Raw genomic sequence first — 55,826 nt, 5'->3', positions numbered from 1 at the left:
TTTGGGGTCATGCCCCCATCCCCATCCCCATCATATTTGGAGTCATGCCCCCATCACCGCTGCCCTGGGCATCATACCACACATCTCACCCATCCAATTGTACATACCGAAGTAAGGGGGCATCATACCACCCATCCCACCCATACACCCATCCTACCCATTCCACCCATCCCCGACATTGCCGGAACCATTGTCGCATTTGCGCTAGAGTTTGCATCTAGTTCGGCGGGAACGTCGGAGTCAGCGACTCGCTCGTGCCGGGGGAGGTTCTGTCGTTCTCCATTAAGTAGAAATGAAATTTGTAGTAAAAGAAGAGAGAAACTTGTTAACACAAGTGGTGTGAATGAAATGACGGACAACGAGCCGTATATATAGAGTTTTTTAAAAAAAAAATTTAATACCGGACGTCCGACCCACACCACAATGGCAGACGTCCGCCCGCCCGTCGCCTGCACGTCCGAGGACATCCGACGTCCTTACGGGACGTCCGTATCCTACCTTCCACGCCACAATGGCGGACGTCCCGGTCGCCCGTCGCGGATGTCCGACCGGACGTCCGCCATTGGAGATGCTCTAAGGGACAGAATCTGCAACATTCCCTCTCTTATCCGTCTCTTAACCATTTAAATTACTATTTATTCAATTTCATTTTTTTTTCAACAAATTCAATTAATAAAAACACACTTCATTAAATAAAATAAAATTACAACATAAAATAAAAAAAAACAACTTAAAATTCTAAAAAAAACACATAATTAAAATTCTAAAAAATAAAAATTACATAATTTAAAATACAATTTTATAGAAAATTAAAAAAACTACTCTGCCGGTGAATCATCCCCCGAATGCGGTGGAAGTGCACTGAATCCACATGGAGGCAGAATACCAAGTTGTCTTACCATAAACTCAATTCCGGCAAGATAGGCTTGGTATTAGGGAAGCGTCATGCGGGAAGTGTCCGCCATTGTGGCGGTCATGTACATGGACATTAGGGAGTTCGAGGGTGCCCCCGAGCCCGAGCCCGCCTGGCTTGATTCGCTCGGCCCCTCCTCCCTCTAGCCGCCTTCACCGCATTTCTCCCTTGCTGCCGACGGCGCCCACGGAAGGATCCCCCGGCATCGTTTGTCGTGCCCTCAACCTCATGCGAGGCAAACTCTTGTGCGGCGCTGCCCGAACCGCCCTCATTAGACGAGTATTGGCCACCCGCCGTGTGCTTCATGCGCTTCGAGGTCGAGCCTGAGCTGGACCGGACACCGCCGGCCCACCTTTCCTCGTCTTTGACGACCTCCCAAACATCGAAATGTTTGAATTGTTTGCCGGTGTCGTCGAAGTAGACTCGCAAAGACGACCTCAGAATGTCGGCTCCCATGGCTCCGCTTTGGTAATGAGCCGCTTCACTCTTGTAGATGGGGCAGAATTTTTTGACCTCTCTGTCGACTCGGTCAAAGTGAGCGCGGAGCATCTTAAATGTGCGGCGGCGGGACCCATTCGGCTTAATCTCATGGTAGGCCTCGGTGACCTTTTCCCAAAAGCACTTCCGAGATTGTTGATTCCCGACGATGGGATCGTACGAGACGCTGATCCAAGCGTTGTACACAACCAGCGTTTCCTTGGGTCTGTACGGATGTCGGCCTAGATCCTCATCCTTCACCTCCTCGCCCGCCTCCCCCTCCGCCCTAGAGCTTCCACAGCCTCCTCCGCCGCCTCGGCCTCCTTCCGGAGTGGGTTCAGCCGAATAATCCTCCTGAATCTGGGATAATCCCTGCGAATACCTCGGGGCGGAGGGACGGGCGTATGCATCCACATCAGAATGGGGTGGTTGGTACCCCCGGCGTCGACGGACCCTGGGTGCTCGGCGTCGACGAACCGGAACCACCACCCAGGACATTGTACATGCCCCCCAGTCGCCGAACGCATTTATGTCAAATCAGCCGGAGTCGCCACCGCCAGAGTTTCCATCGCCGGACATTTTGTGATAAGAGGTTAAATGAAAATTGGAGAGGAAACGGAGATGATTTGGGAAAAATATATGTGTATTTGTGTGTGAAATGAGGATGAATTAGGAGTATTTATAGAGTACAATAATAAAATAAAAAAGAAAAAAGAAAAAACAGTAATAATAACGGTAATATTACCGTTTTTCGATTTTTTATTTTTTTATTTTTTTTTAAATTCGAATTTAAAAAAATGATTTATTGCGTCAGCGTGACGATGCCACTCGCGGGCCGGCGAGTGGGCGTCACGCATGGCGCCGGAGCGTGGCGAGACGGCTCGCCATCTGTCTCGGCGGGACGGGACGCTCGGCGGGCTGGGGACGAAACGGGACGCTGCAACGCGTCTCGCCGCCGTCTCGACTCGGCGTGACGGGTTACGAGCCACCCGCGTGACGCATTGCGGGTGGCCTTATCTATCTATCTTTCAGCAAATAATGAATTTATTTAATTGACGGTAAAAATATGAAATTTTTAGTACTATTGAAAACAGTCTCAGCACGATTTATCTTGCCCATAGTCCATTGACTTTAAAAATATCTCCAAACAACCCTAGATTAAGGGTTTATTTTAAAAATGGTCATTTTCCCCTGTTTTGAGACGAAAATACCTTTTTGAGGATTTGGACATAAGAGCACCCACAACCGTGCTCTTGCCAACGAGCACGGTTGTGGGCCCGATGTCACTTTTTCTGCCTGCTCTTAGGCAAGAGTAAGAGCACAACACCCACAACTGTGCTCTTCTGCAAGGACGAGCACAAGGGTCCCACCATTCCATTATTCAATTTAAATAAAAATATTTGCACAAAATTAAAATACATTACACATACCCTGAATAATATTACAAAATACATTAAAAATTAAAAACTACATAATTAAAATCCTAAAAATTAAAATTTTCATAATTAAACTCCTAAAAATTAAAAATTACATAATTAAATTCGTAAAATTAATAAAACCCACTACTCGTTGCCGAATTTCGCCCACATGTGTTTGATTAGGTCTTCTTGTAGCTCAACGTGGGTTCGGGTATCGCGCATTGTGTGCCTTGTTTCGATCCTCTCACCCACCGTCGTATGAACACCTCGGCGTGGGGGAGACATCGCGCTTAAGCTTCCGGCTTCATCCTCGTCGTAGAACGGTAGAAGCTAGCCGCCATCGGTCCTTCGTCGGCTATAATCATGTTGTGTAAGATAATACACGTGTACATGATGTCGGCGATATTATTCACGTACCACAGCCGAGCCGGGGCCTTCACACTGTTGAATCGGGCTTGAAGGACCCTAAAGGCTCTTTCAACGTCTTTCCGCGCGGACTCTTGACGTTGCGCAAAAAGAACCCGTCTCGGGTCTTGCGGGTTGCTGAGCGTCTTCACGAAAGTCGGCAAAATAGTCGGCAACGAGCCTTTCGTGTGCTCCCTCCCGGTCACGATGAATGTAGCGGCGAGTTGATCTAGTTGGTTGAGGAGGAGGGGCGGGGGTATTCGCTGCGACATATGCTTCATAAGGGGCACAATGTTGTTCGTAGTATTCTTGTTCTTCGCGATCCTCTTCCGCAATGAGATGGGTGAAATCCATTTGAGGTTTTGAGTGAGAGATGAAGGTGTAGATAAGTTGTATGAAAAATATGAATGAGAGATGATTTGATGTGAAAAATGGATGATGAATGTGTGTATTTATAGATGATTTTGGGGGGAATAAAAAAAATCAAAAAATACAGAAAACGGGTATTTTTTTGGGATTGAGAAAATATTTTTTTTTTGGTATTATTTTTTATTTTTTAAAAAAATAAAAAAAATTCCAACGAAAATGTCGTTGGCCAATCACACACTGCAACGTCACCTGCTCGCTGGCAAGAACGTGCTCGATGCATCGAGCAGCGCCGTGCCAGCGGCGCGAGCGCAGCTGCGGACGACATCTTCTGTGCCGTTGGCACGGACGGACGGACGCCGTCCATCTACCGTTACAGATGCTCTTATGGTCATTTAACTATTTATGCTTCCGAGCGTGTCATCTCATTATTTGATTTTTTGCCGGTTGTGTCATTGATGGTTCTCTCTCTTACCTCTCACCTTCTGTTTCTCTCATCTATCTATCTATCTGGGAGTTGGATCCCCTGCGGTGCACAGCAGTGCTGTGCACCTCACAACATAATTTTTTAATAATAAAAAAAAAAAAAAATTTATTGTGGTGTGAGGTGAGGGGATCCAACTCCATCTATCTATCGTCCCTTCTTCTTCCTAACGTAGACAAAGAATAAAATGGAATGTTGTACTTCGATTGCGGGAGAAAGGGCAAGGTCGGAGGCTGCAATTATTTTCGCTGGTGTCATCCGAATTGTGTAGATTTTGTGTGGCTGCTGAGTGGTGCGGCTGAGTAGCTGTGAGAAGGAAGAAGAGGCAGCGGTGCAGCTGGACCAAGGGCGAGTGTAGCGGCGACACCAGTAGTGGCTGAAACAATGACGACGTTGCATCTACCGGACAGCAGCGGTGGCAACGAACCAACAACAGCAAGGGGACGGCGGCGACTCGCACGCTAGCGAGCGGTCGGACGAGGGTGAGAGAGAGATGATGGAGGTGCTGGTTGAGGCGTGAGCAATTCGCGATAGCGGCGGAGCCGGCCAGGAAGAAGATATCGGCGGCCTCAAGGGTTCTGCGGTGAGACAACTCCAACGCGGGATGACGGCAGCAGTAGCTGGATTTCGTAGCTGGATTTCACGACGACAGCAGCGGCACTGAGCACTGTTCGATGGCGAGCAGCCTGGGATGAGAGAGAGAGAGGAATGCAGGTTGTGTCAATTTTGGAGGAGGAAGGAAAATGTCAATTAGGGGATTGTATTGAGGAATCGATGGAGAGTTTGAAATTCTCAATTTGGTGTTGATTTCGACGGAGAAGAAACATAGGCACTCCTCCGTTCACAGATTTGGGATTTTTTTATTTGAAAGAGAAACAGAGAAAGACTAGATGACAGAATGAGAAAGCTCATAGATTAATAGTAATTGTGTAATATTTCTAAAAAAGAAAGCTCGTATCTGCATATTTATGTAAATATTATATGTCCGCTTTTTAATATGGGATTTCATAAAATTATAAGGTCATAGACTCATAGTAGATTAGTAAGTTGGAAGCAGAATCAACGGGTCGCAACTCTGTTGGCAGCGCAGAGCTCTAGTGATCTTAAGGTTTGGGGAGACTTTCGGCCTCAATTCGCAAGTCAGGTCGAGCAGGATTAGTCGCATTCTGCTATAAGGCGGATTCGGGAAGTGAGATATGTGAGAGAATTGAGTTTAGCTCATATTTAAAAGATAAGGTGAGAGGAGAGAGAGAAAACAATCAATGACACTAGCTACACAAAACTATTAATAAGCTGACACTCAAAAGTAAAATAGACACTCAAAAGTAAAATTTTTGAAATAACCGAATTGGTAAAAATTTTTAAATGACCGAATTGCTCAAACCTCCAAAAAGGTACTTTCGGCTGAAAAAAAGCTAAAATAACTATTTTCAAGATAAACTCTTAGTCCAGAGTTGTTTAGGGATATTTTTAAAGTCTACTATGGACGAGATAAATTCTAAGGGATTGTTTTCGAAGCTCAGTCTAAATTTTTTTTTGAATTTTTTTCTCAATTAAAGATTAAATTTTTACACTTTACCTCAAATTAGCTTCAGAAAATCTCGCGTGTGTAATTTATTTCAGAATGTTTCAACTTCAATACGAAGAAAAGGAATAGGTGGGAAGTCCGTTCCCGTTCACAACCGCGTCGTCGCCGTCCTCCGGCGATCCGGTGGCGCCTCTTGAAACAAAATCAGCTGCTACTTCTGCCCGACAATTTAGTCACTTATTCAGCGCAGTGTAGCTTTCGTGATTACTACTTTTAACTTCCCATGGCTATTGAAGGAGAAGAATCACCCCGGAAGAAAAGGGCAGAACTTGAGAGAAGAGTACTGGAGAGAGTGGAACACGTAATCTCCTCCATTGATGACGCCAAGCACGTCGACCAAGTCATCATAGCTCTCCACTCTCTGGCCGTCTGCCTATTCCCCCTCAATCCCGATTCTGTTTCAGGTAGTTTCATTGACCTAATGAGTTTTTTATGATCAGTTATTTTGTAGTAATAGTGATTAATCATTTTTTGTTTGCGAAATGTAGGTAGTGTTGATGAGAAATATCGAGACGAGGTACGCAAATGTCCTATTTTTAAGCCAGAGGTTTCGATTGTGGAATCGAAATTTAGAAATACAGAAAACCAGGATATCTGTTTTTCTTTCTTTTCCAAGTTTTGTTGATTTTTGTTGGGCAGCCCGCCGTGATTGTGTAATGTTTTTTCTTCTACTTTTTGGGTAGTTGGGGGCTGTGGAGATTCCTAGCCAAGATGAGAAAGCTGAATGGTGGCGTGTATTCTATAAAGGATCTGGGTTCCGTGTATTTTCTAGAGTTTTGTTGTATGGTATGATTTGATCTCCCCCTAAATATATTATTCAAAAGTTCTAATATGCATGCACTTGTGGGCTTGTTAATCGAATTATGTTTGAGTGTGGTACTTTTTGTTTTAAAGTATATGCGTTCTATTTGCTGGCTGATACATACTGCAAAAGTAGTTGTCTTAGTGGTGCTCCTAATTAGCAACATTTTATGCGCGTTTATGTAACTCTGTTTTGTTGCTTAAAGCAAAAGCCGAAACATGATGGATACATTTTGAGCTGAGTTTATTTGACACTGAGCAAGCTTTTTAGTCTGTCTTAAAGTTGGCTAGTCTCCATTCCGTTCTCGCTCTATTTACAGATGTTATCTCTTCTAAGTTCTACCTTTTGGACTTCTTTATGTAGACCATTTGCTACATTTATAGGAATCTCTTATCGAAGAGCTTCTGTTTATAAGAAATGGCAAAATAGTTGAAATTGTTATATTGGTTAGTCATTTGATAGTGTAGCAAAGTGCCTGTTTTCTTACTCTGCAGATGATGTGTTTTTGTTTCTAAAAGCATTTTCCATGGTTCACAGATGTTGCTTCCAACTGGCTAGCCTGCTTTCCCGCCTCCGCAAGGAAGCATGTATATGATGCATTCTTTGTAGATGGGTGTGCCACTGAGATAGTTCATGTGGTGGTTCCTTGTCTTCAGCCTGGTGAAAGTGGCAGTTATGGTTCAACTGCTGTGATCTCGAACGCAGAAAGGTAATAAGTTATTCTTCTGTCATAGTAATATCCATCTTTGACGAGGTTGATTGACATTTCTGTTGAAGGACTGTCACTTTCATGACCTGCTATGCTTCATGCACATATCTGTATAAATAACACTTCACACTCAATATTAAGTCAGTTCTGCATTACTGGATCAAATCATATTCAAGTATTCCTGTCCTGCTTCCCCTCTCTAATTGGCACTTACAAGGTCGTAAATATTCGTCAATATTCTACCAGTGTTCTGAAAATTATGTTTTTTATTCTTCAATGATTAATCTTTGTTGACTAAGGTTGTTGCTATTGCATGTCAGAAGATGGGAGGAAAGTAACATTTAATGCTGTGAACTGTTCTGGAACTTATATGTATTTGTTATTCATATCGTGTTCTGACTTTTACCATTGATTTTTATGTTTAGCTGGATTCAGCTTAGAAAGAATGGGTGAATGTTGACTACTAACTCGAGTTGACATTTTCAGTTTGGTCATATACCATGCACTTGTCTCTGTATATTGTGTGGCTGCTCAGTGTAGCTTATCAAAGCATCATTTTTTGAATCACAATTTTGTTTGAAGAATTTGTTATGCTATATAGGTCATCAGTGGAGTATTCACTGTAGCATACTTGGTGGTGCTTGTACATCTGCATAGGACTTAATGTTATGTTCTATATGTAATTACATGAGTCTAACATGTATTAATGTTGACATGTTTCTTGGTACCCCTAGACAAGTATGTTTGGTACTATTAGCATAATGACTAGGCTCGAACTCAACCAATCAATAATTGTGTTCCATGAGTTTTCTACTTAACTCTATTTCCTCTGCTATTTTTGATAGATTACTTGTGATTTGCCTGCTGGACAATGATTTGGTATGTCAGATGACTAGAGAGTTTGCTGGTAATTGTCACTTTGAAGACCTCAGCCATGAACAAGTAAAGAAGGCCATTTCTGCAACCTCACAGCTGATTACATCTATTCCAGACAAAGCAAGACGAGAAGCTCCAGCTTCACTCACCCCACGGTATCCTTATTTTAAATTCAAAACGCAGTCTTTTCTTTATTTGCATAAAAGTTTGGATAAAACGTTTAAAACACTATGCATTCTTCTATCACCAGAACAACTGCTCACTTAAGATTTATGATTTAGCTGACAAGCTAAAATAAATGAACGGATTGAATATACAGCTGCGTGACACCTGCAAGCTACCAGTATATCATGAATTTGTAGCTTTCTCATCAAGCCAACATGATATACAGAGTGTTGAAACATCATTTAAGGTAAATATTTTCCATTGTTTTTGTACTGTTTTAATCCGTTACTTTATATTTTCAGTTTGTTCTTCAAAAACCTAACCAGTCAACTTCTCCATGGTGTGGAGGAATGGGATTTGAAGTTTGTAGATGAGTCAGATGTTGCATATAACAACCATATGAATGGCGTTATACTTTTTATTGGAGAAGCATTTGCCCGCATTAGTCGTCGGGGATCTACTGGTACCTTGGAACTCATAAAGCCTGAAGTTTCTGCTTTTGTAGCCTCAATACTCTGATATGAGCAAAACTCTAATTTTGACAGTTTTTACATCCTGGCAGATATCATGTTAAGGGAGATGATTCCAAAGATCCTAGAACAAGTCCGAAGTGTCTTGTCATCAACATCTGATCTTGCCTCAAGTGAAATATTTGAGTCAAGACCTGGTTTTCGCTTCTGGCTGAAGATTATTGAGGCAGTAAATGATTCTCATTCAGTGGAGAGAATAGCTGAAGAACTCTTGCGTCAACTGGCTACTCAAAAAGTTAACGAGGTTGAAGGGTACTGGATTTTGTGGATGCTTTTTAGCCGAATCTACAAACACCCATCTGTCAGGTGCCAAATTACCATTCTACTTCACTTAAAAGTTCAAATTAACTGATTATGGTCTTGACCTTTCTTTTTTGTAATGTTTGCTGAAATGCCTCTAACCCTTCGAGTTTCAGATTCACTTTTATGGAGAAGTTTTTGCTGTGGAAAGTATTTCCCACCTGTTGCTTGATATGGATTATTCACTTTGCTGTGCTTGAATGTCCCCCTCAAAGTGCTTCATCAAAATCTTATAATGCTCGAAGTCTGTCGGATGCAGTGCACAATCTTATAGTAGCATGGTCTAGAAGAGAGTTTGTCCAATCATCGTCAACTGAGCAACAAATTTGTATCCTTACTAGTAAATTATTAAGGGTAGTAGCTTTGACACTTTATGAGCATGGTCTAGAAGAGAGTTTGTCCAATCATTTCAACTGCGCAACAACTTAAGAAATTTACAATTTTTTAACCTTTTGATTATTTCTGTAAACTTTTATGCTTATACCTTTCTTCTATTGCACCTTAACATAGTTTACAGATGTAACTGCTGCTTTAGGTCTTTGCCTGCAGCAGATGACTAAAGAAGATCTAGATGCAACGAAAGATGCATTGCACTTAATTCTTCAGGGAATTAGTTGTAAGGATTTGGTTTTGTCTTTAAATTTAAACGCCTGTTGTTTATCTATCTAAATTTCCTATTTACACTAAAAATGTAATTTCCTGCAGGTAGATTGGAGAACCCTGTATATTTGATTCGAAAAATGGCAAGCAGTATTGCTTTAGTATTTTCAAAGATTATAGACCCCAATAATCCTTTGTATCTAGACGATAGTTGTCAGGATGAAACCATTGACTGGGACTTTGGTTTAGCAACCCCAAGAGAGGTCTCTGCCACTGCAATAGTGCTTGGTGAAGAAAAGACTCAAGAAAGAGAAAGCTCTTCTAACCAAATAGCAGGAAATGAAATTCAAAAGAGTGGAGAAAAGGGGGTTCATGTCTCTAAATCTCGGAAGAACAAGGAATCAGCGTTTAATATAATTGACCCAGATGAGATTATTGATCCTGCAGAACTAAATAATGAACACACCCTTCAAGAAGGGAGTGACTACGAAAGTGATGACTCTGAGACATCTAGCGCCTCATCATTACAACCCTACGACTTGACTGATGATGATGCAGATCTGAAAAGAAAGTTTACGCAGTTGGTAGATGTAGTTGGAGCATTAAGAAAATCAGATGATGCTGAGGGTGTAAGTTAAAGATTATCCACCCATCTTCTAATGACTTTCTTACATTACACATCTTGATAGCTGTAAGCAGTTGCACCCAGTGTAGAGGCTTAGGTTGATTAGCTAGCTTCCGCGTCTTACTATTTTCTGTCTTACACTAGTGTAGTGTGTTAGTAAAGTTCACCTACATGTTGCATAAAATTGGTTAGTTATATCACTGAATATTTGCGGATGATTTGCAGGTTGAAAAGGCCCTTGATGTTGCTGAGAAGCTCATTCGTGCATCACCAGATGAGCTTAAATATCTCGCCGGTGATCTGGGTAAAGCTCTTGTGCAGGTTCGTTGCTTTGAGTCCACTGTCGAAGGAGAAGAAGATTCAGCAGAAGAAAGAAGACAGAAGGCCCTGGTGGGTTTAATTGCCACAAGACCTCTCGAGTCTCTTGAAAGCATGCACAAATTGCTTTATTCACCTAATGTAGACACCAGTCAGCGGATAATGATCTTGGATGTAATGACTGATGCAGCTCAGGAGCTTGCAAATACCAGAATTTTGAAATCAGAACATCGACCTGCGACTCTCATATCCTCCTCAAACCAACCATGGTTCACACCAAGAAATGATGGTCCTCCCGGGGCAGGGTCTTGGAAAGAGATTTCTTCAACAGAAACTCCTCTAAACTGGTCTTATTCTTATGAAAGAGAGTTACCATCAAAATCAAGTCAGACTAGGAAGGGGAAGACACAGCGATGGAGCCTCAAACACCCAACACATGACAGCCAGTTGGAATGGTCTCAAAATAGTTTTCCTCAATATGCTGCAGTATTTATGCTCCCGGCCATGCAGGGGCACGATCAAAAGAGACACGGGGTTGATTTACTAGGAAGGGATTTCGTTGTCCTCGGTAAACTCATCCACACGCTTGGTGTTTGTATAAAATGTGCAGCAATGCACCCCGAAGCCTCTGTTCTAGCCGCCCCTCTTCTGGACATGTTAAGATCCAGGTAATGGCATTGTTCGAGTGCCACCAATTGGTGTTAATTATTAATTGACCTCTTTATATTTGTGGACCGACCATCGTATAGTTTTTATCATGCTCTTGAGATATGATTTGGATCTCTGTCTTATATTACACAGGGAGATATCTCATCATGCAGAAGCATATGTGAGGAGGTCTGTCCTTTTCACAGCGTCGTGTATTCTAGTGGCCCTCCATCCCTCGTTCGTTGCCTCTGCAGTGGCTGAAGGAAATATTGAAACCTCAGAAGGGCTCGACTGGATACACAGATGGGCACTAAAAGTAGCCGAGTCAGATACAGACAGAGACTGCCACACGGTAAGCAAGAAAATATCGGCTTACGCCACTGCTGAAATTTCATATGAATAATTCGCCTGATATATTAATTCTGCTTTATTAATGCTGAGCCACCATGCTTCACAAGTAGTGCTGAAGTTTGATTTGATCAATGTGGAAGCATGACCATGTTTTTCAATATGCAGCTTGCGGTGGGATGTTTACAACTGCATGCAGAGATGGCTCTGCAAGCTTCTCGAGCACTTGAATCCTCCTCATCAACAACTGCCCAAGGCATTACTCTGTTTCCAGTTACTTCCAACACTACCATTAAGATTCCCTTCTTAAACTCATAAAGTCACTACTTCCTTGTTTGTAATAGTCGATATAAACACTTGAAAGTTTATTTCTCTCTTTTTTGAGAAAATGAGGATCATTATTTTTCTTTTTGTTTTCAAGTCCAGAAATATTTTAGATCGAAATTGATTTTTAGGGTTGGAAATATAAACTAGCAAAGGAAGATGACATGAAATTATCCCACTTTGCATTTAAGGTGAATAAATTAGTTGAATATTAAATTGAGATATTTTTAGCTCAATATGGAAATGATTCAAGCAATGTGAGCGATTAAAATCGAATACTATGATTCAAGTAACTTCATACAAAGGTAGTATATATTTTTATAAATATTACTCTCTCCGTCCGTTCATTAAATGTCTAATTTTTCTTTTTACGTTTGTCTACTAGTAATAAATTTCACATTTCACTTTTACTATATTTGGTAAGTGGACCTTATATTTTATTAACTTATTCCATTCATATTTTATTATAAAATAAATATATAAAAGTAGGTTTCACATTCCACTAATTTTTTCTACTCACTTTATTTTATAAAGTCAAACAATTTCTTAAAATACGTGTCAGTCACATATAGATATATGACATTTAATCATGGACGGAAGGAGTAACTATTACTACTAAGAATCATATACTCCTTCCGTCCCAAAAAAATATGTGGACTTTTCATTTCATCCGTCCCACAAAAATATGTGCATTTCATTTTTGAAAAGTTATACTCATATCAATTTAATAATGTAGGTCCCACTATCCACTACCACTACTCTAACTACCATTCTCCTCATCTCTCTTACTTTACCATACCATTCTCCTACTTTCTTTTACTCTAACAATTTTATCTTAATTCCCATGCCATATTCATTGCACTTATTTTTATGGAATGGAAGGAGTAAATATTTAAAAGTGTTGATAATGGGAATAACTTGAATTTAGAGTAATATTTTCCCAAAATAATTGTAGAGCTCATAACAAAATAGTTCTGAAATATTTAATTTATAGTCCCACAACTAAAATGTCCACATTAATTTTGTGAAGGCCAATCATGAGAAAGCGTTTATTTATGAATGGCGACTTTGAAGGTTATTTTTTTATTTTTTTATTTTTAGACCCAAAAAAGAAGTTCGGAAGTTCCTCTCTACTCAATATCTCTCTGTGTTGCTCCCTCCTCAAGCAAACTCTTGTTCATCTCTCCCGACTAGAAGGAAGCACGAAAAAAATTCAATGGAAGGCGAAGAAGGTGTTCAGCAGCCGCAGCTTGTGCTGGCGAACAATCTATTCCTTCTCACTCAGAATGACGTCGATGATATCGAAAAAGTCCGCCTCCGTGATGAGGTCTTCAACTTTATCGTCGCCAACGGTAATTGAACCATTTTCTCTGCCAATAATTCCTTAATTCGTTGTTGTTATTATTGTTCGGCACTTCATTGCACCGGATTTGTTTTGGTAGATATGGCGCCGTTGTACGAAACCCTAGTTGCAAGCAAGGTTTTGGATTTGGATCAGAAGGCACTGGACTCGATGCGCTCCAAGATCGATGATGAGCTGAAGAAGCTCGAAGAGAAGTAAGTTTTGGTTTCATTGAATTATATGAACTTCTAACATCGAGTTGCGTTATGGGATCTCTGTGATTTATGATTCAGTGATTAAGAATATTAGCCTCTTAATAATGTAAAAGACTATGATTTCTTCCATTTGCTCTGCTGATTTTCTCACATTATTCAGAAATGCACTAATCTGATGTCTGAAAGTCCTTGTTAGTTCAGCAGTTGCTTTTGCATTTTAGGTGTTAGAGTCGAAATAAATTTTAATTGTGTGACCTTTTGGACAATAGATTGATGTTTAAGCTATTTCCAGAGCTTACTTAGGATTCTCGTGAGCCGGTTGAGTATGGGAGCTAGACTGACTTAGGTTTCATTTAATTTGTTGTTGAGGGACTTGAGTCTGAGCAATCTGATACTCAATGGCAGTGGTTTTCCTTCTTGATGTTTGAGTGTAATAATAGCAGGCTGTTGTTGTGGTTAATACCTTGTTCGTGCAGTTAAGGGAGAGGAAAGATGGTTAGTGGAACGATATCGGGTTTGGGCATTAATTGGGAAGTAAGATACATAAATCAGTAGTCAGTGTTTTGTGGAATTTGCTCGTATGAGCTTTTAAAGGTCTAAACTCTGTTTGGCTTTTGCTTTTACACTTTTTGATTATTTAGGTAGTCAACCTTTTCCATTTGGTTACCAATATAGACTTCAGCTTATGGAATTGATACCCTGTTGGGTCGAGAAGTGCAAGATTGTCTATGGAGTTAGGTTGAATATTCATCTCTTATGAGTGGCAAACCTATGCTGGTAGTGCAACTGTGCAAGCGCTGCTTCTGTTAAATGAGTCTCCAGAAGTTGGTTTCTGAATCTAATGATATCTTCATGTGGCGTAGTTACTTCAAAATCTTCATATTGTTTGTATGTTCTAATTCACTGAATAAGTTATTCTCATCAACCATCAGCTCTTGGTGCTTTGTTCTGGTTTGTGAACAGTAAGTAGAGAAAAGACTTAATGACTGCAAGGCCTATATATAGTGCTGGGCCTCAGCTTTCGGTACTTGTATTCTTTACCTTGGTTTTTAACATAATCGCTTTACATTTCCATGTTGTTAGGCCTTACAGATTTCTAAATACAGTGTACTTCCGTTTTGCTTAAAGTTCGACCATCCTTGTATTGTTTCTTGTGACCTCATTAATATGAGTATGAACAGATATTATCTAGACCATCTTAAGTTCAAAATATTAAGTTGCGATGTTCTGGTTTGTGAACAGTAAGTAGATAAAAGACTTAATGACTGCAAGGCCTATAGATAGTGCTGGGCCTCAGCTTTCGGTACTTGTATTCTTTACCTTGGTTTTTAACATAATCACTTTACATTTCCATGTTGTTAGGCCTTACAGATTTCTAAATACAGTGTACTTCCGTTTTGCTTAAAGTTCTACCATCCTTGTATTGATTCTTGTGACCTCATAAATTCATTAATATGAGTATGGACAGATATTATCTAGACCATCTAAAGTTCAAAATATTAAGATGCGATTTCCTTTTATCTCTGTGATTTCATCTAGGATCGCTGACGCAGAGGAGAACTTGGGTGAAAGTGAAGTTAGGGAAGCTCATTTGGCCAAATCATTGTTTTACATTCGAATTGGCGACAAGGTACATACAAAAACTCCCTGTGTCTATTTTCCGGTTCTTTTTCCATATGAACTCTGATACATTCATTGATATCCAGGAAAAGGCACTTGAACAACTTAAAATAACAGAGGGCAAGACTGTTGCAGTTGGACAGAAGATGGATTTGGTATTCCACACGCTACAGATTGGTTTTTTTCACATGGACTTTGATCTTATCTCCAAAAGCATTGACAAAGCTAAGAAGTAAGCATTGATTTATGATGCTCGATAAAAATTTCAAACCTTGGGTTGTTTTTTTGCACTGATGTTGACAATTGATTTTGATATTTAACGTTACAGGTTGTTTGAAGAGGGTGGTGATTGGGAGAGGAAGAACCGGTTGAAGGTGTATGAGGGTTTATATTGCATGTCCACTCGCAACTTCAAAAAAGCAGCTGATCTCTTCCTTGATTCTATTTCGACTTTCACAACTTATGAGCTCTTCCCCTATGACACCTTCATATTTTATACTGGCCTTACGAGCATCATATCATTGGATAGAGTTTCACTAAAACAAAAGGTTTGTTGTTTTTCTCAAACTTTTTCTTAATTTCACTATATCTCAAACTTACCTTGGTTTGCCTCAACCTTTTCAATGGCGTTTAACCTAGTGCCTTTAGTATAATGTGTTGATCAGTGTGTAGCCATAGGTAGAAGAAAATGAAAAATCATTTAAATCGGAAAAGACAGTTATTCTTCATAATGAATTGGGAAAAACTGTATGCATCTAATGCATCACATTACTTGGACTTGTATAAGTTTGAAAAATGAGGTACCATTCTCCATAATATGCTTATGAATGGTCATAAACATTATGCATAAGGGTTGAATGCTTCAATACTATTTCATTTGTATTATAAGTCCAACCATAAAATGTATTGGTCATTTGATGCCAAGTTTGTTTAATCTCAGCTAATTATTTGTTATTGTGAAATAATAATACCTTACATTGTCATCCAAAGTTATGGATAAGAAACCATGCTTTTTAGGATTTGTTTAGTTTGATAAATGCGATTAATATTGGTCATGTACTCATTTTATAAAAAAATTATGATTATTAGTGGGTATTATGATTAGCGGCTTCAGTTTTCTATTTTTCATCAGCAATGTTTTTGTTTGCATTTGTTTGGTTGGTATAGCACCTTAAATATGATGGAGACACTCGTAGTGATGATTTAAGTATCAGGGCATATCGCTGTAGTGCCTTGTTTCAATTGCATTACTGAATGGCTGGACCATATATGTAACTGTAGCCTGGAGATTGTCATTTAAAGTGGCTGTTTATGTGAAGGATTAAGTAACTTTTGGATGTTTTTGTAATTGAACTCTTTAATGTGTTAAAAAAGCTCTCCTATCTCCATGAAATACTTTCTATTGCCATACTGTTAATTAATCAACTTCTTTGTGGTTGGATATGTGGCAGGTGGTGGATGCCCCAGAGATCCTGACCGTCATTGGCAAAATCCCATACTTATCAGACTTTCTAAACTCTTTATACGATTGCCTGTATAAATCATTCTTTACCGCATTTGGTAAGTACCCCCTTCTAGATTTTTGTTCTTCTATCCACTGCTCATTGTGATTTTATTCCAACATTCCTTTGATCAGAGGGGGATTTAATCTTATACATGTAATTATATTCTCCATTTTGTTTATTCAGCTGGCTTGACTGAGCACATTAAGTTGGACCGCTATTTGCACCCGCACTTCCGTTACTACATGAGGGAGATCAGAACTGTTGTGTACTCACAGTTCTTGGAATCATACAAGAGTGTAACCATTGAAGCAATGGCAAAATCATTTGGTGTGACAGTGGATTTCATTGATATGTAAGCACTTCAATCCCAATTCAAATATGTAAATTTCTAGGTTATAGCCTCAGCTGCTCCACGATATCTTAATCTGTTTCGTCTGGTTTGTAGCGAGCTGTCTCGCTTCATTGCAGCAGGGAAGCTACATTGCAAGATAGACAAAGTTGCAGGGGTGTTGGAAACCAACCGTCCCGATGCAAAGAATGCTCTCTACCAGTCTACCATCAAGCAAGGCGATTTCCTGCTGAACCGCATCCAGAAGCTGTCGCGTGTGATTGATCTTTGAAGTTAGGTTATGTTTAGGTTTTGTTATTTCAGAACTCAATTGTATTCCTATCGTCAAAATTTGAATTCCAATTTCTTTCACATAACAAAGAAAACTGCATCAACTTCTCCTTCCACTACTCTTCCTCTCACTTATGATTGAAGTTTTTCGATCAATGTTGTTTTCAACATCATTATTTGCCTTCGTTTACTTGCACACTTTGTTTTAGGGTTCGTGGTAAATTAATTAGTCTTTAATGCAACTTGAGATTGATATTGATTGAGCAAGTATAAATTGTCGTTGTCATTGGTTCGTTCGTCTCAATATACAACTGTAAATGAGAAATACGAGACTCTATCTTCACACATAATTTGGTGTATATGACATTATTGGCAGTGTTTTTAACGTGTGTGTGTGAGAGAGAGAGAGAGAGAGACTTATTCAATTTGCATTAGGTTTAATTTAACGGATTAAACACCCTATACTAACTAACCTAGCCCATTGAAGGGCAGCAGCCGAAGGCATTCTAGTAGGAAAGATTAGCTAATAGGAGTAATAACTGAATAGACTTTCGTAATTGTATAGAAAAATACTTATTTTGAGAAGGAATATATAGTGAAATTGGGACATTTAGTTACTGTTTGTCAAACAATGCGATTTATACACAGAAAAGAAGATGGATTGATTGAAAAATAGTCCATATTTATTTATGAAAATATTTTCTTCACCTCTTTTACTTTATTATAGATCCCACCATCCATGCACTATTTCAGACTACTTTTTCTCATTCTCAATTACTTTATCAATTAATCTATCGTCTCATAATGGATGTCACATTTGAGTAATGACACGGGATTATAGAAAATGTTCTTTTGTGTGTTAAGTTAAGAGAGAAAATAATATACTTATATTAATGTGATATGAAACTTTTTAAAAAAAAAGTAAATGTAACATTTTTTGTATGATAAACTAAAAAGAAAAATTTGACATCTATTATAGGACTGAACTACAAACTAAAACTAGTGTCTCCAAAGTAAATATATATCTATGAAACGAAGGGGTAGTACTTATATACTAGTTGACCTGATTTTTTATAAGCCCTGTGACATAGTGACTAAATCTAAATGTAAATCTAAATGTAAATCTAAATAAACCTATACGGAGTAATTTATTATTTCAATTTTAAAATTTATTTTAATATAAAATTTATTTCAATAAAGTTGCGCTGGGTCATGCACAAGTAGCACAACACATTTTCTGCAAGTTCCAAAGGTGTGATGTGAACCTCAACAACCTATCTGTAGTGAGTAAGCATTAGCAACAAAGGGATTGTAGAGCTGCATGCGACTGTCAGCAACCTTATGTAATAATCCCCACATTCCCACGCCACAAAAAAACCCATCATTAAGAGACGCCGTATATATATATATATATAGGAGGACCTGGCAACAAAAGAGGAGCAAATTTAATCCCAAAATCACTATGCTTCCTCTTGATTTTAACGAATTTCGCGAAAAGGTTTCCACTCAGTTCAGACCCTGGCAGCGCTCATTCCAATTCTGGGTTCGAGCTGTTGATATCTACACTGGTTACAAGGTATTTCACTGTAAAACAACAATAATTTGTGTCGAATTCGTTTTTTTTAGTGTTTGGATAAAATAGCTTGAAGAGGATGTGACAAATTTAGTGACTTTTTGTATTGAATGATTAGGTGTTTCAAGTGCGAGTAAATTTTGAGAGAGATGCGGCGAAGAGGGAGGTAATGTGGGAGAATCAGCACCAGCTTGCTGCTGATAAGATATACAATATGTGTGCTGATCTCGGCGGTTTTTTTCTTAAGGTATTACATTAAATTTTAGTTAATTAGCCGCATTTCAGGTTTTGGATGTTTAATTCTTTGTGAGATTTCGATTGTGCCTTCGGTTTAGGGTCGAAATTTCGATTGGCATGAGTGTTATGTTTCGTGCTTTGTGACTGTGATGCTGGCATATTTTGTTTCAACATTTATGATTGTAGTGTTGGAAGATTTAATGATGTATGAGGTGGAAGTTTAAGCTTCAGCTGGTTTATGTAGTTAGGTGGCAGAGGTTAATGTTCGGTTTCATATTTGTTAGGTGGCTCAAATTATTGGGAAGCCAGACTTGGCTCCGGCAGCCTGGGTGAAAAGGCTAGTCACGCTGTGCGATCAGGCCCCACCTACTCCGTACAATGTGGTCAAGGTTGTGGTGGAGAAGGATTTGGGTCGAAGTATTGATGAACTGTTTGATAGATTTGATATCGATCCTCTTGGTTCTGCATCAATTGCACAGGTACTCCCCTTTGCACCCTTTGATAAAGGTTGGATTCTTGGCATGTTACTTTGATTTGAAGAAAATTGGAACTCAGTGATATAATCCTGAGAGGAAGATTCCATATTTTCACTCTATTTCCATCTCAAAATAGGAATGTTATAAGTAGCTTTTTCTTGGTTTACTGAAGGCTTATATAGTTTTAGACTGAAATCTACAGTAGAAATAAGAAGCAAAGACATATGTTGCAGATGTGCCTTTTCTAGAGAATACACTTTTAGTGGAAAGAGTGCAAAAATACATTTTCAGTAGTTGAGATGTTGATTTGGATGTGTACACACTGACTGGTTTAATTATTTGGGGGAAGAGAGTGCAATAATGTTTTACTATAACATTTCATTTTTAAGAGAACTTATTTGGCTGGACAGTTGGTTTTATAGGAAATCCTATCTAAATTTTACTTGTTAAAAAATCATACGTATAGTACACTTAATTGGCTATATCCTAATATCGCATGAACCATATATATTTCGTATTGGTGTACAATGCAGATTTAATTTTCTGAATTGTAGATTCTTGGAGATTGATTCTGCTTTAACGTATTTCAGGAGCTCCAGTTAATGTCTTTATCTTTAGTGAACATTTTGCTGTTAGATCTTGTTTTAATTTTGATGGCTTGTGCACAAAACTTGCCTTATCTATATTTTTCTAATCAGGTCCACAGAGCAAGACTAAAAGGTGATAAAACTGATGTCGTTGTAAAGGTAAGAAAACTTCACTGCCAGATTTTGGACCTGACATGTATTTTAGGTCCATTTGTCTTGTTATTGCAGGTTCAGCATCCTGGTGTGCAGGATCTGATGATGACTGATATTCGCAATCTGCAAGCTTTCGCCTTATACATGCAAAAGACAGATATAAGATTTGATCTGTACTCTGTAACTAAAGAAATGGAAACACAGGTATATCTGGTGATCCAGTATTTCCTTTCCAATTACTCGGCTGATTTATATTTCTATGAGTGCTCCATTCATATGCCAGATTGTCAGGTTACAATTTTGCTTATGAGATCTCGAAATGAGTTGCACAAAAATTTCCTAGTAATTTACGCGGCATGAAGTAATTCACCTGATCTTATACTATTACTCTATTAATATTCTTGTCTTTCCCGCTTACAAGAATAGAACAAATACAAAGCTAGTACTATTATTCTCGAGTTTGGAAAACAGTAATAGGCACTAATGTTGCATGCACCCCTTTTCCCTTTCCCCCCATTATTTTCTGATAATGCATGCACTGACTTGCAACGCATAATGTTTTCTGGATGCAATTCTTTAGTGCCAGTGTGCCACCAGGATTAGTACATTCTCTCATTTGTGCTTCTATTCATTCTGAATTCCTTTATTTCTTTTAAAAAAATTGTTCGTGTCCATTTCCATGCAGGCATGTAAAGTACACTTTTGCTGAGATTATGCTATTTGTTTACCTATGGATATAGTTCCACAGTTCCACCTATATTCAAGTGAATTAGACCGGGTTGCCTCTTTTTTCTGTTTATCAGTGACATTTGATTGTTTGTGTTCTAAGATTGGATATGAGTTCAATTTTCTGAGGGAAGCAGATGCGATGGAGAAAATTCGCCATTTCCTATATGAAAATAACAAAAAGTCCCCAGTTTCAGTGCCTCGATTGATTGGGAATATGAACACAAGGTATGATGGTTTCATCTTCTTCCAGTAACATGAATGTTCTCATCCCAGGCGCTTAATCATTTGAATTTCCAAAAAACTTAAAATTTTGGAATCACAAGTCCACTACAAATGTCCAATACATGCTCTTTTTAAATGGATATATCTGATTAAGAAATTATTGAATTGTAATGGTAGGAGGGTTCTGGTAATGGAATATATTGATGGAATCCCGATTCTGAGGCTTGGAGATGAGATAGCAAAAAGAGGCATAAATCCTGAGGGTAAGGTAGCGGCAGCAGCAAAGCAGTAAGCTCCTAGAACATCCCAGAGAGTATGAAAATTCTCTTTTTTTAATGTATGTGTTTACTCAAATGTTAATTTTTTTTTCCTATATATAACCTGTGGAAATGGACTTTTTATACTCTTGTGCTCCTCGTCTAAGGTTCATACTTGCTGCTTTCTGCATAATATTATCGTCACAATCACACAGTTCAAGATGATACTATATGCATTTATCATTATCTAAGATCTGATTCTCTAAAACGGAGTCTTGTGCCACTGTTGCCCTGTCATCTTCACACATGCTTGTCCCATCATTTGTAATGATATTGTCTGCAACAAGTTTTCCTGTAGTTAATTAGAAAAAGCAAGTTGTGAGATATCAGGCTATGTCAGTTCTCCCCTCCATGGTGGATTCCACAAATTTGGGTTCTGGATTAATAGGCGTTTTGGTGGATAGAGCTTATTAGTTTCTAGAACGTCAAAAAATGTCTTTCTCTAACCCAGGTTCCCATGCCCTTAAATAACTGCAAGGTTCATTGTATTGTTTCGAAAAGGAGTGTAGGCAAAAACTTCTTTAAATTTTTTGGGGATTAATGCCTTTGCATTTCACGCATTGAGGAAGGATGGGTATCTAGACTCTATCCTGTTTGTGGTGAAGCATAAGATAATAAAAACACCTCTTGTGTCATGTAAGGAAGTCCAAATATGGTTAACCGTATAAATATAAATTGACATGTTCTGTTTGTTATACCCAAAGTTGAATATCTTATCTCAAATTTTTGGATGTATTCTGTTGTGCTGTTTGTAAATCTCTGACCGTGGAATTCCTGTTGTTCTTTTATCCCTGCTGTGTTGCGGTTTTTTGTTGGCGGTAATGACACTAGAGGTTTCCTTATGATTAAGCCTTCTAATGTACAGGAACATCCTAAAAAGCTTGACTCTGGCTTATGGACAAATGATATTGAAGAGTGGGTTCTTTCACGCAGATCCTCATCCTGGGAATATTTTAATTTGTAGAGGTTCTCAGGTAATCAACATCCAATTCCAATATGTTCCAGTTAATGCCTTATCTTGTTTCCTTGAAGAATCCCATTTACTGCCGTTGACACGTGAATATGGGTCAATTCTCTCAAAATGATTCTGCTTTTTCTTCACTAATTAGGTGGCGTTGCTTGATTATGGGCAAGTGAAGGATCTTCCTAATCAATTAAGATTAGGATATGCTAGCCTGGTGCTTGCTCTTGCAGATAATGATCCAATCAGGGCATCAGAAAGCTACAGGTGACACACCTTGTCTAGTACTTATGTAATCAAATTGGAACAATGAGCTACTTTTGCTATTATGTTGTGGCATGAGGTTAACCATTCTTAAAGTCTTAACTTCCAAATTATATGATATTAAGTTCCATTTCCGATGAGATTCTCTCCAATCATTTTAAACAACATCTCACGGTTGCTGCTGGGCAGCAATCAGAAGAAGGGTTCTCGCAGTTGGTCAATGTGTACATACAAATATATCCTAACTGATCTAAAATACACCGTAACAAAGGAATTCACGCATTCAAGGAGCTCTTTCTCTCTATCTCACACACAGTGGAAGAGAAAGAGGGAAGGACTTATACTATGTATGGTTTGCCTCCATTTTATATATTTCAGGGCTATTTAAGCCAAAATAGCACACCTATCTATATAAAGTTTATGTTTTACTTTACTTGGACTCTGGATGTATCTTTGCCGGTACACTTTCATTTTTATTTTTTGGTTTCATCTTATCCAGTGAAGTATATTCTCTAAGAGCAGAGCCAAGTTTGATACTTTGAAGTCTATCAAATTACATGTTTGATATGCTTTATGGACAAATGTTGTAGAGGAGTCTCTGTTGGACATGTCAAATTCTGTGAAATTTATTTTCTAAAATATCGAATAAGTTGGTGGATTGTATTGGGATTAGACTTTGGACATGCAAATTATCTGCTGTTAACATGATTCTTCAAATAAATATCCGTTGTTTAAACTAATTATTGAGAGAAAACAATATATAATTGATAATTTTCATGTTTTCTTGTACCTGTTTGGGTTGTACTAAACATGGCTATACTGATGTTAGGGAGCTCGGTATAGACACCTTAAGCAACTGTAAGGATGAGCAAACGGAGTTGTTTAGATTGGCTCAAACTATGTTTGATACAAAGCTACCACCTGGTGTAACTATGTTGCAACCATTTGCAGAAGAATCTTCGATTAAAAAAATTGGCGTTGAGGTAGGCGTATTAGTTTATTAAATGGGTTCCCACTTACTTTAAATTTCATTTTATTCTTGCAATCTTGAAGCCAATTACATCATTTTTACGTCCTGCCTTATAAGTTCTATCTACATCTAGATTTTTCTCATTTCCCATCCATTCTCTGCTTATGCACTAACTCTCATTATAAAGTTGTTTAGGGTACAATCAGAAATGTATCATCTAATATTACATAATTATGTGCCTTGTTTATTTCTCTCTTAGGTTATGTTTCGGTAGGCCATCTATTCTCGTTTATTTGGAAGCATGTCATTTGATCGTTGAATGTATGGACTATAATTCGTTTTCTTGTTTCTGGGGCTATGGCAATGACAGGCTTTCCCAGAAGAACTATTCTCTGTTCTTCGCACGGTGCATTTGTTGAGGGGGCTTAGCGTTGGGCTTGGAATCAACTACTCGTGCGCTGAGCAGTGGAGACCCATCGCAGAAGAAGCTCTATATCGTGCTGGGCGACTAACAGGTGACTTTTCATGTTACATTTAGTCGAGCAATGCGCTATTCATTGGCCTTGTTGCTTGGTATTGGATTTAAGGCTATCGTTGTAGGTAGATACTAACTTAAACCAAATTGTTGTTTCTTTTCATGTATCAGAGAAGGACCTCAAAACAACTTTGATGCGAAAACGTGGTTTTTTCAGAGGATTGTTTGGGAGATAGGAGTGACATTTTTACAGGCAACAGAAGAATAGTATTGTTGAAAGTATTCATATTCATGCTCATTCATATTTTCAATCTCAATTCATTTTTTGCTTGCTTTATATTCCTCATTCCTCACCCACCTTATGGACTCTCTTTATTTTGGTTTTTGTAACACCTTTACTATACTCTCGATATTGAATTTATATTTTTACATGTTATATTTTCCCCACTTCTCAATTTTAGGCTTGTCATCTGGCTTCTCCCAAGTCACAAACTCCCCACCAACCAGGAAGGCGCCACGTAGCGGGGGCGCGTGTCCCGCAAAATCGGGCTCAGCCTCTCTACGCGGGAGGCTCAACGGCAGCCCGACGGGGCGTGCCAGCACCCCATCGGGCTGACAGTTATGGGTGCTATAGTACTGTTATGTGTTTTTAAGATGTCTCTTGCTTATAATAGTCATCCTTTGTAATTGTATAGAAGATAAATTAACTGAACTTGAAAATAAATAAAATAGAAGATAAATATGTATATCCCCTCCAAATTACGAGTATCTATTTTTTATATCAATATCAATATCTATTGTTGATATCTATATCAAATGTCAATATCCATATTGTTATGACAAATAGGACAATTGTGTAATCGACAAACGAAAGAACGTAAATAGACACAGAATTTACGTGGTTCACAAACGTTGTGTTGGCTACATCCACGGGCAAGAACAGAGAACTAATTGTATTATGATTGTGGTTATAGATACAAAGTTATTTGCCCTACTTCTTTATAAATTTGTCACAGCAAGACCTCGTTTGGCTAGCGGTAAACAGTAATGATTCAAGTCATCCTAACACATACTCCGTGTCATTGTCTCATTGTCTCTAGTTAGAATTTAAACCCATGACTAGTTCCTCCCTTTTATTTTCTGCTTGATGATTAATATGACTTTCTATGTAAGTTGTTAAAATTATCGAAAATTTTAATAATTTGTATATTGATTTTAAGAGAATATTTTTTTGAAAAATTTGTGAAGATCTCTGACTAATGGATGGATAGTGGATAGTGATTCTTCTTTTATTTGATTTTAGCTTGATTTGCATGAAAGACTGCACTTAGTCAAATTAATATACGTCAAGTCTTCAATAGAGTTAGAATTTAATTAAACATTATTAAAAAAAATAATTAGAAGCATAGATGGGAAAGTCGCCTTTAATTAGACTTATAAATTATAGTAATACAAATTCGCGCCGGCAATCTTTGATAGTTGTTAATACGTCAATTATGAAATGTTTTTTAAGCACGCCAAACCCTATATATAGCTATGTCCAACATAGGTCAACAATAAAATATTAATTTATCCGTAGTTGTCCCATACTATGTTATTCAATTGAAGAGTATTCTTGACCAAAATTCGAGAAAATAGAATAAAATAAAATGATATTTTATAATCTATTAAGATTTCAGCAGTAACATAATTTTATATAAATCATAATTTTAAAAATAAAATAATTTAAACCATACTCCTACAATATTTATTTTATTGTCTAAAAAGACTTTATTTGAACTAACGTTCCAATAATATTATATAAATAAAATAATCTAAGTTATTTTAGCTATAAAATTTTGTTTAGTGTCAAATCTCAAGAAATTAATATACTAGTTTAAATATAAAAAAAATAGATCAATTTTTCTAAATCACCTAATTAGAACATCTCAAATGGTTCTGGACAAGCCATAGGCTAGCCACAACTCCTCCTGCCACATCATCAGTACTTAAAAACTCCTCCTGCAACATCATCAGGACAAGCAATTGGCTAGCCACAATAAACAAAATTATAAAAAATAAATAATTACCAATCACACAAAATACGGAATTAAATTTACGGCACAGATACGGAAAAATTCATTAATAACATTTAAATTTTAAAAAGTACATTAATTAAAAAAATTACATTAATAAAAAAAAACCTCTCTTCCACGCACGAGCCCCCGCCTCCGCCTCAATCGTCGTCGCCGTTGTCGCCGCCCGCGTCTGAGCCCCCCAACTGTGCCGTGGCGGCATCCAAATCGACCCGCATACTCTCGAGCATTGAGTGAAGAAACCTCTTCTCCACGGGTCAGTTGCCACCTTCCAATCAGCTAAGATCTTGTACATCTGAGCCCGCGTTTGTTGACGCGCGAAGAAGGCGAGCTCGGCTGTCGACTTGCCAATAGGGGGGATGCCGATTGGACCTCCTGAGACCCCTGGCGAGCCCGTTGCGCCCTCCTTTGACCAACCGGGCGAGTTCAGCGAGTAAACGCGGGAGGGGACGGGAACTCCTGAACATCCTCGGGGAGGTCGTGGGAACCGCCGCTGCTGCCGCTGTAATCACCGGTATAGTTCAGTCGCTGCTTCTTCGGCCAGCCAGCATCGACACCTGCCCGAAACTTCTCGGAGTTCATCAGCACCTCATAGCAGTTCCAGTAGGTGAACTCCTTATAAAGCCCGGGCACGGGGAAGACTTTCTCCGCTTTCCTCCTGCAGTCCTCGTCAGTTTGGCCACAAGTCTGCATGCGGAGGGCGTTGGTGTACAAGCCCGAAAATCGGGAGACCGCAGCCCTGATTCGGTCCCACCCCTTCTGGCACTCCTCCCTGCTGTGTGGCCTCCCCTCCGGGCAAAATGCCTTGTAGGCTGCTGATATTTTAGCCCACAAGTTGACGATCCTTTGATTGTTCGAATCGAGGGGATCATCGCAAACACTCATCCACTTCCTCCGTGCCGGGCTGTCGTCATCAGCCAGCTGCGACGACTCGCCGACCACCCTCTTGCCCTTCCCCTTGCCCTTCTTCTTCTTTGGCGCGCCCCGACCCCGCCCTACTCCCCCCGTTTGAACGGGAGTATCCGCATCCTCGAGATCTATCCCCAACTCCTCTAAGAAGAAAGTATCACACCTAGTGAACTGCGTCTCCGATGGGGTCGATGTGTGCGAAGAAGCAGTCAAAAAATCAAAACTGGGACGATAGATGTTGTCCCCCCCGGCGTCCCCTGCATCCCCAGCTGCCACCCCGGCATCATCTGCATCCCCGGTTGCATCCCCGGTACCCCCTGCCCGCCCTGCATCGCCGGCTAGCCCTGCATCCCGGCATACTACCCCCGGATGCCATCTCGGGCATCATCTGCTGCCAAGGATACATGTTGTAGTACCCGGCCATCGGACCCCATCCACTTCCCACGGGTACCGTGGGAGTTTGAGACCCGCTCGTCACTGGAGTAGACTCGTTGTTGTGCTCCATTTCGCATTGTTGCTCTTGTACAGAAATTAAGATAGAGAGAAAACTCGTTAAAACAAGTGGTGCGAATGAAAATGTCGTGCAAATCGCGTATATATAGTGTTTCGAAAATTAAATAAAAAATAAATAAATAATCGGCTGGCCGATCGAGAGCCTGCAATGGCGGCCAGCCGATCGGCGAACGCATCGGCCAGCGCCCGAAAATCGGCGTGCGCTCGCCGTTTTTCTCGCCGATTTACCGCTCGCCGGCTGTAATGATTCGGCGAGCGGACCGGCCAGCGTCGGGAATCGGCTAGCCGGTTCGCTCGCCGCTGTTGCGAATGCTCTTATGCTTTTCTAGGTAGGGCATAATTGATTTAATTTAGTTCATATATATATACTCACAGGAGGGAAGTGAGTGAGTGAGTGAGAGACTGAGAGAGAGAAAGAGATAGCAATGGATTCTGCTGTAGCTGTGTTTGGTGGAGCAACGCTCACTCCTTCCATTTCTTCCTCACTCGCCACAAATGTTCGCTTCTCCCACCTATCTCTCCGCCGCCCTAGCCGCCGCACTTCCCACCTCTCCGCCTTCCAGTCCACCTCTCCTCTCTTCACACACTCCTCGTCTCTCAACTGCTCCGCAAAACCCTACATCTTCCTCCCCCACTTAGTTGCCTCTCTGGTATTTTTACTTTCATTTTCTGCAGTTTCTTCCACAATTTCCTTTCCCTAATTTTCCCTACTTATTTTAATTGCTGTAATTATATCTTTTTTTGGGTAGGAAGTGGAAGAGACTTATATTATGATTAAGCCAGATGGTGTTCAACGTGGTCTGGTGAGATTTTTAATCTTCTAAATAAACATTAAATTTTGGTTAATGTGCTCATGAATTTTTAGTGATATGGATAGGTTGGAGAGATAATTTCCAGATTTGAGAAGAAGGGGTTTAAATTGACCGGATTGAAACTATTTGAATGCCCCAAAGAACTTGCAGAGGTCTGTTGTTCAAATTTAATTTTATAGTTAGGTGATTGATTTGGGGCTGAAAACAATCCATTTGAATTAAACTGGTTTCCTGGATATTTATGCTGTGTTGATGAAGGACTGATGGTTGCAGGAACATTATATGGATCTGCGGGAAAGATCCTTTTTCCCTAAACTTATCAGCTACATTACATCTGGTCCTGTTGTGTGTATGGTAAGCAACGTCTCGATTTCTATTGTATTTTATGCCTATTTTTTCATTGAGTGGGTTATGTATTTGACTTTTTGTCTTTGTAGTGTTTGCTAAACAATGTATTTGGTTTCTCTTTGGCAACCAGGCATGGGAGGGTGTGGGTGTCGTTGACTCTGCGCGTAAGTTAATTGGAGCTACGAATCCTCTAAATGCTATGCCAGGCACAATTAGAGGGGATCTTGCTGTTCAAACTGGAAGGTGAAACCATATCCTTTTACAATCTGCTATGCAGCAAAAATGTGAACTTTATCTCAAGTTTTTGTTCATCTTTAGCATTTGAATAGTTGTATCTCAAGGCATTTGCTGCTATTCCAATTTCAGGAATGTGGTCCATGGAAGTGATAGTCCTGAGAATGGCATACGTGAACTAGGTAAATTCCCGCGAAGCTTTTGTAGCTTCTCTTCATTTTTTCAGTTAGTTGTATGATTTTGGGCTACTGGTCAGATGTCACGAGTTTTTCTTGCAGAATACAATACAATGCTCGAATGTCCTTATTATTCGTTTTAGATGACACACCAAGCTTCATTATACATAGTACCTTAGTGTAAAAAAGACAAGATGAATAAAGCATGAAAAAGAAATTAGTTTTTGTAAATGCATCATCTTTCAGAAAAAAAAAAGACAAAAGAAAGCCCGAGCTAGTTTATCAATTACATCCATGTTTAGAAAATTGTTAGTATTATCATTTCAAGTATCAATTCATTCTAGGATTAATTTTTGTCAAATACAACTTTGGCCACTTTTGGTTTTGCACATGAAATTTAAAAAATTTGAATTAAATTATATAGCTTTTATTTCATGGTAAAATCCTGAAAATCTGAAGTATGTATACTAGCTCAAATTTTTAAGTTGCTATATGCAAAACTAAAATATGGCCACAGTTGATGTATTTTTTACAGCATTGATCCTTCTTTTTATGCTTGATGCCTAGTAAAAATGTTACAAAGGCAGAGCCTGTGAGCAGAGACCTCATCTTGTGCAACTCCTGCCACCCATACCATTTTATTGATAACCTTAGAGATGAAAACATTGTCTTTTCTTGTTCAACTCTTTGTTTGAAATTTACTGCCAAATCAAATTCTGATATGAACCTATGATGCTTAGTCAAAAAATCTACTGACAACTGTTTTTTTATTTTTACAAACATAATTTGCAATGTTGTATGATGCTGAATGAAGTGTTTTCTGTTAATAAACTTCACCAACCTTTTGTAGTTGCATAACCAGAAATGGTGGCCAACTGGCCACGTATGCACATTGCTCGTCTGATTTGTGATTATGTTTTTTCTGCAGCTTTGTGGTTCAAAGAAGGAGAACTATGCAAATGGACACCAACGATAGACCCTTGGTTGAATGAAATCAATGACTAGTGTTGTGCACGTTTTAGCTCTTAAGATTGAGGCTCCCAATCCTTCCACCTTATCAGAGTTGGTCATTCAATTTTTGTTTTTCTAACTTATGAGGAATGGTAATAAACGGTTAATTTACCGATTGTAGCCACCTTTCTACTGCAAAGTTGAAAATAAATTGCTTCATTCTTCATATTTGGGATGCATGATTTTCTTGTTCTCCTGCTCCGGTATAATTTGTGTGATAGCTATAATCAGTCTAGACTTCTGTTTACTTCCCTAGTCTAGTTTCATGTTTCTTTTATTTCTCAATAATAATATGCATATGGAAGCAATTGAGTTAAGTTTATAGAGGGATGATATGTTTGTGAGATTCTAGGTGAACTTTACATTGTTCTTGATGTTAAAAATGTTATACTAGCATTTGTTAGAGCTAATGAGCAGACATCGATTGTGTAAGACAATAAATGTTTATAGCAAACAAATCTTGGTGGAGTTGGAAGGGTCGACCGGCTTCCCTCGTGGCCAGAAAACTCCACTGGTTTTGATCTTTAAAAGCGTGCTGTGTTTGAATGGAAAAGAGAGCAATCACGGTGATAGGTGACCGATGGTATTGTATGTGTGTGGCGTGATATTGAATGAGAGATGTGAGTTGTTCAAGTGTTTGTTGGAAGATTGTAAAAGAAAGGTGGAGTTGTGGACTGTCGAGAAGAGTAACATAAGCTTAGAAGAAATTTGGAAGGAAATTGAAGACATGGAACTGTCACTTTTTCTCTCTCTTTTATTTGTCATAGTTATTCCTGGATATTTAATTAATGCCTTCTCATGCTTTATAGGTCTATAATTATTGGTTGAAAATGAGAAGGTAATAAAAATAGATGATTCAAAGCATCAAAAGGTCTAAATGAGTAAATAGTACTATTGGTTCAAATATGAGAAAGTAATAAAAATAGACGAGTTCAAAACATTAAAAGGTTTAAATAGTTTTAGTAGTTTCATGAAAAATGATTAGTTATATGAAGTTCTTAAAAATTATTAGTACTTAATTCTTATCAAATGTCAACAATCAGATTTGGATTATGTAGACTACATTCACATAAATTAAATTTATAATTATATTTTAATTATTAATGTTGATAAACTTGCTCATATTTTTTATCTGCAATATTTTTATCCATGTAACTGATGATTTATTTCAACAACTAAAAAACTTTTGTATGGAAACAAGAAAGGAAACATGTTGTTCGTGGCCCACTTCGATTCTCAATGTTGACGTTGTATTTGAGCGGAAAAATAAGAGTTCATAACGGTGGTTAACATCCCATGCACACAGTTTGATTACTTTAGAGGGAATGATGAAAACAATAACGATGGGAGAATCGCTAAAGATAGTGGAATTGGAACATGACATTGATATTTTTAAATCCGATCTCACGAGTTTCATTTCTTGGATTTGTCATTGGCTTATAAGATGCATGATACTGTCATTTATATATAAGCTTCTAGAAGTATTAAACAAAATAGGCATATACTCCCTCCGTCCTTGAAATTTTGTCACATTTTAACATTTCCGTCTGTCCCACAAAATTTGTCACATTTCACTTTTTATCATTTTAGGTAATGAATCTCACATTCCACTAACTTATTCCCACTTAAGTACATTTTATTATAAAACTAATACTTTAAAAGTATGACCCACATCCTACCAACATTTTCAACTCACTTTCCATTACATTTTATAAAAATCCGTATCCGATCAAACTGTGACAATATTTAAGGGACGGATGAGAGGAAGTACTAACTAGCACCTCACAAACCGTAAAAAATATCATAATTTTCTACCCTTTTTCATCAAAACTAACACATCCTAAGGAAAAGGAAGAATAACGCTTTTGATAATTCTTAATTAATCAAAAACTAGAAAACCAATTGGTCCGCAAACACTACGAACATACAATAAAAACACCAATTTAAGTACATATTGTTTTTTACGATCATTGCACATGTAGCCAACTATATATTTTAAAAAACATGATTATTATCATCTGCAACCACATATATATTTATATCTTTCAAAATAATGCATTAAATATGCCACTCTCCCAATCTTAGCTTCAAAAGAGTGGCAAAAAAAGGAGTCTTGAAGCATTGTACCGAATTATTGGGGAAAGACAAACACAAGAGCCCCATGTGAGCAACAACATTTGACATGTAGTAAAATAGGTTTAGATGCATTGTCTCAATTTTATTTTTCCATTTTCCCTATGTGATCTATGCCACAGATCTTGCATTTTTTTTGGATAAGAAATAAAGTGCTCAAACAACAGATCTTATATTATATATTTATAGATTTGTGTTAAAATGACAACACCTCTTAAAGTGACACCATACCACAATTCTTAGCCAATCATTTGTACATGTGGACGAATAATCAGCTGCCACGTGGCAATAAAAAAACACTCAAGGGCAAATTTTCTCGGGCTGCAATATCCAATACGGTAGACTGCAATTTTTGTCCGACTTCAATATCCAATACGCTAGACATCAATCAATAGATTGCAGTGTAGCGTTTATACTATTACAGTGTAGCGTTTATAATATTGCAGGATACGTGATGTCACAGTGTCACTTTAAAATGTGTTGTCATTTTAACGCACCACTATATTTATATATATAATGGTGGCAGTCAACTTTTTGTATTTTATACCTTAATTAATTTCAGTTTATATATATGGACTTAATAGTTATCAGTTATCATGAATGTTTTATCCATTTAGCTAATTAATGTTTTTGTATTATAATGCGTGGAGGATTTTTTCAATTTGTTGTGTTTAAAGTACGCTTCTCGTATATACTTTTATTAACATGGAGTACTATAAAAAGACGACGTATATCATTTGTTATTTTACTTGGAAATGATGAAAACATTATTAAGTAACTTAATTAGTTAATATCCATTGATGTTGAAAGTGATCAAAACTATCGATGAGTGAGTTACATAGAATGATATAATAGAGTGGGGTTATGGGCTATCAAGCTGAAAAATACTTCGTTTTCATTATTAGCATAATATTTTGAATTTTCTGTATATTACTACATGAGTTATTGTTCAAAAATCTATATATAATCTCTATCAAAATAAATTCTGCTTATGTGAGAGGCTTAACTCGACCAAAATGAAAATTTGGAAAATTCGCAATGGAACAAAAACAGCAAAATGTCACATCGGACTTTTATTACATGGGTAGGCAAGAGAAGGAGATAAATCAATCATCGACTTGAGCCCCCTCTGATACCATATTAAAAATTGGCCACTCAAAGTTAAAATGTCTTATAAGATGGAGGGTTATCCACACTTATATATAGGAGCTAGGATCATCACCAAGTCGATGTGAGACAAGAATTAAGAGTTTTAACATATTTAACTTTAATAGACAAGATACTACATATAAATTCTTACCACATGACTAGACGTCACCACGGTTCGTGAACCGCCGGTTCACGGTTCGGAACCGGCGGTTCCGGTTCAAGAATTGGTGGAACCTGAACCGGCCCGGCCAAGACCTCACGGTTCCGGTTCATGAACCGTGAACCGGCGGTTCACTTGAACCGGCTGAACCGTCGGTAGTCATCCGGTTCCGGGCCGGTTCGGCGGTTCATCCGATTTTTTTTTTTACATTGTAAATTGTAATTCAAGTTAAAAATGTAAAAAAAACTTGCGTAAATAAAATTAGAATGAAGCGATGTACAAATGTAATTTTATTGATACAAATTACAACTTCAAAATTACAAATTACAACTTTAAAATTACAAATTACAAGTTAAAATTTACGAATTACAACATAAAAATTAGAAATTACAACTTCAAAATTATAACTTACAAAAGACTTAAAGTCTTCATTACAATTTACAAAATTACATATTCGAAATAAAGGGGAGAAAAAAGAAATAAAGGAAAAGGACTTGAGCTCAACTTAAATTTAAATATAAAATTTAAGTTGAAATATAAGTTGAGATGCCTACGTATCCTCAATGCTCAATTCCATTTTGGAATCAAAGTCCACGTAGTTCTCTTACCTTGCTTACCTATTTGGCTTGATCGGAGGAATTGGCGCCTACTCTTCTTCGTCGGGGAAGTAGTCTTGGTCGGGTTGTACTACTTGATTGTCCCAATCCGGTTCTTGGTCTCTAATTTCGGCGGATCACCAATCATCAAGTAACATGGTGGCTTCCATGTTTTGCCCGGTGAGTCTACTTCTTCTGTCGTCCAAGACGTTGCCTCCAACACTAAAGGCGGACTCGACGGCGACAGTGGAAGCCGGAACCGAAAAGATCTCATTGGCCATTGATGCAAGGATGGGAAAATCTTTCTCGTGTGATCCCCACCAATCTAGGACGTCGATTTGTTGGGGAACGGGACCTCCTTCTTCCTCATTGAATGAAAAGTGTGAGTCAAAATATAAATCTAACTCACTTACCGAATGTGCCGTCCTTCCTCCGCTGCTGAAGCCGTATAGGTCCGCCAATTGGGATTGGGCGTCGGGGTCATCAACTTGGAAGAAGCCAAAGTTATGTGTTTGACGGGGGGTCTAGGTCGAACTTGGTGGGTAGTGTTGTACTTGGCTTCGTAATCGTGAAAAAGAGCCCGCAAGTCGAACTCGAAATTTCTTTGGAGGCTTGGGATGTGGGGGGGGGGGTTTATTTGGAATGTTTGGGCAAGGTTTATGTAGTTGTCGTCGTCCTCGTCAAATTTTGAAAAATGCGGCGGGAAACCGGCGGTTTTGTCGCCGGAACCGCCGGTTTTATCGGTGGAACCGGCGGTTTCCGTCCACGGTTTTAGTCAAAACCGGCGGCTGCGGGAGTGATTTCTGAAAAGGCTAGGGAGTAGGCCTGAAATTGTGTCGGAAACCGCCGAACCGCCGGTTCCGAACCGGCGGTTCCGAACCGCCGGTTACGGTTCGCCAAAATTTGGAACCTGAACCGGCCCGTCGGAACCGGCGGTTCCGGTGCCGGTTCGAACCGCCGACGACGGTTCCGGTTCGGAACCGCCGGTGACGGTTCCGGGCCAGTTCAGCCGGGCCGGTTCGGTTTGGTGATGTCTACACATGACCAATTTATTCAAGAGCAATAATAGATTCTGTTACGATCGAGTTGCCCTTTTACTTCACGACCAAATTAACTTCTAAATTCATGAATTTAGTTTTTTAAAAGTTCCCCGATTAATGGAATTAAAACAGTACTTTCAACCCAAAAATTACCATTTGTTTGTCTTTTTCCCCATCTTTCCAATATGCATTTAATATATCAACTCTTAATTACCTTTATACTAACACGTGTCACTTGTGTATTTAATTGTGAGTAACATTTTGTTTTGTGGAGTTGCAAAACAAGCTTATATAAACATGAAAAATGATAGGATCTTAATAAAAATGTAATCAAAGAGCAATGAGAAACACTAAACATAGTAAGAAACTAACATTACAGACATAAATGTATACAAAATAAAATGCTTTTGTTAATTAAGCTCTTAGTAATATATATATATATATATATATATATATATATATAGAGAGAGAGAGAGAGAGAGAGAGGATAAATTAATGTGAGGGAGTGCAGGCAATGCAAGCAAGAAAGAAGATAGCTGCGGAGAGACCATCTTCTTCAAGATTGGAGCTACTTCTCTTGAATTTAGTGATTTTGGCTTTGTTGCATTGAACTATTTGCTTTTGCAGCTGTTGCTGATAACTTTCCCTTCCTTTCTCCTTCATGGCTTCATCCACCCTTGATACCATTTTTTAATTTCTCTGTGTTTTTGAGAGAGAGAGAGAGAGAGAGAGAGAGAGAATTGTCTAAGTTATGCATGGACATTTTTGTAGCTAAAAATCGTCTATTTATAGGCCATGAGAAATAAATAAATAAATAAATAGACAAGGAAATGAAAGCCTTTCAATTTAAATTTTGCTGGACCACACACCCAAGTATTTCTGTATTTTAGGAGAGGGATTCAATTCAAATTCCCAATTCGAATCATTTTGGCCGTATGGAGAAGGAATATTATATTTGCAATATGAATACTTTAATTTTACTAAAAGAAATTTTCCCTATGAATTAATCATGATATATTTCCAAATTCTATTCTAATGTGTATTTATTTTTGTCAAATTACGTAACTAGTCTATAAATAAATTACCTAATGCAAGCAACATTTAAAAAAAAAAACTTACAAGTGTTGCTTCATTTTATTTCTTTTCCATGCTTTAATTTTTCGTGTTGATAACTAGTCGAATGCTTTAATTTTATTTGAAATTTATTTGTCACGTTGCTCTAGATTATTTCAAATGTCGTGTGTAAATTAATTATACTATATTTTTTTTTTACCGTTACGGAGAAGTGAATCATGTCCATTCAAATTTTGAAGTTTTGGAAGCATACAAGAGGTAAACAATGATGAGCAAATTAACTTTTTGACAGCTAAGGCTCAAACTTTATAATCTTTACTATCCACCATATTAATTAACCAATCAATATTCTCATGAAGTATAATATTGCAACGTCTTTCCCTCGTAATTAACGAATTTTTTTAGCATAAAGTTTTCAATAAGAATGTAGTTGGGAGGAACGATATATCCTGTGTTAGTAGTAAATTAAAAGCAGCTTTCTCTTTTTGGAAATTTTGAATTATCCAACTCCACACCTAAACACATTCAAATTCACCTTATCTTTCCAATGAATTTCTCTTTAACTTTGAATTCAATTAATCCACTATGTTGGGTGTACTTTACTACATTTTTTACAGTACATCATGCACGAGAATAATGTATGCATGTTTTAATTCAATTTATTGTTTACAAAATACTATAATATATGTGTGGGTTTGTGAATCAGAAAAATCAAGAAACTTATTGTCTATTGAGTCTTCAAGTTAGGGGAAGTGATCATTTTTTCCTAAAATTATTGGTTTTATATTATTGAAAAATAATACTCCAATAAATCAAGAAGACCTCAATTATTATTTTTACAATAATTATATCTCGAATGTTTTGAGTTTAGTGCTCAACTAGTACTCACAATTTTCCTCAAAAGCCGTCATCCATTTTCTTTTTCAATCCTCGGATGATTTTTCATTAACTATCGAATTAATGTCGACCAAATTACAATTTTACTTACCTCAAAAATTATCTACTTCCTAATCATTATACTTTTTGTTAATTTAGATTTTTGTTAATTATCTACTTCCAAATCCTTAAATATGACAATTTATGTAGCAATGGTCATTTAATTTTCTAAGCGAGTACTTTATTGTAAGAAAGTATTTAGATTATTTTCAGGTTACCAGCATTTATTTAGAAGTAATTAAATGGCTCTTGGTTGCAATTTTAAAAATAAAAATAATTAGAAGTATAGTAAGTAATTTTCAAGCGAATTATTTTATGATATGTTAGCTCATTTTAGTCAAAATTTGATCAAAACATGCACAAGATTGTACACTTTACTAGTGTGTATATTATCAATGGTCAATCTGGCACTGAAATTTAATTAATTAAGCATGACATATAATCTCCAATCATACATCCACCAATGATAGCAGCAATATTATATTCCAAGTAATTGGCTATGATTCATCTCTGAAATATATCCAATTGTATACTCTAGCTAGGGAAATGTTGAGGAATTGTTAAATAGTCTCAAATTTAGTGCATATATAATAGTGTGTTAATTAATTGTTCTTGACACAATATAGTTAGTCCAGTCGATTGAATTATCCCAAATAGAGACAGAAAAAATGTGTATTTGCATGTGCATAGCCATGTGAACATGTTCCTACCCTTGAAAATCATGAATGTCCTCTTCAATTATTTTAGGCTCACTTTCCCTCAAGTCGGCCATTTATTTCTCTTATGTCATGATCACAATCCTTTTACCATCTAGCTAAGAAAAGATGTATACATAGATATTTAGGTATAGGTATATCTAATTTAGCTTATTTTTCTTCAAATGTACATGTAAATATTCATTTTGTTTGCCTTTATACTCCCTCTGTCCATGATTACAAGTCCACATTTGACAAGTGTTTTAAGAAATGTACTAGTATAAAATGGATGAAAAAATTAGTAGAAGATTATTAGTTTTATAATAAATCATAAGAGAGACTTCCCAGGAAAACTTAAACCACTGTAAAGCAAGAAACAAAGTAAAATCACAATAAAAACAAAGGAAAAACAACAAACACAAATCACGCCAACAAACAAATCAAAAGATAAGACTCGCACGTTGCACGTACATATAGTGAAAGATGAGCATACACATGAATTCAAAGTCACCATACTAGTTAAGTCATTTAATCATCAGTTGCCTCAACAACATAGGTTTTGCGATTCCCTCCTGACCATCTTCTCACTTCAACCAAATTCTCACCTATTTATCCCGACATATAATAAAATTCTCGGTAGCATCCTTGAATCCATGCTCCTAGATGGAGTTATTTCTCGACATTCCCTCTCAGTTGCATCTCAATATCATCTGGCAAAACTTTTGAAACAATGTGTCCATCTATGAAAGGAAGCAAGATTGGGGTTCTTGGGCATGCAAAAAAACAAAATTTCAGTGAGAACTTACATTAAAAAATAATGTGATGGCCCATTTCTTATTCCTCCCTGCAAAATGGGCAAAGATCATCTTATACACATAGGAGTAAGACCCTATAGAGTCACTCTTTAATGATTTAATATACCATGTACACGTGGTGGACAATTTTTCTCCAAGTCATCTGTAATTTCCATGAATGAATTAGTTGCTCTCATCATCCAAGCTATTGAGTTACGCACAATATGACACATTATATATCATATATACTTCCTCCGTCCGTCCCAAAAAAGATGTCACACTTGTGGATGGCACGAGATTTTAGAAGATTTTGTTTTATATGTTAGCTAGAGAGAAAATATAATTCTTATATTAATGTGAGAGTAAACTTTTTCCTAAGTGAAAATATGATATCATTAATGGACAATTTAAAAAAAAATTATCATGAGACATCTTTTATGAGACGGATCAAGTACTATATATGTATCTATTGGTTACAAAAATGTTGTATTCTTAATAATTTTATTTTACTTTATGATTAGGGATGTAGCAATCCTACATGAATCAACTAATTGCATGAACGGTCCCGACTGAAAATGAGTTTAAGATCAAATTAATGTAGCAATGGGTGTCATAAATACATAGATGTTGTGTCATTCATTCTGGTTGGATATAAGAAAATATATGATAGTTTACTATAAAAGAAAAATCCTTTTACAAATATGGAATCCACCATCCCTCTAAATTTGATTAAAAGTACTCATGCCCGCATAGCAGCAAAGTAAATTCCGGAGGGACAAAGTTGCAAGGTTGATTAAAAGTACTTACTCTGTAAAAAAAAGGTTCTTATTTCTTTTTTCCTCCATTCCAGACAAACAAATTAAGATGAGTCCACACAATTCACAATATTCACTACACAATCAACTATTTTAAAACATATTATCGTTTACTATGAGTTAAATTTTTGGTGGACCGGAAAAGTTGTTCTTTGCACTGCTAACAATTTTGCACAAAAAATTAACTTAGTTACAATCAATCATCTCTAAAACTTAGAACTTAGGCTATGTTTAGTTGTCAGGATTCTGCTGAGACAGTAATCCGTTTCCTTAAATTTTAAAATCACGTGTTTGTTTCAGTTTTTAATCAAATTGAGAAAGTAATCAGAATCTCGAGACAAAGAAAGTTAATACAATTCTCTAGGATTCTAAATCCTAACTTTTCTTAGGTATTCTTTTTTCAAGTCTTATGATTCTTACATATTTAATTCAATATAAGTATAGTTTTATTATTATTACTATTATTACTCCCTCCGTCCCCTAATAGGAGTCGTTGTTTGACCGGACACGAGTTTTAAGAAATGTAAAGAAAAGTTGGTTGAAAAAGTTAGTGGAATGTGGGACCCACTTTTTATATTGATTTTATAATAAAATGTGAGTGAAGTGAGTTAGTGGAATGTGGGACCTACTACTATTTATGGTAAAAATAAAGAGTGACTCTTAATGGGGGACGGCCCAAAAAGGAAATTAGCGACTCTTATTCGGGGACGGAGGGAGTATTATTATTTACTACTACTATTATTATTATTATTATTATTACAATGTATAAAAAATATTTCAAATTATAAACCATACTTAATTATGGTATAATAAATAACTATAATTAAAATTATCATAATTATATCTATATTATTATAATATTTATATATATTTGTTATTATCATAATAATAATTAATAATTTATTAAATAATTAAATATAATTATATAATATAAATTATAAATAATAATTATTATTTTATAAGTTAATAATTAATCAATAAAGTCATAGTGAAATTTTAAATTATAAAATTTATTTAATTATAATATTCGTAAATATATATAATTATAATTATAATAATCATATTTATTATTATAATCATTTATTATTATAATACTCCATGTAACTATAATTGTAATTATATTATTATATATTATGATGGATAATCCATATTTAAACTAATAAATATAATAATATAATTATTATCATTTGTAATTAATAATTTATTAAAAATTTTATATTAATATTCTTTTTTATAAATAAAAATAATAATAAGTAGGAGTATAATTTTAGTTTGGTGTTTAAATCAAATTTAAAATCTTGAAATTTTCCAAACACAGGAAAGTAAAGTTATTATGAATCATATTCTCGGGATTCATTTTCCAATAAATCATTTTCCTTGTCAACTTTACTTTTCCGTTAACCAAACATGATGTTAGTACTTTTTTTGTCCCCTCACCTCATGGAATTTTCTTGGTATAAGGTTTACTAGCTTGTACTCCATCTGTCCCATGTTACTCGCACTTTTCATTTTAGGCCGTAAATTTGAGATTGATTTTTTAGTATAATTAAATTAGAATTTTAAGTGTAATGAGACATAACTTAATAAAGGAACTCTTAACTTAATCTAACATATTAATAAAATATATTAATTCTAACTTAAACTAGAACCAGTGACGGAACCACACAGTGCCAAGCCCCCGCGCCAGCGGGGGCTTTCCCGGCACCAGACCTCAAATCACCCTTATACCACCGTGCTCCGACCGATTTCCGCCCAGGCGCCGCAGAGCGAGCCCTGACTCCGTCTCTCGCCTGTAAATCCTAAAATTGAAATTGGGGATTGGGGAAGAAGAAGAAGAAGAAAACGTGGGTTATTACTAGTTTTGGGCTACTTATTTTACCTTTTGGGCTACTTATTTTACCTTTTGGGCTACCTTTTTCTTTTGGGCTTCTTTTTCTTTTGGACTTTTAACTTAATAAACTAAGTAGCCCTTAATCAATTAGTCAATTGGCCCAAAATTCTCATCTCAGCAGACAACACGCAGCAGATTGACGCTGCAGCTAGAGTTCTTCAGTCGTTCAGCGGTTTCGTTCAACCGTGCCTTTCGAGATTCAGGATTTCAGGTAAGAATTGATCAATTGATGGTCAACGGGCAATGTATATAGACTTGGTATGAAATTTAGGGCTTTGACGCTTAGTGGCAGTGGCTTAGTGCAGCAGCTCATCTCATTTTAGATTTCAAGATTCAATTTTCAATTCTCATGTTTAATGTTTATTTGCCTAAAATATAATTAAACTTTGTAGTAGTAGTCTCATGTTGACACGTTTGATGTTTCTATATAATATTTTTTTTGCCTCAATACTTTTAAGTTCAATTTGTCTACATAATCCAGATTGCAGTAGGTTAGAAGAATTAGGAAAAAATTATTTATATTATGATTTGTGCAAATAGTATCATTGTATCTTTATTATTGTATGAAATATATACTCCCTCCGTCCCGCACTACTCGCACTTATTTCCTTTTTGGGCGTCCCAAGTTACTTGCACTCTTTCCATTTTTAGTAAAAAATTTCACCTACGCCGTCATTTTTGACTTTCCTATACACTCATTCCTTAATCTCCGAGCCGAAAAGGAAATGAGCGAGTAGCCCGGGACGGAGGGAGTATTATATAACACTAAGAAATCTTATTCTTATTGATTTTAGCTATGCATCGGTATTTTTCCAAAAGAACAAGGAACGATTCAACAACTACAAGTGCTCCAAATGATAGTAGTATTTCAATTCCGAATCCGATCATGAACCAAGAGAGAATTAATGTTGCAAGTGTTGAATCTAGTGCGGAAAACATAGATCGTGACCTGGGAAAGCGGAGACCTATTGTTGAGTATGAAGTCCAAGATAGGGACCGCATTCGAAGAGAATACATCTCGAAGGGACCTTTCCAACCAAAAGGCCATGTCTTTAAGAAAAGCTCATTTGGTAAGGAGAAAAGGAGTTTCCAATGTAAATGGTTTGAAAGACATGCTTGGTTGGAGTATAGTGTGGATAAAGATGCAGCATTTTGTTTTTGGTGTTATCTTTTTAGGCCTATTAATGACAATCGGTTTGGCGATGATGCATTTGTGAGCGCGGGGTGTAAAAATTGGAAAAAGGCTCTTGCTATTTTTAGAGAACATGAGGGTTCAGTTAATAGCACACATGATCAGTTAATACCGTTTGATTGAGTTGACACTGATCCTCCCGGTTGCAACAGCTTCTGTCGAGAGAGTATTTTCTTCCATGAAACTTATTAAGACAGATTTGCGCAATAGAATGGGAGACGAATGGATGAATGATATCATGGTGGTATACATTGAGAGGGGAATTTTCAAAAAAATTGAAAATGAGACTATTCTGCGGCGATTTCAAGACATGAAGTCTCGTCGAAAACAGTTATCATCTAGTGTGTCTTAAAAGTTGAATAGACATTACATGTAAAATTAAATATTTTAGTATATGTATTTTTTTTAATTACAGCCCCGGCTTGTTCAATTTTCTGGTTCCGTCACTGACTAGAACTAATGTAAGCAGTTTGAGACGAGCCGAAATGGAATAGTGCAAGTAACATGAGACGGAGGGAGTAATAAATTTTGATTAATTTAGGCAAACACATATAAGTAAAGAATCATCTCATATTTCAAAAAAATGCATTGGTAAACAAAGCTGGAACATGAGGCATGCAATGCAATTATCAACATGTGTTTGTAGGAATTGAAAGAGACAAAGAAATGGGTGTAGTCGTGTAGAGTAGTATGAAGTCATAGGGTGCAGAAGGGTCCATCACTCTAGAAAATGGTGTGTTGGTGATTCCTCTAGCAGCTCATATTTGCGGCTTTGACCCCTCACAATTTTAATAAAATATTCTCCCATTTGAACAAAATATCCTATCGTGTTTATTACATAAATAAAATATTATTACAAACATAATTATTTAGTTTTAGACGTCGTATATTGTATGTTACTCTTGGAATATAAACATTAATGTGACAGCTTTATACACCTAATTTTTGGTCTGGATCTTTGTCCTATCATATTGTATACACACACCTAGGAATCTAGGATGCTAGTTGCCCTAAATTTGCAAATTAGTTGGCTCTACCAAACAAGGACTGTGATTGTTAATTTGTTTACCGCCCTCTCCTCCCTCTGCCACTTCTCGACCCCTTTCCTTGCCCCGCATCTCCACTCCACTGCCCTGCTTCGCCGGCCGCCGCTCCCCACAGCTACCCAGTAGCCCGGCAGTTCATGATTTAGTTTGAACAAATTTCTTCTCCTTTAAAATTCAATTTTTTTGTCACCCTTCGATTTTGACCCAAATAAAAAGCAAAACAATACTAATATATAAATTTAATTACAAAGAAGAATTTAAATTAAAAAATATATATACAAAGTTCAATAAGTAATAGTCCGAATTAAAAATCTAATTTTTAAAACATAAATATAATGATAGAGCCATAACACCCAATTTAAAACTCTATTTTTGTAAATTTTTCAAAATCCTAAAATCCAACACAAATAAAGCCCAAATAATACACATCAGACTAAAATTCCAACACAAATAAAGTTCAAATAATACAATCCATAAACATAAATTCCAACACAAATAAACCCAAATTATAGTACTCCATAAATTTTACAATAAATCTACTATTACTAAATTTTGTATAACCAAAAACTGATTTACTTGAAAAAAAATCATTTATTTACGTATTTAATTAAAATATATGGGTGCATATATAGTACATAGAACGCGCATAATATTATGATCGCATATTAATGATTTATGTATAAAAATTTTACTTTTTCATAACCATAAATGAAATTAATGCATACTTTAATTCAAATTTAAAAAAATAATATAAAGACAATTCAAATATTTTAAAAAATGAAAATAAGGCTAAAGACTAATAAGTGTTTTTAACTTATCTAATAATCATATTTATTATTTTAAAATATAATTAATACATCAAATTTAAATTTCTAAGATATAACTTGGTTGTACAAAATTTGGCGTTGCAGTCTCACTCTCACTCTTACTCTCACTCTCTATCTAGAGAGATTTCGAAATAAGGGTTTAAATTCGCTGACCTTTCGTAATTAGGGATTCAATTTGCTGACCTTTCGTAATTTGGGATCGAGGCATGCGTATTCTTCGTAATAAGGTATTTCTGATATTTTAGCTTATTTATGTATTTTTTTAATATTATTTCCCTCTAGCCATTTATCAATTGTCTAAATTATCCCCTTCAAATTTGGTCTTAGGTGGGACGATAAAATTGTGATAAATTAGGTGTAAAAAGATGATCTTGGCTGTGACCTGTGGTAACTTGCCATCGAGTATGCATTGGGCATCATATTTGCAGTGTTAAGATCAATTTATTTATGTTTGTTTTGAGTTAAATAGTTTTAATTATACGAGTAAAGAAACAAGATGTGTAGTTTGTTTTTTAAGTGCTCGTTGGAAGTGATGCACTGATCTTGTCGGTAAAATGAGTTAGTTTTCTTCCGTATTCAAGCATTGGTGGACTTAGTTGGGAGGATAAATTGTAATAAATTAGACGTAGGAATATGATCATGGATGTGACCTGACTATAGTATCGGTAACTTACCATCGAGTATGCGATCGAGATCATATTTGCAGTCACAAGGTCAAATTAATTTATGTTTGTTTTGAGTTAATAGTTTTAATCATGGAGGAAAGAAACAAGATGTGCCTTTTGTTTTTTCTAGTGCTCTTTGGAAGTGATGCATCTGGCCTCTGTTTTTCTCATTGCATTGAACCCGGATTTATATTTGCAGAGATGCCCTTGATTCCTTGCTGTTGGTTTGCTACTGCTGCAGAAGGATGTTGATGACCCACGTCGATCTGATTGAGAAGCTCCTAAACTATAACAGTCTCTCTCTCTCTCTCTCTCATATGTGTCTGCTTGTCGTTTCACTCTTATGCATACTTTTAAATGGATAGATATCTTACTAATGACATCAATTTGATCGTGAAGAGAATTTTTCTTGAATGCTACCTCTTATGAAAGAACTGTGTTATGTATATATATGAACTTCTGCCATGCCATTGCTATTGTGGTTGATTCAGCCATTATGTGCTACTCTCTGAATGATGCTAACTATTCAAACTAAACCGATTTTCTTTAATTGGCAGCTCTAGAGAAATACGAAGGCAGTTGATGTTTTCTGCACTTCGCAAGTGATGTTGGTCTTAGTTGGGACGATAAAATTGTGATAAATTAGGTGTAGAAAGATGATCTTGGCTGTGACATGTGGTAACTTGCCATCGAGTATGCATTGGGCATCATATTTGCAGTGTAAAGATCAATTTATTTATGTTAATTTGAAGGGGTAATTTAGACGTTTGATAAATAGTTAGAGGGAAATAATATTAAAAAGCACATAAATAAGTAAAAATATCATAAATCCCTTATTACGAAAAATACGCATACCTCGATCCCAAATTACGAAAGGTCAGCGAATTGAATCTCTAATTACGAAAGGTCAGCGAATTTAAACTCTTTTTCCGAAATTTCTCCTCTATCAATCGGCGGAATTGACTCGTGCATCGCCACCACGCTTTCCGCTCTGCCTCGCCACTCATCCATCTCCCTTCCTCTGCCGGTCTGCTCGCCCGGAGAAGACAGCCGAGGAATTTGGTCCCTGCCACGGCGGCTACCCGCCATGATCAAACGCCGTCGTCTCCTGCAGCAGGTCGCTGGTCCGGATTCGTGGGCAGCGTCGCGCGCCCGCTGACTCGCAGCCTTGCCGCCGCCTCCGCCGCCTGCTGCGCGAGCCCGTCGCCGTCAGCCGGATTTCAGTCACCGCTTCATCTATCTCCTTTCTCATCACCTAATTCTCCGTCTACACTTTCTCTTTGCAGCTGTGACACACCCATATTCTGACAGTCCTCTCCGGCGCTGCCGATCATTTCCAGCCTCTGTCGACGAGCACGCATTCATGGTATATCTCTCTCTCTTCTTTCTAATTATTTTCCCTACTGTTTAGTATTTCAAGTCTTTATGATGAATGTTTATTGGTAGAATTTTGTATAGGTTAGAGAATAATCAACAGATTGGAATTTGGTTGGGGAAGAAATTGACCTAGAATTTGGGGATTTTGTCTTGGTTAAATTCAGCTAATTTACATGTTGTTGTGAGAACATTTGATATGCATTGCCACACCAGATAAATGGCATTCTTTTCACCCAAATTCAGGCTGATTTGGGCAAAACGGTTATAAATCCTAAACGACTAGGAATTTCAAGCTTCAAATTTATCCATGCAATAGACATCAATAAGTCTCATTTGCCACTAATTTTGTTGATTTTCAACTTGGGAGTTGATTGGAATGATTTTTTCAAAGTTAAGGCATTATTCTGGCCAAGTTTTTGACTTGGATGTTTTGGCACTTATTTGGTTGGTTTACTGATCGACTAAGAGTGTTACATAGATATCGAAGATAATCAATCTAATTATGTGCAATTTGGTAGGTAAGATAAATAAATAAAGCATGATAAGAACACACATTTTAGTTCATTTTTTTGTCACATATCTCCGAAATAGAATAGATATCTACCCTACCTAGACTAATTGATCCGTTATTCTTTCTTTCTAACAGGTATGAGATTCCTAAACAAAATCGCCCACGCATATCACTCTTTATTCCCAGGTGGGCCGTTTACCGCCTCGATACAAATCCGTTTCAAGAAGCCCGCAAACACTGCCCAGACTCGTCTTGAAACCCGAACCCTCGACTCAAAGCTCGACCGCCTCGCCTCCCACCACAGCCGTCTCCTCCTCGTCCTCGGTCTCTACGACGTAGTCGCTGCCAAGAAACGCGGCCCCTACGTCTCTGTCAACCTCCTCTCCCGCTGGGCATTGCATGCTGGGGTCGAAACCCTCACTGCCGGCGAGATCCTCCGCAAATACCCTCACGTTTTCAAGGTGTTCACGCACCCAGTGAGGAGGAACGCGTGCTGCACATTCACTTCAAAATTCGTCGAATTGTTGAAGCTGGAATATGAGATCTTGATCACCATGGAGGATGAGAATGTGATTAAGATCAGAAAGATCTTAGCCATGTCTGAAAATGGGAGAGTTCACATACACGCGATCAGATTGATGAGACGGGAATTGGGGTTACCTGAAAATTTTAGGGATTCGATAATCAGAAAGCGTAGTGACTTATTCAGATTGGTAGATTTAGAGGTCGTAGAATTGATCGAAGGGACGGTAAGCTTCATAGCAGAGGTGGAGAAATGGAGGGAGAGAGAATACAGGGAGAAATGGCTGAGCGAATTCGAGACGAAATACGCATTCCCCATTAGCTTCCCAACAGGGTTTAAGATAGTTGCGGGGTTTAAGGAGAAGCTGAAGAACTGGCAGCGCCTTTCCTACCTGAAGCCTTACGAAAGGATGGAAAGCATCAGTGTTCGTGTTCGCACGTGCGGAGGAGTCGAGAGGTACGAGAAGCGCGCGGTCGGAATCATCCACGAGCTCCTGACCTTGACCGAGGAGAAGATGATGGACATGGAGAGATTGGCGCATTTTAGAAAGGATCTCGGGATTGTGGTTAACGTGCGCGAGCTCCTTTTGAAGCATCCCGGGATTTTCTACTTGGCTACTAAAGGCAAGAGTCAAATTGTGTTTCTTAGAGAAGCTTACAAGGGAGATTGTTTGGTTGAGGCAAATGCAGTTTATGATGTTCGAAGACGGATGTTGGAGCTTATGTTGTTGGGTTGTCGTAATACGACGAAATTGAAAGATGAAGATGAAGACAGAGAAGCCGAATGGCGCGGAGATGATGAAGTTGTTCATCAGAATCAGAATGGAAGAACACCTGCGAAAGATGGTGATTTTGTCATTCCCATCTTGCAGAATTACTTCAAATGAAGATGTGATTCCACCTGGTCGAGTGGAAGAGTTGCACTTTCACGCTCAGCCGAGTCTCTGAATGAGAAATGTGCAGAGAGTTTCACTTGGCCGAGTAACGTGCCACCACATTTCTCTCTGCCCGAGTCCCGAGACAGCGATCTTCCTATCAGCCGAGTGATGTGACATCTCTGGCCACTTGGTCGAGTGGGAGAGTTGCACTGTTACACTCTGGCTGAGTCTCTGAACGGGAATTGTCGAGGGAGTTTCACTTGGCTGAGAGACGCGCCACCACATTCCACTCGGCCGAGCCCCGTGACGATGATCTGTCTAGAGGCCGAGTGGTGCGTCTTTCCCTTTCCACTTGACCGAGTCTAGATTCTGCTTCGTATCTCTCCAGACCACGCCACTCGGCCGAGTGGCAGAGACGTTTTTCGTGGTTATATGTTTGATTCGAAATTAAAATGGTTGGCTAATTCTCTTTTATTGCTCCTAGTATGGAGAAGATCTGAACTATTGTTGAAATCTATGAATTTTCTGGTCTAACCCATGTTTTGACTGGTGCAAAATTTCCTTAAATCTTTATAGATGCATCTACTCACTTTAAATTAAAAATGTCACAAATCTTAAAAGTAAAATAAAAATATACTCCCTTCATCCCCGATTAATTGTCACTTTTTGATCGGGTACGGGTTGAAATGTAAAAAAAAGTTAGTTGAAAAAGTTTGTGGAATGTGTGACTCACTTTTTATATTGATTTTATAATAAAATGTGAGGGAAGTGAGTTACTGAAATGTGAGACCTATTTATCATTTATAGTAAAAATGAAGTGTGACAATTATTGAGGGACAGACCGAAATGGAAAAGAGTGACAATTAATCGGGGACGGAGGGAGTATTTATCTTCCTTTGTGAGAGAGTCTTGCCTCCCTACACAAGAAAGGAAACCTAGCTACACAGAAACTACCATAATGAAACCAAAACATGAAATCAAATGAATATAGTTTCAAGTTTCAACGATAGGAAAAATAAAAATAGAAGGAAGCTGTGGCATGATGATCATGATCTCTCTCTTTCTCACTCACTTGTTTGAGTTAACAGCATCCTTGACAGCATCAACAGCACCTTGTGCCTTCGCCTGCGCCTGCTGTCCCGCCTATATCAACTGGAAAAACAAAAACAACACATGATCGATCATGGTTTATCGGGTTTGTTTGGTTTTCTAGTTTTGTCGATTCTTATAAGCTCATAACATAGTTATAAAATCTGAATATTCATTTTGACATGATTCTTTAACAGATTGTGCAGCATGTTAAATGGCTAAGAAGAAGAAGGATTTTGGTAAAAGGCTTGATTATTTTCTTCAACAATATGACACCCTTATATAGGGCATTACAAAGCTTGTGCTACAAGTATTCTTGGGCACCAAGCTAATATATTCTTGGGCACCAAGCTCATGTATTTCTTAGCCTCGAAGCTAATGTATTTCTTAGCCTCCAAGCTAATACAAAGCTTATCCTACAAGCTTATACCTTTCTTTTTCTAACACTCCCCCTCAAATTGAGTAGTGGGATCCCCGATACTCAATTTGTCAAGAACTCCTTCAAGACTCCTTGAGCTAACTGCCTTGGTCAGTATATCTGCTAGTTGATCTTCAGAACGTACAAAAGGGAATTCGATCACTCCTTCTTCAATTTTTTCCTTGATGAAGTGTATATCCACCTCAACATGCTTTGTTCGGTCATGTTGGACTGGATTCTCTGAAATGCTTATGGCGGCTTTGTTGTCGCAGTATAACTGACTCTTACTTGGAATATAATCAATCTCTGTCATCAATTTCCTCAACCACATGATCTCGGTCAGACCACTCTTAATTCCTCTGAATTCTGCCTCTGCACTAGACATGGCTACCACCTTCTGCTTCTTACTCTTCCACGTTACCAAGTTTCCTCCAACGAATGTAAAGTAGCCTGAAGTCGACCTTCTATCCACTTGATTACCTGCCCAATCTGCATCAGTATACCCATGGATGTCTAAGTCTCCATTTTTCTTAAACACTATTCCGTGTCCGACGGTTCCCTTCAAATATCGAACTATTCTTAGTGCAGCTTCTAAGTGTTCGGCCTGGGGTTGATGCATAAATTGACTTACAACCCCTACAGCATAAGCGATGTCAGGTCTAGTGTGAGATAAATAGATGAGTCTCCCAACTAGTCGCTGATATTGCCCTCGATCTGCGGCCTCAGCTCCATCTTGTATCTTCAAGCCATGGTTTTGTACAATTGGGGTCTCGGCTGGCTTACACTCTAGTAGGCCGGTCTTTGCTAAGATGTCCAAGATGTACTTCTTCTGTCTCAAGAATATCCCCCGTGGTGAGCGAAGGACTTCAATTCCCAATAAGTACTTGAGATCACCTAAATCCTTCATCTCAAATTCTTTGAAAAGCTTCTCCTTCAAATTCTCAATTTCCTTTGCATCATCGCCTGTAATAATCATGTCATCAACGTACACAATTAAACAGGTAGTCTTTCCCTCGTGCCTTTTCAGGAATAGTGTATGATCTGAATTGCTTTGCCTGTATCCATAGCTCTTCATTGCGTCTGCAAATCTACCAAACCAGACTCTCGGTGACTGCTTTAGCCCATACAGAGTCTTCCTCAATCGGCATCCTTCACCTGCCTGGAACTCATCAGAGAAGCCTGGTGGCGCCTCCATATATATTTCCTTTTTCAACTCCCCATGAAGAAAGGCGTTAGTGACGTCGAACTGGTACAGTGGCCAATCTCGATTGGCGGCAATGGAAAGTAGTACTCGGACTGTATCCATCTTAGCTACAGGGGAGAACGTTTCTGAGTAGTCTATTCCATAAGTCTGAGTGTACCCTTTAGCCACCAGTCGAGCTTTATACCGCTCGATACTTCCATCCGGTCTCCGCTTAATGGTGAACACCCATTTGCACCCAACTGGTTTCTTTCCTTCGGGGAGTATACACTTGTCCCAGGTGTGGTTACGCATTAAAGCATCTATCTCCTTTTTCATAGCTTCTCTCCAATGCTTGTTCCTCATCGCTTCATCGGCTGACTGTGGGATTTCCTCCTCGTCGTAGAGTGCTTCCTCGAACACCTGAGCCATCTCAGTCAGGTGCCCTTTTGCCAAGTTAGCAATAGAGTATCTTGCCTTTCTGTTGATTCTTTCTGGACTGTACCTCTTTGGTGGTACTCCCATGTTTGCCCTTGGAGGTAGTATATATCTCCCAGTGTCAGGATCGACTCCCTCAACTTCATCCATTTCAACTTCTTTAGGTTGATCACTATTCTCCCCCTGAGTCTCATCCACAACACTAGTTCCAGTAATCTCATTGACAGGGGCAAGAGTACTTACATTCGATATCAGGAGCGGAGAGTCACTACTAGGACTTGTGTCACCTGCCGCTTCAGTCTGCACCACGTCAGAGACTTGTCCAGCGGAGTTGCGTACTGCTTCCTCTGGTAGGTCCACTTCTGGTACACTTGGCATTGACACCCAGCTTAGTGGGTCACTATTAGGTGTCCTAATATCACCCTCCCCCTGACCGCTAAGGTGGGTATAGAAGTACTCTGATTCAAGAAAGTCACAATTCATGGTCGTGTACATACGATTAGATTTAGGATCAAAGCATCTATAACCCTTTTGGTTCACCCCGTAACCCACAAATACACATTTAATAGCTCATGGGGATAATTTTGTTCGTTCATGTTTTGGTATATGGACAAAGACGGAGCAGCCAAAGATCCGAGGTTTTAGGGAAAGATGTTGAGGAATGGTCGTGTATAGGGCTAGGGTATCGACTGGCGTTTGAAACTTTAGGATATGGGTAGGTAGCCGATTTAGAAGGTAAGCGGAAGTGGCGAGGGCTTCAGGCCAGAAGGTCTTTGGGACTTGTGATTCAATGAGTATGGCACGGGTCATTTCTAGTAGGATTCTGTTTTTCCTTTCGGCTACCCCATTTTGTTATGGAGTGTGGGCACATGTGGTTTGGTGTATCATTCCCTTTTCTAGGATGAACTGTTTCATTTTGGAATTGACAAACTCCCTTCCATTATCAGATCTTTGATGGGTTTTTGGTATTGTGTTTGGACAAGATTATAGAAGTGGACAAAGTTTTCGAAAACTTCAGATTTATGCTTCATAAAGTATACCCAAGTCATACGGGTACAATCGTCAACAAAGATAAGAAAGTATCTAAAGCCTTGTCCCCCAACTACTGGTGCGGGCCCCCAAACATCACAATGTATTAAATCAAAAATAGATTTAGTACGAGAATTACTCAACGGATAGGGGTTTCTATGGCTTTTAGCTAAAACACAAGTTTCACAATGCATGCTCGATTTTGAAGTGATATTAGGAAATAACATTTTTAAATAACCCGGAGAAGGATGTCCTAGGCGTCGGTGCCAAAGCCAAGCTTCCCTATCAGCAGACCCGTGAGTTAGCATGGCAGCTCCTTTTTGAGCTATCTCATCCACATAGTACAGCCCGTTACTTTCAGTGCCACGTCCAATAATCTCTCCGGTCCTGATATCCTGCAGTAGACAGAAATTCGGTTGCATTAGCAGTGTGCAATTTAATTCTTGAGTCACATGACTGATTGACAGTAGTTTATGGGAAAGTGAGGGAACATGCAAACAATTAGATAATTCTAAAGTTGGAGAAATCTTCACAGTCCCTGCCCCCTTTACAACCGTAAAATCCCCACTAGTAGTCTGAATATGAGATAGGTGAGGCTTGTGAGTTTTAGAAATCCCCACGGTGGTCGAGTAGCCGCCGATTTGTGCTTCAACTCCCACCATTCCGGATACCCTACCAATTCAAAGCATTGCTCTCTTGTGTGCTTGCGTTTTCCACAATTGATACAAACCAATTTGGATCTATCATCATCCGTTCTTCGCTCCTCGGATGTCCGTTGGTTCCATCCCCCATTTCCGCTACTGCCACCACGGCGTGGGGCGGTGGAGTGATTTGGCCTCCTCGCCGTGAATAGCCCTGCTCCGATTCCGTCTCCTGGGGGTTTTCCGTCTGTAGGACGGAGAATTTCCGATCGGGCATCTTCCCGCTTCGCTATGTTGTACGCTTGCTCGGCTGAGGGAAGTGGTTCCATTTTTAACACCTCTCTCTTTACGATTTCATACTTGTCATCCAATGCCGTAAGAAACTGATACAGTCTGTTTTGTTCAGTTTCTTCATTGTGGATCTGTATATCATCTGGGCATTTCATCCGGTTGGGCCTCTTTTGGTCAATTGCTGTCCAGATCTCATTGAGATCGTTCCACACTTCCTCCAGTGTGGTGTTCCCCTGTTTTAGAGTGCTTGCCCTACGGTGTAGATCGTATATCTGTAACGAATCTCCACCGCTTTTGTATGTTACGGCCAGGCTGTCCCATATGTGCTTCACCGTCGGTTGTTGAGCCACTCGGCTGACCAATTTGGTCTCGATATTTTGAACTAGCCACGTAAATACACAATGGTCGGCTTCCTGCCATTGTGTAAGCGTTGGATCTGTTCTTGCTGGTGGGGATGGGACTCCAGTGATGTGAGATACCATCCCCCTTCCGCTAATCGCATTGTGCATCAGGATGGACCATACCGGATAGTTCTCTCCGTTGAGTTTAAACCCTACTGTCAAGGGTTGAGAATCGGTCTTGTATATTGGTTTTTCTGGTTTGTCGGGATTTTCTGGTGGTTGGTTTTGCATGAGGCTTTTTCGCATGAAATTTGAAAAGAGACGTGCAAACTCATCCGCTTCTGATGAGTTCGGGTCGCCGGTGATCACCTTTTCAGTTTCTGACATTTCTGCCTTTTACAGGTTCTTGGCCAAGAGGTTGGGAAAGGTTTAAGAGCGATGATGAGATTGATTCTGAGCTCCAAGAATCGTTGCTGGCTCTGATGCCATGTTAAATGGCTAAGAAGAAGAAGGATTTTGGTAAAAGGCTTGATTATTTTCTTCAACAATATGACACCCTTATATAGGGCATTACAAAGCTTGTGCTACAAGTATTCTTGGGCACCAAGCTAATATATTCTTGGGCACCAAGCTCATGTATTTCTTAGCCTCCAAGCTAATGTATTTCTTAGCCTCCAAGCTAATACAAAGCTTATCCTACAAGCTTATACCTTTCTTTTTCTAACACAGCATTGCCAGCTTTGTCCAGCAGCTGGTTGCCCTTTTCCTACCACACCAAATAATTCAGTTATAAAATTTAGAATAGGACTTCATCCTTTCGTGAATATGACTCAGTTCGGATTTTAAGAAATGTGAAAGGTTAATAGGTCTTAAGAAATGTGAAAGGTTATAGGTGTAAAAAGTTAATGGAATAATATGCATCTTTTGTTGATTAAGGTTGTACCTGAGCTTGATAGCTTGCGTTATCCATTTTGATTATAGAAAATAAAATTGGTTGATTTGATAGAGAGAGGTGTTTAGCATTGCAATTTATAGAATTTTGAGGATTGTTCCATGTGGCGTCAATGCCATAATTATCTCTTGTTGTCACAAAGCCTTTTAATTCTTGTTCCACCACATGCTTGCTTGTAACTATTAATATCAACATCCACACCAGATACTCTATTTTCTCCTGTCATTTTTTATACATTGTCTTTCTCCAACATTTAATTACACCACTAATAAATAAAATTGTCTTTCTCCAACATTTAATTACACCACTAATAAACAAAATTGTAAGGGGAAGGCGCACAACGCGGAGCAATGCCGGAAACAGGGGGAACGGTTGAAGAGGCAGTTCAGCCGATTTGCCGGCATTTACACAAACAACCTCCGCTCGGCAACCAGCGGCATGTCTGCCGAGGATGTGAAGCAGCTGGCTCATCAGCAGTTCCCCGACGCTGAGAAGGGCTTCGGGGAATTCAAGTATTGGCCGGTGTTTCATGAGGTGCAGTCTTCGCCCAAGTTCACTGCGGGTTGAATTTGGCTGGCCGAAGCGGACGAAGATCAGCGCCTCTGGAGAGTACAGTAGCAGTGCTGGTTCCGCGGAACTCCCCCCGCCGAGGCAGAGTTCCCCACACCCATATCGTCGGCCAGCCGCCGTTGCCCGGTTGGGTAAAAGTCCGCGGCGCGGATGTCGAGGGGAAGCACCAGCGGATCTGCCGAGGCTCAATCGACAGCACCCCCAAAACGATCCCGAGAACCCCTCATTCGCCCGCATCGCCGCACATGAAACCTTGTTACGTGCGATGGTTGAATGGCGCCAAGCGACCGACCCCATTACAAGCGGAAGCTTAAGCCCCTCCTCGACAGTATGCGCC

At 38.3% G+C, this 55,826-nt stretch overlaps 6 protein-coding genes across 9 annotated transcripts; all 6 read left to right on the top strand.

Annotated features, from left to right (window-relative positions):
- Positions 1 to 5,619: 5,619 nt before the first annotated feature.
- Positions 5,620 to 11,983, top strand: LOC121785786 (telomere length regulation protein TEL2 homolog). 3 transcript variants are annotated; one of them, XM_042184224.1, is made up of 13 exons: positions 5,620 to 6,055; positions 6,140 to 6,168; positions 6,335 to 6,437; positions 6,991 to 7,162; positions 8,008 to 8,193; positions 8,506 to 8,666; positions 8,766 to 9,039; positions 9,150 to 9,361; positions 9,551 to 9,649; positions 9,739 to 10,262; positions 10,484 to 11,244; positions 11,378 to 11,576; positions 11,741 to 11,983. In XM_042184224.1, the coding sequence occupies exons 1-13, from the start codon at positions 5,875 to 5,877 to the stop codon at positions 11,888 to 11,890; spliced, it is 3,051 nt and encodes a 1,016-aa protein (XP_042040158.1). In that variant the 5' UTR covers positions 5,620 to 5,874; the 3' UTR covers positions 11,891 to 11,983. The 3 variants fall into 3 exon arrangements, with proteins under 3 accessions (XP_042040158.1, XP_042040159.1, XP_042040160.1); XM_042184225.1 differs by lacking the exons at positions 5,620 to 6,055; positions 6,140 to 6,168; positions 6,335 to 6,437; positions 6,991 to 7,162 and adding an exon at positions 8,289 to 8,450 and having other exon boundaries at positions 8,052 to 8,193; positions 8,552 to 8,666; XM_042184226.1 differs by lacking the exons at positions 5,620 to 6,055; positions 6,140 to 6,168; positions 6,335 to 6,437; positions 6,991 to 7,162 and adding an exon at positions 8,320 to 8,450 and having other exon boundaries at positions 8,076 to 8,193; positions 8,552 to 8,666.
- Positions 11,984 to 13,011: 1,028 nt separating this feature from the next.
- Positions 13,012 to 17,313, top strand: LOC121786325 (26S proteasome non-ATPase regulatory subunit 6 homolog). The gene is made up of 8 exons (XM_042184939.1): positions 13,012 to 13,248; positions 13,339 to 13,453; positions 14,993 to 15,083; positions 15,160 to 15,305; positions 15,402 to 15,621; positions 16,525 to 16,633; positions 16,762 to 16,930; positions 17,024 to 17,313. The coding sequence occupies exons 1-8, from the start codon at positions 13,113 to 13,115 to the stop codon at positions 17,196 to 17,198; spliced, it is 1,161 nt and encodes a 386-aa protein (XP_042040873.1). The 5' UTR covers positions 13,012 to 13,112; the 3' UTR covers positions 17,199 to 17,313.
- Positions 17,314 to 18,435: 1,122 nt separating this feature from the next.
- On the top strand, positions 18,436 to 24,597 carry LOC121786193 (uncharacterized protein slr0889-like). Its single transcript, XM_042184772.1, has 12 exons — positions 18,436 to 18,773; positions 18,889 to 19,017; positions 19,292 to 19,486; positions 20,182 to 20,229; positions 20,299 to 20,427; positions 21,053 to 21,177; positions 21,352 to 21,462; positions 22,357 to 22,465; positions 22,601 to 22,719; positions 23,546 to 23,699; positions 24,057 to 24,201; positions 24,333 to 24,597. Exons 1-12 carry the CDS (start codon positions 18,519 to 18,521, stop codon positions 24,395 to 24,397), a joined length of 1,584 nt encoding a protein of 527 aa, XP_042040706.1. The 5' UTR covers positions 18,436 to 18,518; the 3' UTR covers positions 24,398 to 24,597.
- A 3,441-nt stretch (positions 24,598 to 28,038) lies between these two features.
- LOC121788084 (nucleoside diphosphate kinase 2, chloroplastic-like) lies at positions 28,039 to 30,405 on the top strand. Its single transcript, XM_042186958.1, has 7 exons — positions 28,039 to 28,308; positions 28,408 to 28,461; positions 28,536 to 28,622; positions 28,744 to 28,824; positions 28,949 to 29,061; positions 29,185 to 29,234; positions 30,157 to 30,405. Exons 1-7 carry the CDS (start codon positions 28,084 to 28,086, stop codon positions 30,231 to 30,233), a joined length of 687 nt encoding a protein of 228 aa, XP_042042892.1. The 5' UTR covers positions 28,039 to 28,083; the 3' UTR covers positions 30,234 to 30,405.
- Positions 30,406 to 42,408: 12,003 nt separating this feature from the next.
- On the top strand, positions 42,409 to 42,837 carry LOC121787868. Its single transcript, XM_042186717.1, has 2 exons — positions 42,409 to 42,623; positions 42,699 to 42,837. Exons 1-2 carry the CDS (start codon positions 42,409 to 42,411, stop codon positions 42,835 to 42,837), a joined length of 354 nt encoding a protein of 117 aa, XP_042042651.1.
- Positions 42,838 to 45,061: 2,224 nt separating this feature from the next.
- LOC121787088 (protein ROOT PRIMORDIUM DEFECTIVE 1-like) lies at positions 45,062 to 49,074 on the top strand. 2 transcript variants are annotated; one of them, XM_042185710.1, is made up of 3 exons: positions 45,062 to 45,300; positions 45,452 to 46,618; positions 47,276 to 49,074. In XM_042185710.1, exon 3 carries the CDS (start codon positions 47,278 to 47,280, stop codon positions 48,547 to 48,549), a length of 1,272 nt encoding a protein of 423 aa, XP_042041644.1. In that variant the 5' UTR covers positions 45,062 to 45,300; positions 45,452 to 46,618; positions 47,276 to 47,277; the 3' UTR covers positions 48,550 to 49,074. The 2 variants fall into 2 exon arrangements, with proteins under 2 accessions (XP_042041644.1, XP_042041643.1); XM_042185709.1 differs by having other exon boundaries at positions 45,062 to 46,618.
- The last annotated feature ends 6,752 nt before the right edge of the window (positions 49,075 to 55,826 follow it).

This window comes from Salvia splendens, chromosome 22 (genome assembly GCF_004379255.2).
Source record: "Salvia splendens isolate huo1 chromosome 22, SspV2, whole genome shotgun sequence".
NCBI lineage: Eukaryota > Viridiplantae > Streptophyta > Magnoliopsida > Lamiales > Lamiaceae > Salvia > Salvia splendens.
This window is presented reverse-complemented; position numbering and strand designations above follow the sequence as displayed.

Bases quoted from the DNA above. Each gene is read 5' to 3' on its own strand.
- LOC121785786 (XM_042184224.1), top strand. From the start codon at position 5,875: ATGGCTATTGAAGGAGAAGAATCACCCCGGAAGAAAAGGGCAGAACTT. The intron at 8,667-8,765 runs GTACCTTGGAAC...ACATCCTGGCAG, and splicing joins TAGTCGTCGGGGATCTACTG to ATATCATGTTAAGGGAGATG. The intron at 10,263-10,483 runs GTAAGTTAAAGA...GATGATTTGCAG, and splicing joins AATCAGATGATGCTGAGGGT to GTTGAAAAGGCCCTTGATGT.
- LOC121786325 (XM_042184939.1), top strand. From the start codon at position 13,113: ATGGAAGGCGAAGAAGGTGTTCAGCAGCCGCAGCTTGTGCTGGCGAAC. The intron at 13,249-13,338 runs GTAATTGAACCA...TTGTTTTGGTAG, and splicing joins CAACTTTATCGTCGCCAACG to ATATGGCGCCGTTGTACGAA. The intron at 13,454-14,992 runs GTAAGTTTTGGT...GATTTCATCTAG, and splicing joins CTGAAGAAGCTCGAAGAGAA to GATCGCTGACGCAGAGGAGA.
- LOC121786193 (XM_042184772.1), top strand. From the start codon at position 18,519: ATGCGACTGTCAGCAACCTTATGTAATAATCCCCACATTCCCACGCCA. The intron at 20,428-21,052 runs GTATATCTGGTG...TTGTGTTCTAAG, and splicing joins CTAAAGAAATGGAAACACAG to ATTGGATATGAGTTCAATTT. The intron at 22,466-22,600 runs GTAATCAACATC...TTCACTAATTAG, and splicing joins TAATTTGTAGAGGTTCTCAG to GTGGCGTTGCTTGATTATGG.
- LOC121788084 (XM_042186958.1), top strand. From the start codon at position 28,084: ATGGATTCTGCTGTAGCTGTGTTTGGTGGAGCAACGCTCACTCCTTCC. The intron at 28,825-28,948 runs GTAAGCAACGTC...TTTGGCAACCAG, and splicing joins CTGGTCCTGTTGTGTGTATG to GCATGGGAGGGTGTGGGTGT. The intron at 29,235-30,156 runs GTAAATTCCCGC...TTTTTTCTGCAG, and splicing joins GAATGGCATACGTGAACTAG to CTTTGTGGTTCAAAGAAGGA.
- LOC121787868 (XM_042186717.1), top strand. From the start codon at position 42,409: ATGAACCAAGAGAGAATTAATGTTGCAAGTGTTGAATCTAGTGCGGAA. The intron at 42,624-42,698 runs GTTTGAAAGACA...TTATCTTTTTAG, and splicing joins AGGAGTTTCCAATGTAAATG to GCCTATTAATGACAATCGGT.
- LOC121787088 (XM_042185710.1), top strand. From the start codon at position 47,278: ATGAGATTCCTAAACAAAATCGCCCACGCATATCACTCTTTATTCCCA.